Below are 72089 nucleotides of genomic sequence, written 5' to 3' on the forward strand. Positions count from 1 at the left end.
CTTCTGAAGTCTCTTGTTCCTGCCTCTGCAAAGTTTTCCACCTTTGCTAACCACTTCTTCACGTAACTCTTAGTTTTTATCTGCTTCCCTCACAATTCACAGTTTAAAGATCACCACACCAGCTTCACCAACCTGATGGCAGCGATTTTTTGCCATATTGGGTCAGATACAGTCTTCAAAGAGCCCCAGCTGGATTCCAATGCCCTTGACCCTTGTGTCCACAGCCAAATAATCATTCTTGATATGCCTGAGGTCACATGTTCCTAGCCTTCATCATCACAGGTATTTTCACTCTCATTTGGAAGGAGCACAGTCTCTGAATGTTCCTCCTTCTGTGCAACTAGGGGTTTGGGTTGTTGTATCTACAGGGTCTCTGTAAGGATCCTATCAATCTCTTTTTCATTTTCCTTGATGCTGCACAGTCTGCTCACCTATTCCTGCATCTGCTTAACTAGGTGGCACAGTTTCTCAGCCAGAGCACTGCTGCAGGCATGGGCACCGTCTTCATTTGCTTCAGACTCAGTGAGGGGTTCCTGGGCTCCCTGCAGCCCAAACTTTATCTGAGAAGTCTGTGATGTGCCAGGCTAGCTGCTCTTGTTGGGGCCAGGTATCATGCCCTGTGGCATAACAGCATATGTTGAGCATTCCCATGCTGCCCTCAATAGAGTTTCTGGCTCTGTTCCACATGCTCTTCTGCACAAACTGCTGTGCAAACGATTGCATCTGTGAGTTGCTCTGTTCGATGGTCACCCTCACTTTAGCCTGCAGGGGAATTGGCCAAAAGTGTACTGGGAGTGCAGATTTTGCTTTGGCTAGGTTTATCACACTACCGACAACAAAACCACATGGTATGGGAAACAAAAAACAACTGCAGAGAAAGACCTTAAAAATAAGGACAAATGGCATGCTGGCTCAGCTTAGTGTATTTGCTTTTATGTCTAGCTGTACTGGCTGTTTAGTGTTATGCTCCTCATTGCTCATCACCTTGGAATCAGAGAATCATAGAATCTGGGGGGGGGGCGGAGGGGGGGGAGAGGAAGGAGTGACTTCTGAAAGTTGTCTGGTCCAACCCCCTCTGCACAGACAGTTAGTACAGGTTCTCAAGGCCCTGTCCAGTTCAGTTTCAAAGGACAGAGACTCAACAACCTCTCAACAACTACGTGCTCATGTAGAAGGAGGAGAGCACCTGCAATTCAATATCTTGTGTCCCTCCATGCCATAAGCAGGGTTAAAGAGTGCTCTACAGAAACTCCTTACCTAACAATATGTGGTTAAAGGGCCGCTTTAAATTCCCTAGGTTTGCAGCATCTGCCACATGAGACAGAGAAGAGGGGTATATTGTATAACATGCTGCTGAGTCATACTGTGGATCGGTGGGAATGCCTATAGGACATGGTCCATGTCAGGGCCTGTGCCACACAGCTTGCATTAGAGATCTGTTCGTCACATTTTAGGGTAAGGTAGATTACTCGTCTAGTCACAAGTGATGCTGTGCCAGCTGGCCTCAGTGCCAGGCATTTGATTTAATATTTTAGATGTGGCTACAGATACAAAATTCACGTGATAATTCTAAGTGTTTTCTTTTTATTGTCTGTAAATTAGTTGTATCTTTCTTCAAAGAGTGAACACTTGCTCTCATAATTTTCAATTTCCAGTCTGCAGAAACTGAATTTTCTAAAAAGATGTCATGAACAGAATATATTTTAGATGCTGAGCAGAGATTAAAATTGCAAAGGCAGAAATATTTATTTTAGACTAGGTTGTTATGAAGTTGAATTATGTGATCTATTATATCCTACTTCACCATACAGAGGAGATTGTATTTTAGTTAAAGCGCATTGTTTTAAATGGAAGAAATTCACAATGGATTTAAAGAAATACTACTTTTCAGAGAGTGGTCCATAGATGGAATATCTGAGAACCACAGAGAACACAAGTTTTTAAGCAATCAATGAATAAATAAACTTGTACTGAAGGCTACTGGTAATCTAGCAGAACTTGGCTTTGAGTATAGTCAGCTATACTGGCTAAGTGCAAGAAGGGAATTCCTCACTAAGCATACTAATTTATTCCTAGATTTGCAGTGATTTACTTCACATAGAATTGACTTTTTTGTTTCCACATATACAAGCAATGAATTATTTTGCAGTTATGTATTTAACTTTAAATCCCTGTAAATTCTTGTGGACAACTTACTTGGCAAATCGTGCCATTACATACATCTAATTCTACATTGCTGCATACCATGTTGTACTTTCTGCTTTAGAAAATACAAAATAAACCTCAAATTAAAACTTTGCAATACTCTGACAAGATATACATTATCTGTTATGATTCAACAGAAATGCCTTTTGCAAGTATATTTTCTGTTGTGGATACCGTATGCATAGAAGGAGCATAGAGCTGGCTGTGTTACACCTTAGTTGAACACGTGCTTTTCTACGACAGATTTAACAGAGCCAGTTCCTAGGTACACATACACAGGAGCATTCAGACTAAGAAAAAGGACTGGATAGTTTATATCACCTGTATACAAATATGTAATAACTATGTTAATCAAATATAGTCTACATTTAAAGTCTTGAGGAAGAAATCTGTGGAACAACGTTTCTTTTAAGCTAGTCTGAAACCATGACTAAATCAGTAATATATACATTGATTTCAACTGCTGGCTATGTGCTTGCTGATGGTAATTCTTATCCAACATCAGACATGTCTGCTGTGTTAGAATACTTCATTATGAAGGTCTCTAGGTGGTCAATAATTGAACCAACCACTTTTTTCTTTTTCCTTTTTTTTTTTTTTTTGACCAAAAGAAGCTAAAGCGCAGTGCCCCTTTGATATTGGCTTGTCCACCTACCAGTATGTCTTCAAAGTGCCTTTTAGCACTGTTGGAGATGTAGTCTCTGTTAACAGAATTTCTCGATTTTATGAAATGTGGAAGAACTGCTCTGACAAAATAGACCAGAAGGTTTTTTTTTTTTTTTTTTTTTTTTTTTTTTTTTTTTTATGAAAGCTTCAGTAACTGGTATGAAGATGGTGATGGAAAATACTTTGGTTTCACTGGCTGACTATATTTTGGCATTTCTTATGAAGCTGCTATTATATATTGACAATAGCATTTACAGACCTACAAATCAAATTTATTTAATAACTTTTTAATGTTTGACAGTTTTTTGTGAAGATATAAAAAATCCTGGCATCTTTGATGAATTTTAACTGTTTGTTGAGCTCAATATTCCACATTCATAATTTAGAGGAAAAAAATATTTTCCTCAAAATAAACAAAATTTGGCACATTTGTTAAAATTCAGACTAAAACTGCAACTGAAATATGCATTTGAACATCTCCCTGTTAACATTAGTGTACTGTATAATAATTTTTGTAGTGTTATTTTTCCATCATTAAAAAAGCGTTAATATGACAAAATAAAATATTCAGAAATCTGAAACACTGTAATCAAGGCTTGCCACACTAATTTTTTGCTTTGTGCATTTAAAACATTGTCTTTAATAGCTGGATAACATAGACTGACATTTATTTCTTATTACTTCAGCCATCTAAATGTTAGGTTTCTAGTTTAAAATAAATGTGTAGTTTCTCTATAATTACAAATCTAGAAAGTTACTTGTACTAGAACAGATGGAATTATTTGCCTTTATGGTATTCTCATCTCTCTTTCAGAAATTAGACTGGACTAGATATCCAGCTTTTACACGACTCATGACTAAAGCTAGTTTTTTTTTGTTTGTTTGTTTGTTTTTCTTTTTTTCCTGGAAGATCTTGAATCCTTCACAGAGTATACTAATGTTCTAAAAAGAAATCACAGTCTTATAATAAAAGAATTACTTGCAAGTAGGGTTTCTGCCTTACTTTTTGAAGTGGAACTTCATTTGGAACTTGAGTAACAAAGAGGGTGGGGGACTGCAAGAAGAGAAAAAAGTGCCTGCAATTGCTGTTTTGACAAGTGACCTAGCATGCCTTCTTGACAGTGAGAAAATTCCAGAAATAAAAATATGTACAATGTATAAAAACTATTTCTTCCATCTTAATATAAACACTGCCATTTGTTCAGCTCTCCAGATTCTACTGCCTGTATACCTTGAGGGCTCATTTCTGCTGCCCACACAGACTCTACATATTATCTGAGACACGCATGTGGGCCTGGCATATACTTGGCGGTGATTACACAACATTTATTCTGTGTGTGGTTCACTATTCTGTATTATTTCACATTTGGTGCAAACTATCTCAGGAACTGAACACTTCTGCAGCAGGAGCACAGCACTCTTATGGTACATCTTCCAGTTCAGCTTGAATTCTACATCCTATAACTCCAGACTGTCCATACAGCACAGAATATATTGATATATTGAATATATTAATATATTGATATTGCATGCTGTATGGTCAGTCTGGAGTCATAGGACTGGACAACGCTGAAAATTAATGATTGAAAATAAACCTGTGCAGTCCTATTAATATATCTAAATGGTTTCAGCTCAGCTGCCCACAACTCTTTGGTGATGTTCACCTTAATTTCTCTGTTCCCTAGATCTCAAGACAGAAATAAGGGCATAATAGTATCTCTTGGCCTTACTTGTCAAATTCTATTTTAATCGAACCTAATCAGGTTTTAAAATTAATTACAATATCAAAATTTGAGCACTTTGATCTGTTACATCTTGGTCACGAAACCAAAAGTGGAGCAAGTTTGTACATCCCATTTAAAACTGAATTATGAAACAAAAAACCAACAACAACAGCAACAAACACAGACCCAGTGCAAGGACTTCTGATACTGTTGAAGAAAAAATTTGCATTTGTTTGACTGAGCTATGCACAGATGTTAATTTTACTAAATGAAATGTAATCATATGCTAGACAAAGAGGCAGGGGAACAGTAATTTGAATTTCTTTTTTATTTAAAGTAGTTATTTTTGTAGCTGGCAAACACACTGATACGCAATTAACAGTTAACAGACTTTCAATGTATATTTTATTATTATTGCACATTGTTTCTATATTTATCAGCAATCTCTCTCTACATATAAGCTTCATTACCTGCTTATAAGGTTTAAACACAGATGTTTAGAAACAAAATTTAAGAATTATTGTTATTATTTGAGTTGATGGTTTAAGCCCTATGCAGATTTTTTGTAACCAAATTACAAATAAGATTGGAAAATCATCTCTTTTTTTTTTTTTTTTATAATTTGATTTTATTTTAAGCTAATTGTGATACATCTTAAGGAATGTTTATATTGGCAGAAATACACACTGACAAGCTTCAGATCTAGAAACATAGCTAATAACCCTATGCAAAAATACAAATTGTTTCTATGTTGTTGTTTTTCAATTATTACTATTATTTATTTTTAATTCTATTTATTTATTTATTTATTTCCCTGTGAATAAGGGTAGATACTTTCCCCTGGAAGTGAGCAGTTAAAAAGCTTTGAACTCTGTGGTTTTAAGGCTTCTAACAGGATTTTCTAAATATTCAAATTTAACATGCAAAGCAGGATTGCCAGCTACCACTGGCAAGAACTGTTTGGTTTCTTTGCATAAATTTTGTAAATTGGTTGTAGCATTGAAAAAGGTCAACTACTTGTAATTATATGAATTTACTGTAAATTATTCTGCAAGAATGCTGTTGTCACTCAATGTAAAATTCTATTAATTCTATAAAGTTTCTCCAGTTTCTCCAAGTGCACTTGAAATCAGAAACAATTTTTGGAGTTCACCTCCAGGAAGGGGTTTGTGATGAATGCTTAATTTATAAAGTAATCAGCCCATTTCCTCAGTTCAAAGTTTTCCTGAGGCTTATCTCAAGGGATTAATTTGGCTGGTTTGCTTGTGCAAACATAAGGAAAACAAATTTGTAATTTTTATATATTTCCCATAAAAGTGCAGAATGCCAATAAATTACTATCAGGGATTTTATCAGTAACAGACCACCTAAATGAAGATTATTCATATCACTCTGCAGCAAGTTACAGAAGGAAACATGCAGCAGGCATCAGATATGCATGCACAGGCACAGCTCTAGGAAAAAAAAAAAAAAAAAAAAAAAACAAGAAGAGTTAGGGATGACCTATTTCTTAAACAGGAGACTGCTGTGCTTAGTATGACTATTACCCAATTTAATGTGTGAGTCATAGAAAGGACTTGGCCTTTACATGCTGTTTTGCTGTTGTCATGAGATCATTCATGACTGGTTATATGACACCAAAAAGTGGTATCTGCAGGAGGAATTGCTCATTGGCATCCTCCTGTTGTTCCTTTTGTCATGATGCATGGGCTCCATGTGCACATCACAGAGGAAACAATACAGCCAAGAATAAAAGATTCTAATTTTCCAAAGCCCATGATTCTATAACCCTTATTATCATGGAGCAGAGCCACACTCTCTGAGTTTTCCCACTGATTTCAATAAGATTATATAAAGAATAAGATTCTTCTCTCAAGAAAAGGAGGGAAGAACCAGTTTTCTGGGTAAAAGATCCAAGTAGAATCTTCTCCTAACAAAATCTGCATCCCTGCCCTTCATTTGTATGATTATTTTTTTTCTCTTTATTAATGGTGAAAAAACTTTGACTTATTCTGGCAAATATGAATTGCAGAGATAGCAAAAATGATTAAGAAAATCTTCTCCCACATGTAACAGCTTTAAACACATGCTAGACTGGCAGATTTGTGAGAAACATGCTTCCACCTGGATTACCACTAAAGAAAAGTAAACTAGAGGAAAAATCTGTTGCTGGGTTGCAGCTTTTCTCTTACACAGGAATAATAATGCCTTTCCACTCTTCGGCTCTGACTACTATCAGGGCTCTTATAATACCTGTAATATTTCTCTTATTTTTATTCTTAGCCTTACTTCTCACTTCTACTGCAGTGCAGAACATAAAGGTATATATGTTGGCTCTGTGCTCTGAGCCACATAGGAGGAAAACACAAATCCTCCCAGGTAAACAAATGCATACATACATACATACATACATATATATATGAAACCACATCTCATGACATTTTGCATTCTACATATTAATTTTGTTTATAGTATATGCTGCTAGTCAAGTCATTTGGAATACATAATCAAATGTAATCTTACTTGATTAGCCATACGGCCTCTAGTAGAGGGAGAAAACTGTTCTCTGGCATCTCTGGCAGTAGAAGAACAGTTGCTTCCACAAAGTGTTTTCTAAAATTTTAAAGGCTAATTCCTGAGCCGAATTCCATCTTCTTAAAGATGTGCTTTCCATGCACAGAGATTAAAATCTCCATGTCAGAGATAAAAATATCTCCATGAACATCTCTGTCTGAGAACCCTATTAGTGAATCGAGAAAAATGTCAAAACTAAGCATGACGTTAAAGAAATAGAATTCCTTCCCTTTTTGATTTTGTGTCTGTGACTTGCAATGCTCTAAGTCATTTGAATAAAGATATTTCAAATATGCATTATTTCACTCTGAGCAACTGTTTATTAAACTATGCAAAATTGGAATTTGGAAATTCAAGTTATACTGAATTTCAATTGATATGTAAATTATGCACTGACTTTGACAAAAAGTTGCACATAAATTCGTTATGAATTTGCAGAGGATCCATTAACTAAAATGAAATTGGGATAACAGGTTTTAAAAGTACTTCCAGATTAAATGTTTTAAAGTCATTTTTAGAAATTAAAAAAAAAAATTATTTAAGTTTTATTAACTCTGAAAAAGACATAAAATCCTAAATTAAAGTTTGAAAAAATCAATGTTTTTGAAAAACAAAAGTTCATAAAATTAAATTTTTGTGTTCTATTTTATATCTTACATAATCTTATGCCCTAGAAAAAATAATATGATAGTCACTTGAAAATTTCAAATATTTGTAAGGGAACATGCCAAAATACAGTAAAAAATGTGCCAGACAGAAAACACATAAGCACAATGAGACAACAGATCAGCCCTAAAAAAAATCCATTACAAAACCAAAGCTTTATGAAAGCAATAGTTACTGAAATCTGTACACAAAAAATGTCAATGCCAGCAGTGAGTAGCATACACTCAACTCAAAACAGACATCAGCAAAAATTCAGGAAAAAATATGCTAGTGGTGTCAATATTATTTATAGACAGCCATAAATGCCTCTTTTGCGCTTTCATCTACATAGAAGGCTGACTAAATCACTAAAATAAATGCTAGGAGAAGTGAACTGTGTCATTTCCTTTTAATTTGCCATTTCATCCTCCTGAGAAGGTTATTCTAATCAAGAGACTAAAATAAGACTAAATGCCATCCCTATGCCATCCCTCTTAGTATTTGAGACATATGTGACACATTTTCTATTTAGAAAGAAACAGGCAGTCCATTTCAATGAGACAGAGTTTCCCTGAGGGAGAGGAACAGTTATCTATTAAAATAGTTGACAAAATAAAATATTAGATATCCAGAGGCAAAAGGAAGCATACACAGTGCATGCAATATGTACTCTTTTTCCCCATGCACACAATCATTTTGGCAGTGGACAGTGATGGCAGAGCCCTAACTAAAAAGTTAGAGAAAAAAGCAAGGTTACAAGTCTGGGCAAACCGTGGTCAGATGAATTTCATGGCTATGGGTTACTCCTGGCTGTTCCTTCTAGTGACATTGAATCAGTCATTGCAGCATGATATTTCTTGTCCAGTAAGGAGAGTGTCATACACACTCAGTCAGAAATGTATTTTTATCAAGGATAACTAAAAGTTTATTTCTAAATAAGTTGTTTAAAGAGTATATGAAATATCATGAGAAATTAAATTCCTAAAATAAATCATTAAAGTACTCATGATTTCCTGCTCCCCAGGGTAGATATGAATTTCTCATTAGGTGTTATAGTTAGGATAAAAATATGATTGGTTTGGAAAGATCAGTCTTTTTAAACCTTCCTAAACCTGAACCAGAACCTAAATTTAAACATACGGGTATGTGGAGATCTTTATTCAGGCTTGTCAAATGCATATAGAAGTGTAGTTCCAGAGAAAATGTAATTATATGCCTACACTGTTAAAGATTTGCATGTTACTATAAAAGAGTTTCTTTACTCCTGTGCCTTACGCTGCCTATTACCATGTTTCAGCCCAGCATCCTCAGCTATGGAGTTCATACCACTGCAATTGTATGAGAAACGTGTTATGCATTCACAAAAATACATCTTCTAACTGAAGGATTGAATTGGACACCTGCAACGGTAATCTGAGGCAGGGTATTGTGAGAATTAAAGTTGTGTTTTTGCAGTGGAAAATTCCACTAACGTTGCGTATTCAGAAGTGATTGTGGAGGCAGAACAATGGCATAACAGTGAGGAGTATGTTAAGCAGATAAAGGGACAGTGGAAGGTCCCACTGTCCCAAAATAAGGAGGATAGCTAAGAAAAACAAGACAAGCAGTGGAAAATCAGTAAAAACAAAACAAACAAAAAAAAAATCACAGGCCCTTGTGTCAAAAGAGAAGAAGGAAAAAAAAAAAAAAAAGGAAAAGGGTAAATTAACGGTTGGTCAAGTAAAATTGTACATATATTGTACAGTAATAAACATCAAGTAGTTTGTGAACCTGTAGTACTCAGCCAATGAGGAAACAGGGGAGGAATCAAGCATCAGGTAATAGGGGATATAAGGTTATGATACATTTTTTTGCTGTGTGTTCATGTTTGCAGGACACCTGTCATTGCAATTGCAAAAAAAAAAAAAAAATTAAAAAAAGGATTTTCAGGCAAGGATTTTCACTGAAATCCTTGCCTGAGCCTGTGTTATCGGATGGAGATTTTTTCTCACAGTATATAGTATATTGAAAAATAATCTATGTGAGCAGGTGCATAGGTTTTTATGTTGCTGACAGTCCATTTTGGCCACAAGCCAAAAAAAAAAAAATCCCAGCCTTTTAATTTTCCTTTCTGACTGATGGACCATAGTTAAAAGATTCAAAAATTCAGTCCTGTGCTCACAGAGGTCAGTGAAATGACAACCAGTAATTTCAGATGCCAGTGAATCAGGGCCTAAATTCTCTTTTGCTCCCCTGGGACAAAGTGCCATATGGCAAGCTGGCTACGCTCGCTCTTGGTCTTACCTCAGTGAAAGGAAAAAAAAATCTATGTGATCAGACATGGGTATCTGCACCTGCTTCTTTCTTTTCAGCATCACTTCAGAGTTGAAGCTGCTTTCACAGTTGCTGAATATAGGAAGTGATAGACAGAAAGGGAAATAAGAACTAACACTATCTCTATAGTATCATCACAATAATATACATTTTATTCAAAGATTCGGAAGGAAAAATGTATGCACAGCTAGGATTTCTTGAAAATGTCAGTTCATTTGCTCGTTTGCTTTTTTTTTTTGTTCTTGCTATTATATCTGAAATGATTTATTTTTGATGTCTTTCTATTGGTTTAGTAGAATATTTTAGAATTTATGCTATTTGTATATGCTGAGTAATTAGATACTTCTTAATCCTGAAGTTACACTTTTTACTTCTGCAGTTACTAGTTTTGTCTTGCTTTGAAAAATAACATAATATTTAATGACCTTGACAGCTCATTTAATGGTTATGGGTCCATTAAAAAATATTTCAGTTTTTATTACACCTGAAGCCTCAATTTCTCATTTATATGCAAGGAGAAAGTATTGATTAGTCTTAATTTAATGAAAATAGAAAAGAGTTACAACTTTTAATTGAAATCCAGCTCTACAAGGGTTATTGTGTGTAGAACAATACAAATACATCCCATAGTATTATTTTCTGAAATGTATTACTTAAATACAGCAAATTAAACATTCTAAGGTGAGATAATGTTATCTCCTGTATAAATGTCGAACTTGATTGACACAGTATAGATTTAAATCAATATAATTAAAATTAAAAATAATAATTAAAAAAAAAATCTAGCCAGCATATGATTCAGATTCATTACGGAGTTAAAAGAATACATCACCAAATATTATATGAACTGATATAATGAAAGATGGTTATCCCACCCTTTACTTTTTGCTACACATCTCTTCCCTTCTCTTGTGAATGAATTAATTGTATTTCCAGTGGTATAAAGTGCTTTCTTTGAAGATTCATCAACTGGTTTGTTGTTATGGTTTATCTTCCCAATTATTTCCCCATTAGACCATTTTTTTTAGCTTTAAGTTACTAATCTTTCTTTGGATTTCCTTTCTACTCTTCATACTTCTCGATCTTTTTGAGAGGTACTAAACCAACACTCAGGAGATAGAGCTGATTTTCAGACATTGACACATTTTTCTGGAAGCTTTTTCAATAATTTAATCTGTTTCAAATATTCTCATGACAAACATAAAAAACTGTGGAGTGGTGTTTTTTTTCTTTTCCTTTGTTTTGTTTTTCATCTTCAATCCTCTTGTTTTTAACATTTAAATTACAAAACCTCCAATGTAGAGATCAATGTTAACTATATATATAGCATACTCACTATACCATAACAATACACCCTGAATCTTGGTTTGGATCAGAGTTGGATCAGTACAAGTAGTTTCCAGGAACAACATGAAAATGAAACATTACTCCATCCTGAAGTACACTGATGACCATGAAGAAAACATCTATTCTGTGGTTTATGGACTCTCTCTCTCTCTCTTTTTTTTTTTTTTTTTTTAAGTATTATAAATGTTTTACTTCTTAAAGACTCAGATTTTTTGATTGGTTAGTTGGTTTGGTTTATTTCTATGCACTTAAATACTAAAGAATTCTGAAGTTGCATATAAGGTGTATGTGAAACATACATGCAGTAAACTTATCAAAATCACATATTTTGGAATGTTTAGGTGCAAAGCAATTTCAGATTGAAAATTAAAAAAAAATAAAGAAAATAAGAGCACAGCACTATTACAGAAAGCTTAATCTTGAAGATGTTCACAAACATAAATTTACGAAAGTGACACATAACTGAAAAGGCAAGAAAATTCTGTGAAAATACTAAAGGCTAAACAGTTCTATTTAAGTATATCCCCAGTTACGGGAGATACAGAACGTGCCTGTGGCAGATTTAAGGAAGCACAATCCTCCATTATGCTTTGAGATGAGAATAGGAACATACCATTTGTTTACCACCTTGTTCCTGCTTTCATATCATTTCTTCTTCAGAGATCCCTCCCTCCAAAGCTTACCTTTGCTGTCCATTTGAGATGTAAACTTCCTTGAACTTTATCAAAGACATATGAACCAAGCATATGAAAAGTTATCCTCCATGTCTCTAATCTAAAATTCCTGAAAAGGGGAAGAAATTAAGTCATAGTTATGACAGCAAAATGTGTTCATTTACTATTCTGCTATAGTTCTGAATAATTATAATCCCTTATTAATCTGAATAATTCTTTATAACTGAATATTTTATAGTAATCTCAGTTAAAGTAACTAGAAATCAAGACAATTATTTACTCATGCCCAATACAATACCACTCTTCAATATACTTTGTGAGCAACACCACCCAGATAACAACATGTTAGAAATCTCAGAAATGCCATCATTCTAAGTCAAAGAAACTTACAATAGATTTCGATTTATGCAGCAATTAAACATTTCAAAATTCAAAACCTAGACTCTTTTATAATAATTTGCTTAACTTTTTTTTCTTTTGAAAATAAGAGAAAATAAATATTTTATGAAATTATTATTAGTAGGCTATTCAAAATTCAAGTTAACATTGAAGTACCTTATGTGTCTTTTGTCCAATTGACACATCAATGTGACTCTAGCATATCCTTTCTCTCTCCATCAGAGTATCTGTAGTGAAATTTAGGTCAGCTGTAACAAAAAGTTTCTGCTTTCCTGAGCCATAGGATCTGTTCCTTTTAGTGTGAATAATACCATGATCCCAGGAGTTGAAGAAAGTCTCTTTTTCAGGAATATAAATAAAATCAAAATACTTTGCTGATATTGCTTTATAATATCTTAATTTTATCTTCTAGAAATCTGTTTTAGTGCTTCAAAGTATAAAAGTTCTTGATGTCTACAAAAGACCTAATTAACTAATAGGCATAATTCACCCTAGTCCCAAATCTATTTGTTACCAGCAGAATTAATAATCCCCCCCCCCTTTTTTTTTTTTGATCAGCTCCACTTCATAGTCATATTAAGTATTTAACTTCAGATTCAAGTTCTCTTTGTAGATCCACAGGTGAAAAAAGTAGCACCTGAGAGAGAAAATAGGGGATTTAAAAAATAAAATTAGAACCGTGGAATCCACATACAGTGATGTGTAAGCAAAATAAATAAATACAATTGGAGATGAACTCATGCACTCTCAGAAGCATTCTGCATTCTGTAGTGGAGTATGTCCACTGTCATATTTCAGTGACGAGGCAGCTAAACTTTATCCATATTTCTAAACTGGGTGATTAGGGCACTACTAAGAAAAAAAGAAAGATGTGGGTCCAGGACATTGGCCTTAGTTTCTGAGTCACCCCCCCTCATAGAAAAAAGAATATGAATGACCAAACTATTATGGAAAATAATAATAATAATAATAATAATAATAATAATAATAATAATAATAATAATAATAAAAAGGACTAAAATGAATTTTCAATGAATAATCACAATGCTTAATCAGGTATTTGTGAGATTTTAATCTTACCTTTGAGTTCACTATTGTTATCAGGATCTTACAAGTTTGAAAAACCTTGTACAATGCATGGTCTGAGATGTATTTTTGGGGAATTTAAATAACCGAATTCTACCTCTGTCTCTTTGGACACTTGGTGTCTGCACCTTGGTTACTATGTGATAGAACATCATTTAAAAGAGATTTGAGAAGCTGTTAATAATAGTTTTTCATTTCCTGGATCTGTCAATTGACTCACTTGTATGAGCTATGTAGCTGCTGAATACTTATACCTGTAACTGAAAAATCAATGGAAGATGAGATTTGAAGGAACTAGTCACTATATAGAGTTCATACATAATGCCATGTGCCCCAAAAAACAGCAGAGCATGTTGTTTTTAACTGGGTATTCAAAACTGGGAGATAGCTTGACCTTAAATCTTGGTCTTTCAATTCTTCCTTCATAAAAATGGGATGGCATTATTTTTCTTATAACAGTGTTGTATGCTAATTAATGTTTGGAAATTACATAATGTTTTAGTGGTGCATTAGTCCACAACTCTGTTTTCATAGCACTGTTCACATAATGTGTGCTGAATAAATTGTGAGATTTTAAGTTGAACAATGAGGAAAATAACAATCCATACACAGTCAAAGGTGGTCGTTAGATCACCATCTGTTCTCCATACAAAACTAAATAGAAAAAGAAAAGTATCATTGAAGTCTATACCACAATGCAAATGCCCAAGCAAGTCTGTCAATACTCTAGCTTCTAAATGACTGATGAGCTATAACAAAATTTAGATTAGTATTGCATGGATGGCAGAGTTTCACAAGATGTGGTTTTGAGTGATTTGGCAAAAGAAGAAATTAAAACTATTGTTGGAATTCAGTTTGTGGTTAGACATGCAAGTCTAAGTACCTACATGGAACTGTCTACACGAGTTAGATATTTAAATTCCCACTATAGTCAACGGAGACCAGAAGATTAATTCATCTACCTAAGCATGGAGACAGTTGAGCTAACAGATATGACTGTTTCAAATCTGACACAGGAATTGTGTGGTACGAGGATGAAAACCAGTGTACCCTATGGAATGAATGGTTTCAGACAGCTGTGAGTGGGCTAGTTGAATCACAGTAGTCAGTGATTGTATCACACCTAGTTGATACAGTCACTGGAAGTTATTCCAGCTTCCCAAGCTGTCTAAATTAAAAAGCAAGAATTGGTCAACTAGGTTTGAGCATAGAATGAAATAAATCTGTACTGCTTATATTTAAAATATTCCTTTGTACAGTTTTGGCTTGACAGTTTGGGGAAATAAAAAAGGCCACCTGTTTTGGGAAAAAAGAGAAGTAATTGTATTGACATGATCTTTACCATTAACCATAATCTATTTGCTAATTGAGATATAAACTTATGTGTTCTATTCACAATCTCTTAGTGGTTCTTCAGTGAGGATGATTGTTGAATCACTTAGCTGTTGCCATGAACAATAGAAGTAAAAAGACCTGAAGATGAACTTTAGATTCCATTCTCTGCTTTCAACACTTAAACATAAAAGATCCTCCTAGTCACTATGTCACAACTGAAAGGGCGTAAGTTAGCAAATACAATCTCAGTAGAAGCAGATTTTGGAATGTATTGTTATTGCCAGGTGAATTGAGACTAATGCTATTCATATATTCATATTCTCTTGGCAAATATTTACCTAACAAAAATTATTTGAATTCTTCAGTGGCTAATAACTCACAAGACCAGGTGCACTGTACAAAAGATGACTGTAATAATAAGAGAGGAGAAGTCTATTGACTGTTTCTTTCTACTTAACATAATAATTTCTTCCAACTTCCACCTAAGCATGTTAATATAATGCTTTACAATCTCAGCAATAAGCATGAGGAAAATGTGCGGATGTCTAAAAATGCTCAGCTCTCCTGAACGATTTGGATGCTTCTTATGTATGAAGTTGCTTGAAGCTTGCCACATTTCTATTGTTTCTATATTACAGCACATAGTGTTGTTAATTAGGATAACTAAAGGGAGAGCAAGTGGGAACAAAATTCTTTGTTTGTTTGTATGTATGTTTGTTTTATGGGAAAAATTCTACTTTTAAGGTGACGAGCTCAAATCTCACTGGGGTGTGTGGAGTGTGTTGTGAATCAAAAGTTGAACACCATGAAACGATCTTTGTAGTAGTAAAGTTTACAATTTATCTTTCAGCTCCAGGGGAGAAGAATAGTATGTAGCTATCATGGGGAAAATTATGTATGTAGCCCACATGCAATCCACACTGCCTACAAACGTTGAACAGTTGTGGTTTAACCCTGGTAGGCAGCTAAGTTCCACACAACTGCGCACTCACTCCCCCACGTGTGATGGGGAAAGGGACAAAACTCATGGGTTGAAATAAAGACAGATAAATAGGGAAAAGGTGTGCATGCAAGCAAAGCAAAATAAGGAATTAATTTAATACTTCACATCAGCAGGCAGATGTTTAGCCATTTACAGGAAAGCAGGACTTCATCACCTCTTAATCGTTACTTAGGAATACAAATGCTGTAACTATGAACTTCCTCCCCTCTTTCTTCTTTCTTCCATCTTTTATTGCTGAACATGATGTCATATGGTACGGAATACCTCTTTGGCCAGTCTGGGTCAGTTGTCCTGGCTGTGTCCCCTCCCAGCTTGTTGTGCACCCACAGCCTACTTGCTAGTGGGACAGTGTCATAGAGAAGGTTTTAATGCTGTGTGAGAACTGTTCAGCAATAGCTAAAACACTGTTTTGGTCATCCAAAACATAGCACAATATGAACTGCTGTGAGGGAATTAATCCCATTCAAAAACCGTATAGCAAATAACTGATTTTACATTTCTGAAAGCTGAACACTGAAAGAACGAGATTAGGCAAAAGGTTATATTTTCTCTCTTCTCTTGTTTTCTTTCTCTGAAACAATAGAGGAAAAAAAGTCCTGAGAGGAAAACATTAGCAATGGAAGCTCTTTCTTTACTTCACTCACAGAACTGAGGTCAGAAGGGTAGTAGTAAAAGCAATCTTTGTTAGCTATTTACCTTGTGGCTTTGATACCTACTCATGATGAATGTAACCTGTTTCAATTTTCTCTTCTTCTTACCCACTCAGGTGTTCTATTTTTTTGTTTGTTTGTTTGTTTGTTTTTCTTCTAGAGAGTATCATGTAAATATTTATTATGTTTATCAGAATTACCATCATCAGTCTCCATTACTGAAGGAACTTTGTAGTAAGATCTAGTCAGGAAAGCCTAGGCCATATTAACTTTTCCTATCTTATCCTATTGTGTTTATGTTTTTGATATATTGTATCCAAAGTAAAGCATCAGTTGCTTGCATTCTCCACCAGTCTATTGCACTGCAACCTGACCAATTTATGTGAATCAAAGAAATACATTCTATATTCAAAGACAAGAATTAATGGACACCTAACTGAAATCTCAAAAGTCTATTTATTGTTAGTCAGTAATATAAATTAAATTGGAAGAAAAAAAATCTTGGTGATAATCCAGTTAGAAATGCTATGCTCCAATTTCTAGTATCCACCCCTTCTTTCTGCTGTTATGCTCATCCACTGCCTCTGTGGGTCCTAAGGCTGATGACCTTAGTGAGTGTTAAACTGAATTGTCAGCATTCAGAGTCCTTTCCCAGAAGAGTATGATGATTCTTGCCCATGGGTCTACCTGGGGTTATTTTTATACATTTTCTAACACTCCCTATACAGTGATTTTTCTTCACTGCTCCACAATTTCTCACTTTATCTGTATTTACTATACATGTTGTGTTTTACTTACTTTAAATACTTCCTTTGTTTGCTCTGTTACCTCTAAAAGAAAAGCTTCTAAGGTTACATTTCCGTAATGACGAGTAATTGGCCATTAGTGGGAAGTTGTTAACCCTCGGACCTCTGGTATCATGCCATACTTTCAAGGCCTGTGTTGTCATTGCAAGCCTGCACTTCTCTTAATCGATTTTTGTTTGGTTTTGTTTGTTTGTTTTATTTTTTGTTGTTGTTTGTTTGTTTTAATTTTAGGTCTGTGGAGAGCTCACTTTACATAGAATAACTGCTTGCATACTTCTTGTATACTATATATATAGTATATATACTGTATAAGTACCTATTAAAAAAAAAAAAAGTAATAGGATACTCATCACACACACAAAGATCTATTAAAACATGTTTAGTAAGAGTTGCCTGGTCATTAAACAATGGCTGTTGCAGCCAAACAAGCTAGAACAAAGTTCTAGCCAAGAGCAGAGTAAGCCCAGGCACAAAAGAATCACCTAAGCCTAGTCCTGAGGCCTCACAGAGGTAGTACAAAGACTGCAGCCTGCTACTAGCACTAATAATATTGCAATTAACAGGACACATGGTCACAGATCTCTCTGCTCAGGCTTGTTATGCAAGCCCTTTTTCATGTACCATTTGGTAGTGCCAAAAAGCAGAAGTTGCTTTTAGGATGCTCACTATGATTTGATTGCTTCCAGTTATATTGTTATTTTTGAGTAACTTCACTGAACATTGTTCTTTAGATAATCTTTATAGCATCTTTGTTTATGTGACTGTAAAATCACTTAAATTTGGTACTGATACAAGGTAAAGCATACTGAGGATTTCTGAAGCACTCTGTTGACCTGTTCTAACACGTTCCAGTCTTTTTACCGTATTTGCTTCTGGTTACCCTATTTTATTTTTTACAGATTTCCACAGGGATCTTTCATAAAATAGTAGATACTTTTGATTATTTTTAACATAAAAGTTAGTTTTGGTTTATGAATAATGATTCTCCTTTTATTTTTCCCTTTTTATTTATTTATTTTTTTTCTGATGTGATATTTATGTTTTGATTTGTTCTGCTTTCTCTTCCTGATGATTTTACTTCCTATAATTTTACTGGACTTAGAATTTAGGAATTCTCCTTTCAGTGTTTCAGTGTTTCCCTCCTGCCCCCACCCCCACCCAAATTACCTCATTTCTTGGCTTCTCCAGTTCATAATCCAAGTCAATATCCAACTGTGAAAGATAGAGGTTCACTCACACTAGCAGCCAGCAATCACTGTTTTAACATCAAGTCCAATGTATATATCACCTTCTTCTGCTTCCCACAGGGACTAAAATCTGTTCCTCAGTTTAAACTGTAATTTCTCACCAAACTGTAATTTTCATTTATTTTTGTGTTGGTTTCTTTGCTGTTTTCTGTTATAAGTTCAGTCTTTTTCAGCTTTAGTTTCAATATAGCAGTGCCAAGACTTTGTAACTTCTCATACAAGCTGCCGAGCATGCCTTTGCAATTTGGATAAATGACCTAATTTTCAAATTGATACAGATATAATTAGTGTGTACTGGATTTATTGTTATCATTGTTGGTTTTGATTTTATTTAGCCATCTGGCAGGCTCTAATGAGCAGGTTACTTGAAAACCAGGTTAAAAACATCAAGAATAATTCTATGACTCTTTTCATTGTTTTAAATAGTGGTACCTCTCATAGATTAAATTTGTCAGACTGTGGAGAAAAGAGTGATGGAACTGGTGTTTACCTGTTCCTTATGCCCCCAAAGGAACATACTGCTGTAAAAAGGACATTTTCAGGAACCTAGTCCATATGAATTAGTAATAAGAACAGAGAAAAATTCCACCCACCCAGGTATAGCTCTTGCAGCATCTTAAATCAGAAATCATATTTTTACCTTTCCTACTGAGGATATCCTACAAAGTATGAAGAAATACTCTTAAGCTAAGATATTTTTAAGCTAAGATACTTTTGGTTATAATAGACTGTTGGAATATTCTGCTGAACTTGCAGGTATAATTGTTCTCTTAGTCTCCCTCTGCTCTTTTCAGATGATTTAGCATTTCTATGCATTTAACATTCCTGGGTATCTTGACATTTGATTTATGTGTTTCAGTAGCAGACAAATGCTTCAGATATACATTAACATAAACATGTTTAATAGTGCTCACATTTGTAATTACAAGTGTCTTCAGAAGTCTAGAATAAAAAGAGATACTTTAATCAGCATTCATGCTCTAAGAAGTGTTCTAGTATTTGTGGTTATACAAAACAACAGCTGATTTTATAATCAATAATCACAGAATCATAGAATGGCCAAGGTTGGAAGAGACCTCTAGAGATCATCTAGTCCAATCCCCCTGTCAAGCAGGATCACCTAGAGCACATTGCGCAGGATAGCATCCAGGTGGGTTTTAAATATCTCCAGAGAAGGAGACTCCGCAACCTCTCTTGGCAACCTGTTCCAGTGCTCTGTCACCTTCACAGTAATAGACAAATATAAATCTCTCTCTACAAATATAGTGAATAAAAGACATGATAAATACTGTATTATCTGTACAGTTATGGAAAAGAATGAATGAAATATTACTGTTGGCTAAATACAGCTCTCACAAGTAAAATCAGGCTTTGCCATTACCCCAAATATTGATGTTCACAGTGTTTTGCCAAGTAGGGTATCTCTTGACATTACCTCTTATTTGTAATCAAGTGCTTTGAGTGACTTCCAAGTCCATTTGGGTATACAACTGTCACCAAAAATCAATCCAATTGCTTCCAGAAGAGGCTGTTTTGTTCTGTTTTGTTTTGTTTTTCATATTGGACCTGCCACTTTCGGCATGAAACTTCTCACATAGGCTAAAATAGCACCTGACTGAAGTGTCACATTACTATAATCAAACAAATGGAAGAAGACATAAATGACCAAAAACTCAGTAGCTGCATCTTAGCTGGTGTTTGAAGAAACTGAAGAATACCACAAGGGCTTATTTAAAATAAACCGTAATTTTATCAAGGCTATCATGAGTTTTTAATTCCAACAAGCAAGGTCTTATGAATGAAAATAAAAGATAATTTGCTAGTCATAATCTGCAATGGGTTTATATGCCTCTGAGAGAAAAAAATAAAAATCAAATTAAAAAAGAAAGTGAGAAGACAGCTATACAGTGGCATCAGGGACCATTGGTTGACAGCTGTCTGTATTCAAGGCTTGGTATTTCTAGGTCACCAAAGTAGATAGCAGTCAAATACTTATGCTGTTTCTGACACATTTTATTTTCTCATCGGTTGACTGCTCAAGATCTCTAACATCCAAGCTTTTGGGAACAAGGAATATTTTACCTTTTACTGCCTTGATCTCATACTGACTTCTTATCCTTCCCTCATAAACTGTGTGATACATTAAGGATAATTGTAGAAAGTAAAAGCCCCTGCTAGCAGACATCTTGATGATCATAACAACAGCTTGTAAGGGTGTCTGGCTTCATAAAGGAAGCTACTGAACTTGCATGCAGTTCAGCAAAACAATTCAAGTGGCAAAGATGCATTTTAAAGCAAGCAATTTAATCTATCAAAAAGAGTCGGTTATTAACTGTTATTTATTTCTAACATAGAATCATAGAATCATTTAGGTTGGAAAAGACCTTTAAGATCATCAAGTTCAACTGCTAATGTAGCACTGCCAAGTCAACCACTAAAACATGTCCTTAAGGACACATATAAATGTCTTTTAAATACCTCCAGAGATGGTGAATCAATTACATCCCAGGACAGCCTGTTCCATTGTCTTACAACCCTTTCAGTGAAGAAAATTTCCCTAATATCCAAACCAAACCTCCCCTGGCACAACTTACGGCCATTTCCTCTTGTCTTATCACTTGTTTCTTGTGAGAAGAGACCAAGCCCCCGGCCAGCTACAATGTCCTTTGAGTTAGTTGTGGAGAACAACAAGGTCTCCCCAGAGCCTCCTTTTCTCTAGGCTAAACAACCCTAGTTCCCTCAGCTGCTCCTTATAAGACTTGTTCTCTAGACCCTTCACCAGTTTTGTTGCCCTTCTTTGGATACACTCCAGAACCTTGATGTCCTTCTTGTAGTGAGGGGCCCCAAACTGAACACAGTATTCAAGGTGTGGGCTCACCAGAGCCAAGTGCAGAAGGACAATCACTTCCCTAGTCCTGCTGGACACACTATTTCTGATGTAAGCCAGGAAGCTGTCAGCCTTATTGGCCACCTGAGAACACTGCTGGATCATATTCAGCCAGTTTTTGACCACTACCCCCAGGTCCCTTTCCACTGGGAAGCTTTCCAGCCACTCTTCCCCCAGCCTGTAGCATTGCATGGGGTTGCTGTGACCCAAGCGCAGGATCTACCATTTAGCCTTGTTGAACCTCATACAGCTGGCCTCAGCCCATCAGTCTAGCCTACCCAGATCCCTCTGCAGAGCCTTGATACCCTCGAGGTGACCAACACTTGCATCTAACTTGGTGTTGCCTGCACTTCTCCCAGCTGCTTATAGAACATTTTGTCTACCTCTTCAGCCTGGTTGGGTTGTCTATAACAGAATCCTACCATGATGTCTGCCTTGTTGGCTTTCCCCTGATTCTTATCCAAAACCACTAAACCTTGCTGTCATCATTATTAAGCTCTAGAAAATCAAAGCACTCCCTAGCATACAGGGCTATCCCATTGCCTCTTCTTCCTAGCCTATCTCTTGTAAAGAGTTTGTAGCCATCCATTACAGCATTCCAGTTGTGCAAGCCATCCCAGTATGTTTCTGTGATGGCAACTATGCTGCACAGCGGCTTGCAGCTTCTCCTACTTGTTGCCCATGCTGCATGCATTGGTTTAGATGCATTTCAGATGGGCTAGCAAACCTGTCACCTTTTGGGGGAGAGAAGTCCTAATTTCTATGTGATCATTCTCAGGCACTTCTGTGATTTCTAACCCATCAATATGCCTTGTGCTTTTTGCTGTCACATGGCTCTTCATCCCCTACCTCTACCGGGATGGCAGACCAAGGGACCTTGCTAACACACCGTCCCATAAACACGCATACTGCCCCCAGGCTTATCTTTAGCAAGCCTGTTTTTATCCCTCTCCCCCTTCAAATCTAGTTTAAAGCGTTTTCAATGAGGCCTGCTAACTCCTGAGCAATTACTCTTTTCCCCCCATCCATTGCCAGGTGAGCTGGTGTCATGTAGAAGGATCCATGATAAAAAAAAATAAAAATCAAAGTTCTGCTGGAGGCACCACGCTCGGAGCCAGGTGTTGATCTGCTGGCTCTTCTGGTTTCTCTCCTCATCACTCTCTGCAACTGGAAGGATAGAGGAGAACACTGCTTTGTGCTCCTGGGCCCTTAACCAGTTGTTCCAGGGCCCTGAAGTGTCTATTGCCCTTGGACTTGTTGAAACTTCATTGCTGCCTTCCTTGAAAAATCAGTAATGGGTAATAATCTGAGGGCCACATCAGGGAAAGGAGCTTTCTTTTCACGTCTTTAACCCAGGTCCCAGGGAGGCAGAAGACTTCCTTATTAAGTGGGTCCAGTCTGGGCCTCCTGTTCCCTTCAGACAGGAGTCTCCTGTGAAAAAGACCCATGTTTTTTTCTTGGTGAGAATTGTTTTGATGCATTGCGTAGGCTGACTTGACCTTGGCAATACCTCCAAGCTAGATGAACCATACTCCTCAACATTGTTCGGTTCCACTTGCAGAGACTCATACCTATTGTGCACAGGTACCTGGGAACGTGGGGTAGTCACTGAGAAGATGCGCCTGCCTCTCTGGGCAGGAACTTGTCACCATTGTCCCTTATCCATTAGGTCACCGTATGCAGCCGGGCTGAGGAAGGGTAGGGAATCCTCCATACTGTGCGCCCGTTCTGCCTGTTGGGCCTGTCTCATGAAAGGAAGGGAGCGAATCCTGTAGTCTGTCCCCATCTCTGACTCCCTGATAATCCTCAACCTACTCACTTCCTCCTGGAGCTTTGTCAGTAAGCAGAGGAGTTCCTCCACCTGAGCACACCTCCCACAGGTGTGCTCACTTCTGCTGTCCTTAACTGGTCTAAGACTAAGGCACACTGCAGCCTGACACTTGGGTAGCAGCATGTTCCCCCCAGAGCTCTGCTTGGGAAGCTGCATCAATTGTGGTGAGTGCTGAGCTTTGAGAGACCATGGCCTGCTGCTGTGTGGATACCAGTGTTCCCTGGTCAATCTGGCCAAGCTTCTGCACACTCCCAGGTGAAATTCCACCCATACCCTGACTGACACAACACGCCCTATTTGCCCACCCTAGTTGCAGCACTTCAGGTCTCTGGAACGCCCTTGCAGCTACCTTTTTATGTGTGGGGGGTGGCCTCTCTTGGCTCCACCCAAGCCTCTCCAGCTGCTTTCACAAGGGCTGCGGCCTCCTGGTGGCTCTCTTGGCTCCCTTGAGTTTCCTTGATGCAGGAAATGCCCCTGCATACCACTATCCTCTGCTCTGCTGCTGAACACGTCTGCCCTGGAGCAGATCGCCTCGGTAATCATCAGCAGTGTTGTCGTAAACACCAGTCAGACATCCATCATTTCAGATTAACAGCTGAAACAGTCTGACCAGATGGTGCCAGGATTTATGGCCATGCATCTGACGACCCTGTGCTGCTGTCACAACAGGACACAGAAATCTGTTTTAAATCTCAGTAGGGCCTGTCTTAGGTTTTAATGAGTACACTGAGCTTCTAACATGTAGGAGAAAAAAAAAAAAAAAAAACAATTTGGAGAACTCATGGGTAAACAAGGGTGGCATATATGCAGAAATGCATATCTGAGTGTTCCATCTCATTCTTAAAACAGATCTGTAAAATAATTTGGATAAATTAAGTTCTAGAAGTTCCTCATTTCTCTACTGACCAGGAAATCTGATCAACATGATCAAATCGCAGAATCACAGACACATAGACTGTTTGAGATCAGAAAGGACCTCTGTAGAGGTCTGAGTGTTTCATCTCATACAACGACCCTGACAAGTAGGATCACCCAGAACACGTTGCACAGGAACACATGCAGCCTGGTTTTGAGTATCTCCAGAGGAGACACCAGAACCTCTCCGGGCAACCTGTTCCAGTGCTCTGTCACCCTCACAATAAAGAAAGTTTTTCTCATACTGTGATGGAACTTCCTGTGTTTCAGTTTATGCCCATTGCTTCTTGCCCTATTGCTGGGCACAACTGAAGAGAGAGTGGCTCCACCCTTTTGACATCCTCCCTTCAGATATTTATACACACTGGCAAGATCCCGTCTCAGTCTTCTCTTCTCCAAGCTAAACAGGCCCGGGTCTCTCAGCCTCTTAGAATCATAGAGTCATTAAGGTTGGAAAAGACCTTCCGGATCATCTGGTCCAACTATCACTCTACTACCAATGTCACACACTAAACCATGTTCTTAAGCACCAGGTCCAACCTTTCCTTAAACACTCCCAGGGACGATGATGCCACCACATCCCTGGACAACCCATTCAAATGCCTGACTACTCTTTCTGAGAAGAAATGTCTCCTAATTTCCAACCTAAACCTCCCCTGGCATAACTTGAGGCCATTCCCTCTAGTCCTATCACTAGTTATCTGCAAGAAGAGGCCGGCGCCCAGCTCCCCACACCTTCCTTTCAGGTAGTTGGAGAGAGCAAGAAGAGAAGAACCTTCTCTTCCCCAGACTAAACAATCCCAGTTCCCTCAGGCACTCCTCACAGAACTTGTGTTCCAGGCCCTTCACCAGCTTCGTAAACCTTCTCTGGACACATTCCAATGCCTTGACATCCTTGTAGTAAGGGGTCTAAAACTGAACACAGTACTCAAGGTGCAGCCTCACTAGAGCAGAGTACAGGGGGACAATCACCTCCCTGGTCCTGCTGGCTACAGTATTCCTGAAACAAGCTAGGATTCCGTTGGCCTTCTTGGCAACCAGGGCACACTGCTGGCTCATGTTCAGACGAGAATTGACCAGCACCCCCAGATCCTTTTCCTCTGTCCAGCTTTCCAGACACTCTGCCCCAAGCCTGTAGTGCTGCATGGGGTTGTTGTGGCCAAAGTGCAGCACCCGGCATTGGGCCATATTGAACCTCATCCCATTGGCCTGTGCCAATCAACCCATCCTGTTCAGGTCCCTCTGCAGGGCCTTCCTACCCTCTGGCAGACTGACACTTCCCCCCAACTAGGTGTCATCTGCAAACTTGCTGAGGGTGCACTCAATTCCCTCACCCAAATCATCAATAAATATTTTAAAGAGGATGGACCCCAACACCATCTCCTGGGGAACAGCACTCGTGACAGCTTGCCAGCTTCTTGTATGACAGATGCTCCAGTCACCTAATCATCTTTGTAGCCCTCTGTTGCACTCACTCCAGTAGTTCCGTGTCCCTGTTGTGCAGAGGAGACCAGAACTGGACGCAGTGCTCGAGGTGTGTCCTTACCAGGGCTGAGTAGAGGGGGAGGATCATCTCCCTTGACCTGCTGGCAACACTCTTCTGAATGCACCCCAGGATACCATTGGCCTTCTTGGCCACAAGGGCACATTGCTGGCTCATGGTCAGCCTGCAGTCCTCCAGGACTCCCAGGTCTCTCTCTGCAGAGCTGCTCTCCAGTAAGTCAACCCCCAGTCTATACTGGTGCTTGGGGTTATTCCTCTCTAGGTGCAGGGCCCTGAACTTGTCTATGTTGAACTTCATGAGGTTCCTCTCAGCCCATCTCTCCAGCCTGTTGAGGTCCCTCTGAATGGCAGCACAGCCCTCTGGGGTATCAGCCACTCCTCCCAGCTTTGTGTCATCAGCAAACTTGTTGAGGGCAAACTCCCTTCCATCATCCAGGCCTTCGATGAGTAAGGTGAACAACACTGGACCCAGTACTGATCCCTGGGGGACACCGCTAGCTACAGGCCTCCAACTAGACTAGATGACTGAACACAACCCTCTGAGCTCTGCCATCTAGCCAGTTCTCAATTCACCTCACTGTCCACATCTATACAATAATTAACATTAGGTAAGATGAATGCCACAATAAGTGTCTAATATTATGGAAGTGGTTCAGAATGTGCACTTGGTTTATGAGAAACTCAACATGAGCTGGCAGTGTGAGCTTGCAGTCCAGAAAGCCAACTGTATCCTGGGCTGTATCAAAACAAGCGTGACAAACAGGTTGAGGGAGGTGATTCTGCACTCCACTCTCATGATATTCCACCTGGAGTATACTGTGTTCAGCTCTAAGACCCCCAATATAAGAAGGACATGGACCTATTAGAGTGAGTCCAGAGAAGGCCACAGGGGTGATCACAGGGAGGGAACAAGAGTAAGAAGGCTGGGGGCAGGTAAGAGGTGAGGAAGGAACATCACCAGGGCAGCTGACCTAAACCAACCAATATATTCCATACCAATATGGTATTCCATACCAACCAATATATTCCATACCATATGATGTCACACTCAGCAATAAAAGGTGGAAATGGGGAAGGAGAAGTTAAGAGTGGGCTCTTATTATGAAAATGTCTGTCCTGATGAAAAACAGCTACGCGCATTGAGACTCTGCTTCCTGGGATGTGGCTGAACATTGCTTGTTGATGGGAAGTAGAGAGTAAATTCTTTCTCTGTGCTTCTGCATGGCCTTTGCCTTTTTTTTTTTTTTTTTCCCCTTTCTTTTCCCTTTAATTAAATTATCTTTATCTCAACCCGTGAGTTGTTGGTTTTTTTGTTTATTTGTTTGTTTTTAATTTCCCAGCATACTTTCTTCTTTCCCTCCTCTTTTGAGGAAGGGGAGTGAGAGAGTGGTTGTTGTGGAGTTCAGCTGTCTAGCAAGGAAAAACCAACACAAGACCTTATAACACCCTTCCGATACCTAGAGGGGAAAGAAAGCTGGAGAGGGATTCTTTATCAGGAGCTGTAGTGATAGGACAAGGACTCTCTCAAACTAAGAGAGGACAGATTTAGCTTAGATATAAGTAAGAAATTCTTTACTCTGAGGGTGGTGAAGCACTGGAACAGCTTGCCCAGAGAAGCTGTGGATGCCCCATCACTGGAAGTGTTGAAGGCCAGGTAGGATGAGGCTTTGAGCAACCTGGCCTAGTGGAAGGTGTCCCTGCCCATAGCAGGAGGGTTGGAAATAGATGATCTTTAAGGACCCTTCCAACCTAAACTATTCTATGATTCTTTAATTCTAAAACCATGTGGAAGCAGAAAATAAAACTGTAGTCTGGAAAGACATTTCATTTTGCTATCCTCCCATTTTTCACCAAGTAATCTAGTATCATCACACAAGTATATGACAAAGATTTACACTTTTCAGTACTGTTGAGGACACCTACTTCTATAAGTATTGGAATTGTACTAGCTGTCTCTCACTGCTTTCTAGTTTGCCAGTACATATATATATATATATTTAATTTAATATTTAAAAAAATATATATTTTTAAAAGTAAATATAATTGCTAGTTCCAACCATGTATCTGTTTCACAAGCTTGTTATACAAGAATGTAGCCCTTTATATGCAGTTCCATTCTCACATTTCTTAGCCATATAACTTAAATATTTTACTTTTTTTTTCATTTATATCTCTTGCTTATAAATGTATTCCATTTATTTTGTTGTGCATATTCTCCAAAACTACTTTTTGTTTGTTATCACAATCAAAATTCATTCATAAGTTTAAAACTGAAATATTGATTGAGCTATAGGTATTTGTTAAGGTCTCATTAGCATTCATTTTGCTTTCCTCATTCAAAAAAACAGGATATAAATTTCTAATTTCTTCTTACACTTGGCATTACTAAGAAATGTTTGCTCATGTATTTATCAAAGTTAATCACATGATTAACTTTAAGTTCAGTGTTATCCTTAATAAATACGAAATATTGGCCTAATTTCTTATGACTGATAAACTCAGTAAAACTTTATTTTTAAAAATATGTATTCAGAAATTTCTGAGAAATTGTCAGCCTTTATAGTATGATTGGTAAATAGTTTCTTTAAAATATTTTGAATCATTCTCAAAATGTACACACATGCAGTTCAAGCACATATGTAACCTCACTTAATGCTACATGATATTATTTAATTGCTCTAGTTTATATTGTATTTACATAGCTGCCCTGATTGCCTTTTAAGGGAAAACAAACAGAAAACAAAACAGAACAGCAACAGCAACAACAAAGAATGCTTAAATTTAAGTAATACAGATTCCAAAAAGTGTCCTTTTGAGCTTAGCAAGTGGGTGCATCTGCATTAGTATTTTCATTTACATCTTCACTTACTACATTTCACTAGATATTAATGCTCCTACAGATGAAACTTAACAGAAAGTTATATTCTAGGAGTACATCTAGTATGCTTCAGCTCCAAAAAAACTTTCAGACCATGGGATCAGATTAGAGCTAGCCAAACATAAACTGCTCTGAAACTCCTATGGCAAGTACCTCTGGTCCTCATCTCTGTTTTGGTTTATGAAGCCATACCTACTGCACCATTCTACTTGTTAATGTAAATAGAATATAAATAAGGTTTCAATGTGCCAGACTCAATCTCCTGGACTCCCTGCTTGGTTACGGAAGAGCTAAATGCTTCTCCAAAAAGTGATGCAGCAAGCCCAAACATTCAAGTGTTTGACTGTAGAGATTGCTTTTTGGTAAATTCTTACATAGCAAAATAATTGTTTTTAAAACATCCAGAGGAAAATTCATCTAACTATAAAGCTTATGTGCATATAATATATACATATCTGGAGAGGTCCCAGTAGACTGGAAGCTGAAAAATGTTGTACCAATTTTCAAGAAGGGCAAGAAAGAAGACCCTAGCAATTACAGGCCTGTCAGTCTCATGTCAGTGCCTGGTAAAATTATGGAAAAGATAATCCTTGAAGTTATTGAAGCACGCCTGGGGGCAATGCAGTCATTAGTCCCAGCCAGCATGGGTTCACGAGGGGAAGGTCCTGTTTAACAAATTTGATTCCTTTTATGATAAGATCACCCATCTAGTACATCAAGGGAAACCAGCTGATGTGATCTTTTTGGACTTCAGTAAAGTGTTTGACACAGTTTCCCATAGGATCCTACTGGACAAAATGTTCAGCATACAGCTAAACAAAAACATCATGCGATGGGTGAGCACTTGGATGATGGGCAGGACTCAAAGGGTTGTGGTAAATGGGGCCACATCTGGCTGGTGGATAGTCACTAGTGGAGTCCCTCAAGGCTCCATTTTAGGGCCAGTCCTCTTCAATGTTTTCATAAACAATTTGGAAGTAGAACTAGAAGATGTTTTGAGCAAATTTGCCGATGACACTAAACTTGGAGGAGTTGTGGACTCTGTTGAGGGTGGAAAGGCCTTGCAGAGAGATCTGGACAGATTGGAGAGCTGGGCAATCAACAACCGCATAAAGTTTAACAAGAGCAAGTGCTGGGTCCTGCACCTGGGACAGGGCAACCCTGGCTATACATACAGACTGGGCGATGAGACGCTGAAGAGCAGCCCCGCAGATAAGGATCTGGGGGTTGTGGTTGATAGCAAGTTGAATATGAGACAGCAGTGTGCCCTGGCAGCCAGAAGGGCCAACCATATCCTGGGGTGAATCAAGCACGGCACTGCTAGTCAGTTGAGGGAGGTGATTGTCCCGCTCTACTCTGCGCTGGTCCAGCCTCATCTCAAGTACCGTGTGCAGTTCTGGGCACCAGAGTACAAAAAGGATGTGAAACTATTGGAGAGTGTCCAGAGAAGGGCTATGAAGATGGTGAAGGGCCTAGAGGGGAAGACATATGAGGAGCAGCTCAGGTCACTTGGCCTGTTCAGCCTGGAGAAGAGGAGGCTGAGGGGAGACCTCATCGCGGTCTACAGCTTCCCCACAAGAGGGAGTGGAGGGGTAGGTGCCGATCTACTCTCCTTAGTCACCAGTGATAGAACCTGTGGGAATGGTGTTAAGCTGAGACAGGGGAGGTTTAGGCTAGACATCAGAAAGAGGTTCTTCACTGAGAGGGTTTTTGCACATTGGAACAGGCTCCCCAGGGAAGAAGTCACTGCACCAAGCCTGTCTGAATTTAAGAAGCGTTTGGACTGTGCACTTAGTCACATGGTCTAAAATTTTGGGTAGACCTGCGTGGTGCCAGGAGTTGGACTCAATGGTCCTTATGGATCCTTCCAACTCGGGATATTCCATGTTTCTATGATTCTATGATATAGTGATGTTGTCAGTGCAATTTATATAAATAGTAATACATTTTAGCTGATTAGATATGTTTTGTTTTCTAGCTTGACAGAACTCAAACACAAATGTATTATTTCTGGGGACAGTACCTGTGGAGAAAGGATAGGATAAGGAGCTGGGGAAAAGATGATCTGTCTATTTTTTAAGCTTCTTTGTAATATATAATTCAGAATACAGAGGGCCAGAGTAAGAACACCAGTCTTTATGGTGCTGACCTGAAGGGCGAATCCTGTCTTCTGATTCCTGTTTCTAGGACTATTTATACATTTTTCATTAAGGACTAACTGTCTTAAAAATCTAAACACCTTAAACACCTCCTTACCACAGTAACCACCACCACAGGCAAAGAAAGCCAACCCCCGCCCCCCCCCCCCAAAAAAAAAAAAAAAGAAAAAAAGAAAAAAAAGAATTTACACAGAATAAAACTCAACTTTCCGTGTGGGCATTTCTGCAGTCATCAGACAGAGGCATGATATGATTCTTAATTGAGATAGAAAGATTCTGCAATCCAGTCCTCAAGCTTTTGGTCAAGGCTTCCAGTTGGTGTTAAATAAAAGATAGGGAGCACCATGTTGTAATCAGTTCTTTAGAAGCAAAAAAAAATTGTGAAAGTACAAAAGAATATTCTGTGGTCTTGGTCTTTAAGAGGTGAAGATACAGTCTTGCAAATCTGATTCAGATGCTAGTTGTGTAGAAAGAGACAGGGAAGCAGACACCTTCTGGAGTTCATGTTTTCTAATAAGTAACTTTAGACAACTTTTTGCCCATCTCAGCAAAAACTCCTCAAACGCTATGAATGGCAAACAGTGCATTTGTATTCTAGTTTGAGGAATAAGCATTAAAACATCAGTAACATCTTCTTTATAGGGTCCTATCTACTCTTGATGTCATACTGTAGAAACAACTGGACCTGAGCTACCCAGTCTAAAACATAAGTGACTACAGCTGATAAAGTAGATCACAAATATCACATCTGAAACATATCCAGAGGAATGCGCAAAAAAGCTCTGCAGGCATATCCTGAGTTCTTTTGCCCCTACAGGCACTTGTATGAGTGTACAATTTTGTGTATGCTTAAAGAGGGAATTTCCATCTGAGCTTGGAAAATAACTAGATAGGGCCTTTGAGTTTCAAACAATAAATTGAGATTTTCGTAGTCTGTTATGGCTTTATTTTTATTTTTATTTTGGGGTTGGGTTTGGTTTTGGGTTTGGTTTCTATGTTTTCCTTTCTTTCAGGTGGCTTTGATGTTTGTATTCAGATGGCATTTATTACATTAGTCCAGCTGCTTTAGTTAGAAAATCAGGTATCACCATGCTTTGGCATTCAGGTTACTTTCATTCAGTCAGAAAAACATGAAAAAATGTATTTTTGAAGATGTGATAATTGTTACTCGGAAATCCGCAAGTATCCAAAAAAAAAAAAAGCTTGCACTAAAAACAACAAATAAACAAAACCCACCACAAAACAAACAAACAAACAAAAAAACAACACAACAGCCTTCAGTTAAGGTATGCATTAAGATATATAAAAGAGAATAGATAGAAATACAGGTTTTTATACAGTTATTTTTTATACAGGTTTTAGTTTTAATCAGTGAACACCAAATAGATACGACAAGTAACAACAAAACCACATTTGTCACACAGAAATTACATAAAAATAGCCCAAATATAAATGAGAAATGTATTACAGAATCACAGAATCACAGAATCGTCTAGGTTGGAAGAGACCTCCAAGATCACCTAGTCCAACCTCTATTAGAATTTCCATAGTCTGATAGATAGATAAGCTTCATCTGGAGAATTCCACATTATTTCTAAGTTATGGTTGCCATATGCTTAGGTAATTCTGATGTATGAAACACTTTTTTTTTTTTGTCCTAATGTGAAACTAATGAAAAAGTAAGAAGACAAAGAACAGAAAATTTCTATATTAGAAAAATATGAAGCTTAACAAAGAGGCATTTTCACTATATGATTAAAATAGTATTATGGTAAAAATAGTGAACTGAAAAAGTGGAGTTACTATGAAACCAATTGTCTACAACAAAGTACAATCAAAATATAATTAACACAGATTTATATTTTTTTTGATGCAGGTGTTTCTTTAGTAAGAATTTATATAATAATAGAATACAAAGATTATACTTTGGTTATGCCTTCCTCATCAACAATAATAAAAAAAAAAAGATTCCATAAATGCTAAATACTAGATTTGAACAACTGAAATTAGCTTTTCCCTTAACAAATAAGACAGATGTTTTCAGGAGGTGGGGTTGTTTTTTTGTTTGTTTGTTTGTTTGTTTTGTTTTTCCAGATGTGTAACAATTTGGAAGGGGAATTACATTTACTGTGAAGAGTCTTTGAAAGTTTTCAATTTCTCTTCAGTGCAGGCAATAAAGTGTAATATAGCTGAAAAGTAGTTTATCTGGTCATAAAATACCCTATGAATTTCACAGGATCCAACAAAATATTTTTGCCCTTCTGCATAGATAGTATACAAAACTCTGCACATGACTCTACCTCTTAACTAAAATGGAGAAATGAGCTGTGTTTTACCATAGGAGACATTAGGTAAAAAAAAAATATTTATAAATTAACATATTTCTTCTCAGAAAGAGTAGTCAGGCATTGGAGTGGGTTGCCCAGGGAAGTGGTGGCATCACCGTCCCTGGGGGTGTTCCAGGAAAGGTTGGACATGGTGCTTAGGGACATGGTTCAGTGGGTGACACTGCTGGTAGGGTGACGGTTGGACCAGATGATCTTGAAGGTCTTTTCCAACCTTAATGGTTCTATGATTCTATATCCAGTTACATTCTGACGAGTTAAAAATGATAATTCACTTTAATTGTAGGGTTTAGACAGAACCCATGAAGAGGATGATAGACTCCTCCTCTCCTCTCCTCTCCTCTCCTCTCCTCTCCTCTCCTCTCCTCTCCTCTCCTCTCCTCTCCTCTCCTCTCCTCTCCTCTCCTCTCCTCTCCTCTCCTCTCCTCTCCTCTCCTCTCCTCTCCTCTCCTCTCCTCTCCTCTCCTCTCCTCTCCTCTCCTCTCCTCTCCTCTCCTCTCCTCTCCTCTCCTCTCCTCTCCTCTCCTCTCCTCTCCTCTCCTCTCCTCTCCTCTCCTCTCCTCTCCTCTCCTCTCCTCTCCTCTCCTCTCCTCTCCTCTCCTCTCCTCTCCTCTCCTCTCCTCTCCTCTCCTCTCCTCTCCTCTCCTCTCCTCTCCTCTCCTCTCCTCTCCTCTCCTCTCCTCTCCTCTCCTCTCCTCTCCTCTCCTCTCCTCTCCTCTCCTCTCCTCTCCTCTCCTCTCCTCTCCTCTCCTCTCCTCTCCTCTCCTCTCCTCTCCTCTCCTCTCCTCTCCTCTCCTCTCCTCTCCTCTCCTCTCCTCTCCTCTCCTCTCCTCCCCTCCCCTCCCCTCCCCTCCCCTCCCCTCCCCTCCCCTCCCCTCCCCTCCCCTCCCCTCCCCTCCCCTCCCCTCCCCTCCCCTCCCCTCCCCTCCCCTCCCCTCCCCTCCCCTCCCCTCCCCTCCCCTCCCCTCCCCTCCCCCCCCTCCCCTCCCCCCCTCCCCTCCCCTCCCCTCCCCTCTCCTCTCCTCTCCTCCTCCACAATATTTATTTTTATTTTTAAAACATCTGAAGTTATCATTTGCTATTAAATAATCTTTTCTAATTTAAATCTAATTTACTGAGTAATGACAGAGTAAACAATGGCAGTTTAGACGCTCATCAGTACGACTTTTTTTTGGTGAGATTTGCCTGCCTCCTGTTTTTACTTCTCCTTATGTGCTTTGAAAATATCGCAACTACCATTGACAGTTTCTACACTTTCTACTCAAAGATTATGTTGCAGTCCTCTATGAAAAAAAAGTACTTATCATATCTTTTGCAAACGGTAATTTTTTCTAGAAGTCAGTACAAAGAAGGAGTATATAGAGGAGGGAACAAATTATACAGTTAGACATCTAACACATTTTGCTTCACTGTAAGATCAAAGCATAATGAAGAGTCTTTATTCATTTCAAAAAAAAAAAAAAAAGAAATGGTGTGAGCTGAAAGACAGAGTAGTTGTCTGTTGATACAAGAATAATTTCAATGAAGGTTTTCAACTTGACTGAGATTTTCAGTGATACTGCAAAATTAGTGAACACTTTTTAGCCAGCACATTCCTGTGCTTCATTTTATCCTAACCTAAATCTCGAAATTGTAATCTTAGAATTGAAAGGAGCGAAACTGAGAGTGCTCTGAAATGCCAGGATTTTGAGCTCCTGTGTCTTGCCCCTGTTGCTGTATTGCTTTCAGGTGTAAGCCAGCAATTCTAAGTGTTACTCTATTGTGTGATGCGAACATTGCAGCATCACTCTAAGCTGAGAAAACCTGGTGCTTCTTTTCAGTGTACTACATGGAGTTGTCTTCTGAGCATTTTAGACTAACAAGACTGCCCTGCTATTGATGAATTCAATTTCTATTTTTAACTTCTTTGTCAAGGCACTCTGAGATATCAGAGGTAAAATTCAGTTGTGTCTGGATTTCCTTATCCATCAGCAGGCCTACTGGAGCCCACATCCAGATTCAGATGTAGCCACTTAAATAAAGGTATCTCAAATGTAGGTATTTATAGGTCAACTAAGTCTCTCTTTTTATACTCAAAAGAGTTCTAGTGCTCAGTTCAGGTTTTCACTGCTACACATTTACTGCCAGCTAAGGATTTACCAGCCCTACATAGGGCTGGTAAATATGTCTTGTAACAAATCTGCATTCTTTTGCATTGGCAAGTGGAACCCAGGCTCAATACCCAACAGAATTAGCAGTACTCACATATGTTTGGGACTGTTGTTTCCAGTCAGCTGATAAAATACAAACATCTGGTTTAGAGTGAGCTGAAGATGTCTCCAGATTACTCATACAATTGTCTAGATATACAAAAGTGCCTTTAAGATCCTTAAGATACCAAATATTATTATTTGAGGTAATCAATAGGTTATTCAAAACGGTAACAAGGAGCTGGCAGATATGACATAGAAGAGACCTGTAAACTGCTAGATTCAGTCCATGTGATGTCTGAGGGAATATAAAATCATACTAGACATTTATTGGTGGACAATTTAATCTTGCTCTAGACAAGATAATTGATATGGAGATTGATTAAGATATTTGTGTGTATGGCATTTGATGTTAATTTAGTTGCACAAAGACATAATGCCTATATCTGATGTCCTGCAAAGGCAAAGAAATCGACCATGGGTAAACTCTGTGTGGATCTCTCAAAAGTCGTGACATCTCAAATAGTGCTAAATGAAATAAACAACATGCAGTCACCAATATGCTGGTGTCTACAATATGGATTTTAATCCTACCACTTCAATGAATATGAATTTAATTTCACTCAATCTGTCCAAAATTGACTGATATTTACATTCCAGGCACAATCTGATTAAGCAGCTATAGGCTAACAAAACTGAGAAAAGTTGTCAATAAGCTAATATGTTCACAGTCCAGCTTTTAACCAAGACACAGTCTCAAAAACTTTATCATACGTACTTGCTTTCTATAAAGTTTTGTGTCTGCTTCAAGATCAAGGGTTAAAGCCCTGGAAAGGAGTCCTGTAAAAGATATAGGTAAACACATTTGAAGGCCAAAGATCCTTGAAGCCTAAATTTGAACTTGCATAGAGAAATTCATCATCTGTCTAGTCTTTTAAGATGATTAAATTTTACAAATGCATTCCATTTCGATTTTCTTTACTGTTGTTCGCGAAAGCTATACTGTATTACCTATAGTGGTAATGTAAACAGTACAGAGGAAAAGTTGATGATCATGACTTCTTTTACTATTTTAGATGAATCTTCAAAGTGGCAGACGAAAAGATACCTTTGCTATGCCTGCATGACAACCCAACAGAAAACTCTGCGGGTTTCTGTGAGCCTAATACATGTTTTCACAGATAGCCAGTAAGGGTAGATAAACATGTAGATTCTTTTCACTTCCTTTTAAAGGTCCATGAGACAGGAGCTCCTAAGGAAGGAATCATAGAAGAGGTTTAATCAGTATTCAGTTATGTATAAATCAATGGCATTTCACAAACCTTGAAGAAAAGATAAACACAGGAATGTGAGAATCTGGGAAAGAATGGGATCTTTAGCTAGGATAGTCTGACACAAACAGTGAAAGATGTTTGAATTCTGTTAGAAATCCATTCTGTTAGCAAGCCATTTTTGGATTGTATTCTTTTTCCCTTGAATACTACCCAACCATGGCAAATCAAGCACAAAGTTAGGCACATGGAATATATATAACTCTTTGGTTAGTTTGCTTCAAGGAATCCTAATTGAAGCTAAGAAAAGAGCCCCAGGCAGCTTCAGTCTTACTTATCTTCTGTCAAAACTAGTGTTGTTCCCTCAAGGCACCTTTAAATAGATGTCTATTATTCATACTTTTTCTCCCTTGACTTGATATTTATGACATTTCTGACATCTAAGACAGTAAAAAAGGGAAGGATCCTTGGTATCATCCACAATTTCAAAGATGTGAATGCATGACTCCCAAATATCTTAAAGACAGTTTCCTTCTTTTTTTTTTTTTTTTCAATTTCTACATCTTTCTGAATCGCTGAAAACAAAACAAAACAAAAATTATTTCCATTGTTTCACAAAAATAAAACAATACTGCTAATTATAATAATTTAATACTCAAAATGTCAATAATGAACAGGTAAAGTAGGAGACACTAAAGATTTGCATTCCTGTAAGTATTTTGTTAAACATGTTTCATCTTTTGCAAAAACATCTCCCATATTGTAAAAATGTTTCTTTACCTTGTTTTCCACAATTATACATTTGTAATGCCCCATATAAAGCACAAATATCACCATTTACAAAAATAAGTGTTAAAACTAACCAAGTAATATGGGAACTTTTAACTGCATTTGGCTTATGTCATGAAAACCCCTCTACAGTAGGTTTTTCTAGGACAAGACCAAAGTAGAGAGAACTACCATTAAGAATTTTGTGAACCAGCAAATAATTATATTTTTGGTTCACGATCCTCTTTTATTCAACAATAAAACATCACTTCTTTTGTCTCCTGTCCTGATCTATTTATCCTCTTACTTTTCTGCTTAAACTTCCTTGGTTCACTTATTCACCTAAAACCACATTATCTGTGGTTTCAGAATTACTTTGTACTTTTGGTCTAGGAAAATTCTGTGCATTTCTGGCCTTTGAAAACAAAAAGCATAACCCATAAACCTTATAATGATACTTTAAAACCTTTGTGACTGATTTATTTCGTAATACCCTGATATTTATGTTACTTTCTTCCTCTTTGTTCTACACAGTTAAAAAAAAAAAAAAAGTAAAATGTTTAAAACATCCAAATATTTTATGCAAGGAGTTTTATATCCAATGAACTTATATTTACTGTTGACCCCAAGGGATATCGATGACAAATTCCTATATTCAAACAGAGCTAGGACTTCATCCAAGGTATGGAGTACTTTCTAGTCACTCAAGCTGGCCAAGATTTCCATGGATATGTTGAGAAATATGGTTCCTAGTTTGTTCACTGAAAGAATAATGCATATGACTGTCTGTTTTCCAGGGACAAGTATATAGAGCCTGCCTTCCTGTAACAGTTACATTATAAGCAACAGCTTGGAGGTTTTGTTCTCAATTTCACAAACAGCAAATACTACATAGAAATGGAATCTATTTCATATCACCTGAGGTTACCTAACAGGTTAATAAACTTCTGATAACATTTTGCTGAATTTCAGCATGATATTCCCTTGGCTGTATCCACTATTGAAATTACGAGTGCCTAGTTTTGTGACTTTTCATTTCGCGTTTACAAATCATTTAAGTTTAAATCAATATATGGTCCTTATTTATTTATTTATTTATTTATATGTGCTGTAGAGTGTGACAAAATTCAAGAAATAATTATTCAGTTTGAACTTGAATTCTCATTTGCCTTTCAGCTGCCAATGTATAAGGGGAAAGGTCCCTGCAAATTTTGTACAGGATAAAGAATACCATGCAAAGCCTATCAACCTAACTGCTGAATACTCTGTTGACCCTATATGGAGATTTGGTTACCACAGTACTTTTCCAAAGGTGCTGAGAACAAATATTATGTCAGTTGAAAGGAATCTATATTGTTCTACTGCCTTAACTTTTTCCAGGTATTTTCAGTGGGTGATCTCTTTTTCCAGTAATGACTTTTTATTTATTTTATTTTATTTTATTTTATTTTATTTTATTTTATTTTATTTTATTTTATTTTATTTTATTTTATTTTATTTTATTTTATTTATTTTAATTTTATTTTTCTGTTTAACTCAAAAGCCCTGTACATACATATGAAGGTCTTCAGCCCACCTAAAATTTTACTGTAATTCTTATGTTCCTGGTCCCATGCCCATTCCCCATTTTCATATTCATGCCGTGTAGAGGTTAAAAATAAATAAATAAATAAATAAATATTTTTTTAGAGAGAGAGAGAAAGATGAGTTTTATGAAAAAAATGTTTTCTGATTATGCTTTGATTCAGATGAAATCACTTCAGATGAAATCACCGAGTTAGAACATAATACCTTCCTCTGCATGCTTCTGAAACACAATACAGATACTTGTAGAGGAAATAAATGAAGAACTCACAAGCAGTACAATTTTGTTGTAGAGGAACTTGAGGACCTTGCACAACATTGTGAATAATAATGATGATGATGATAATAATAATAATAATATGTGCAAGATTAATTTAGACCCATAGTAAGTCTGGTTGTTCAAACACAGTTCCAAGTAAAAAATAATAAATAAATATGATTTTTTTTTTTCAGGCTTACCTACTGATCGTCTCATCTGAGCATAGATATTATACATTCCTATTTTCAAATACATCTTATACATTCTGTGATATACATTCTGGATACTTCTACTCAGGTATACTCTGCATTATAAATATTAACTACAAAGTGTCTATATCTTTTAATATAAAAATGTGTAAATCTCTTAGAAACAACTTAGTTGTGCATGAATTATGGAACATTTCACATGGATTTGTTCCACACATTCAACAGGCAAAGCCTTTCCCCTTTATTTGTAGCAGTCTTTACATTAATTTGTAATTTCTGTTCATACAAGAGAATATTGCAGGTTAAATGAATGTCTAACCAATTTTTATCCATAATCCTGTAAGCTCAAATCAGTTGTTGACACCGAACTGTATAAAGCCAACAGACACACCTTACAGATATGACAGGTTCTCTGTTCAAGTAGACTATGAAATGCCTTAAGCCATCTCTAATGTAAATAGATGTAGGCCTGTGAGCATCTGAATTGTCTTCAGTTCAGCACAAGGATAGTATAGTAGGAATGTAAACACATGAATTCACTAGATTTACTGGATAGAAAAATCACTAAAAAATATTGAAATTATGGATTCAAGCACTTGAATTTACAGGAGTTATAAAGTCCCAGGAAAAAAAAAAAAAAAAAAGGATGGATAGATAGAAAGACAGACACACATGTTGCCAGTGAAGCTGTTCAGTACAGTTTAAAGCATCTAGAAAGCCATTCAGCTCACACCTAGAGTTCAACTCGCTAGCCTGACTGTAGGCATTTAGATCCCTGAAACATCTGTACGGAGTGGACAGATATGATACAAGAATCCCATGTCCTCATGGACAAGCATCTGGGAATAATGTAGAACACCCATCGACTTCACCAGTGTTTACAGATGTGTGTATTTAGGGAGCTGAATTCAGCCCTGAGTAGCTATTATACTTATTATACTGTACACCTTATTATACTGTACACCTTATTATACTGTACACCCTACCTCTGAAAGCAAATAAATGTATTAAGAAAGAAAAAGGCAATTATGACTCTGACCTCTTTATCTACCAGCTGTACACTTTAGGACTCTGTAAAATAATTCTCCCCTCCAGGCAGAAACCTGCAGTATACTGACCCAAGCCAGTGAAGTTCTGCAACACTTTTTCCTTTGGGCTGTGTCTAAATGACATACTAAATCTTCATTAAGCTTCAGAATTCTATTTTTAAACCAAATGGTGTTTGTCAGCTACACTGCTACCAATTTCATGTTTAGTACAGGCCATATTGATAAAATAGCATGGTGTTACATTTCCATCTGTTCTCAACTTTCTTCCACATTGCAATCCATGCTACAAAAGAAACATGTTTAATGTTGTGTTAAATGGATAAGACATTTAAATTTGGCATATTGGTACGGCATGACATTGAAAATATAGTCATATTTTGAGTAATGAGATGTGTATAGTTTCAAAAGAATGGTTATGAATGGTCATATTTATTGTACAAAAATGTAGCGCTGAAAGATGTCATATTTTATAAGTATTATGAATTATTCCTCTGAAACAAAACAAAACAAAACAACAATAACTTTTTATTTGGAAGATCGTGCTTTTCTTTCCTGCTTTCTGCTTATCTTGTTCTCCTTTAAAGTGAGTGGAGCTCACTTTATACAGCTCAGTGTAACAATAATGTAGTTCTGTTTATCAGCCAAAGAGGGAAGACTCAAACCTAGGCCTTCTGCAAGATAACGATGGACAAAGCACTGATGCCAAGACACCTGGACAAGCAATGCTTTCTTTCCAGTGCTTTGTTACTGTACACTTATTACAGATGACCTACTTTCTTTATCTTTTCCAGTAATGTAGAAGAGTATCAGATCCAACTAGGCTGCCAATGTGGTCTGTAATTTCCAGTTTAGGAAGTAGCTGTATCCCAAAGGAAAGATGGTAGATCAGATTACCATCTCTAGCTGCATTATGATAGATAACCAAGGCTAAAGCATTATAAAAGTTTGAAACCTAACAGCTGATTTCCAGCATGAGGTGTTCATTTATTTATCTATTTTTCCAAGTTTTAAATTAATTCTTTGTCTTAAAAATTAAGTTTGTTCCATAATTTAAACTTCTTGAAGTGGATCTTTACAAGTTTAATTAACAATGCTTCCTCTGTGGGGGGAAAAAAAAAAGTTAAATAAATTAGTTTATCTTTTTTGAGCTAAAGAAGTTGAACAAAATACATCTAGAGTTAGGTTTCCTTTCTTGTTTCTGATAATCAGCTATTTAATGTCTATTTAGTGTTATCCAAAATAAAAATTCTGACCTTACGTTCAATATGATGTCTCAATGCAACACTGAAAGTGCTCCTTCTTTCACTTACACTGAAACTGATATTCAGGAAACATGATTGATGCATGACTTGGATGTTCATTGGTACAGAACTGGCCCAAGAATTCTAAGAAATCACTCAGAGCTCCACAGAAGAAGAAATTAAGAAGTACAAGAAAATTCAGTGTTGTGTCAGCTGAGTTCAAATGACTGTAGAGAATCAATTAAGTTACCAATTAAGCTATCTGGAAGTCAGAGAAGAGACTCTAATACTTGTGGGTATGCTGCAGGGCGACACAGATACCAACATGCCTTAAAGCACAGAATGCATACCTTCACTTAAATTCCTCTGAAATTCAAGTACATTTGACTCTAAGATACAGTGTAGAGTCCTGAACATTTGCTGCAATTGCTCTTGTTCAGTTTAGATTTTCAGTTTGGGCCTCTGACAAACAACAGCAGAAAAAAATGGCTAATTATTCTAAACATTCAAAAAAGTCACCTATTGCTACATGATTTCTGTTTTCTTATCTGTATGTCACCATTATTCATACTTAATTTTGGTTAAGATTTAGCTTAAATGTTAAGATTCAGGACAAACTCTTTATCCTTTGCCTGATATTTTCCTTTTGTTTACCCTTATAAACCCTTACCGCCTACAGAAAAACATATTTTCCAAATGCAGAAGGGGACAAAAAAAAAAAAATGTAACTCATCATTCGGTGTATGAACACATTAAAATTTAATATAATGCAGAGTTGAACATTATCTTCATGGAGATAATGAAGTATGTTACACGTATTAGTGTCAAAGAGGTCATTGTTTCTTGTTCTGTTCAAAAGATAATTCTGGAAGGAATTGTACTTTTACAGCAATCCTGTAACAATGGCTCTGAAGAAGTAATTCCTTGAAAGCAGTGTTGAACTAGGTCATCAGCACAGCCTGCTGTGTAGGTTTTCCTGCTTTTTCCCAGAAGTCTGATATATTCCATGTGAGGATTTTATACTTTATGACAAAGAATGGAGAAATAGAGAGATGCTATTTAGCAAATTTTCATCTTATCAGTAGTGGAGTTCATTTATTAATGAATATTTTTAAAAGCATATGTCCTAAAGAGAATTCAAAGAACCAAAGTTGTAGTCCTCATTACAGCACAGAAGTTCATGGATACTGGAGTTTATGCTAAACATAACAACTGCAAACCATGGTACAGAGGACATCACAGTTTGTTTGTTTGTTTTTTTTTTTTTTTTTCCTTCAGATTTTAATAGTAAGGCATTAATCCATATCTGCATAATTGTTGTAGAAACATATTCCTGGGTTGCTACAGTCAAGGTCACGTTGTTTACTTTTTATATTAGCACAAAGGGATAATTTCAGTTATCTAAAGGCCAGAAAGGTCAAATAAATCTTCTTAGAAACAAGTTCTACACAGGTATTTCTTACATGTTAAATAATCTTCTGAAACCACCTTTGAATATTATTTAATATATGTCCTATTCTTAAAGTACTGATGGGAAATTAAAGAACTTTCATTCTATCAAGAAAAGTATTTTATTTGCAATGTGCAAATCTTCTTGTATCTTGTCATTTATCAATACCTATGTTGATAATGTTAGAGTGTACTCATGATAAATAGTTAAGAGAGGAAATGAAACTTTAGTGTACTCACTTTGACATTTGAAAGCCTTCAGAATTTTGATGTATATTTAGTTAAAAACAATTAACAGATGTTTAAATGGTGTTAATTGATTTACTTGAAAGCTTAACTCTAAATCCTGTTAGCTGAGGACCTAGTTCAGTGTTTCAGAAACAAACATGAGCAACTACACAAGCTATTTGCCAATCGAAAAGTTTTAGATAATTAAAGTTATTTCAGTTGAGTTGACTGTCTGAAGAAATATATATAGCAAATTTCTGATAAAGCAGATCATTACAGAAGGAAAAAAATATATATATATATAAATCAACTGGTGAAAGTGAGGACATAACAAATTACAGTTTGTTTATTTGTGGTTTTTTTTTTTTTTTGGGCGGGGGGGAGAGAATATATCACTCAATATGAAAAGAGTGAGTTAACAATATTAAATAAAATAATGCCAAATTTGTTTTTGCCGAAAACATTTTTTTGCTGAACTTAATGCTATTTAAAGAGCAATTCAGTCACAAAGTTGTTGACATTTCAAACAGGAATGCAGAAAATCTATATGCTTTTCTGGCCAACATGTTCCCTTCAGTTACAATGACATAAAAATTCCAATATTTTTCAATTGAGAGCAACTCCATTCAGATTTAGTTTCTGATTGTCTACATGAATATAAGCATACAGTATAAATGTGATCCAGTTCTAGACCTATACTTAAGAAAGACTAGTGAAATTGCACTTTTTTTTTCTTTAATACAGTGTCAGTTAGACTAAATCTGAATATTTGCTAGAGAGTAATGACTACATAGCTAATCATGATGATATGAACTGCACCCTCAAAATGATTTCTCTTCATTGTCTTTTAAAGGAGACCAGCACTAACTGCTCAGTGACAACAGTTAGATAAATATTGCTTTCTCAGTTAGCTCAAGGAAATTTATTTATTAAATCCAAACTTTCTGATTCTAATTCCCTGGATTAAATAGAATTAAGTAAAATATAGTATTTTTCGCTCTGCTATCTGGACACAGAACAATTTAAAAATAATCTTTAATGATTATGCACAGTTTCTCTCAAATTCTTATTTTGGAAAAATCAGAACATTTCCCTCCAAAATAGAATTACCAAAGCTCTGAATGGTCTTCCAGACTTACATCAGACAGTTTCACTTTCTCTTTCCTTACAGTGTGCAGACAAAGTAAATAACTTTGTCCTTAGTAGTCTTCTAATTTAAAAAAAAAATAAAAAATAAAAATAAAAATAGATTCACATGAACATTGTGCCTGGTCACTCCATAATACTGAGCTGAATAGTATATCCTGTTCTCCAGAATTTCATACTTTTCCAGTTCAGGACTGGAGTGTTCTGTTGCTACTTACTTTTAATTGTATTTTTTAAAAAGTATTTCTGACAGAAAGCTGTTTTGTTGTTGTTGTTATTGTTATAGATTGATTATTTTCACTTATGCTTCACTAAATCATGCATTCTAGCATGCATTCTAGTATAATCAATGAATCTTGGACTTTGTGGAATGGAGCCTGGGGTACATGGATTGAAAATAATCACTATAAAAATCTTAGTCTGCAGAACCCTTACAAAATTTAGAACCTTTGGCCTGAAATCCCTCTCTCTCCTTCCCCCTCTCTCCCTCTCTCTGTCTCTATCTTTTTCTGAGAGTTTCCCATTCTGGTCTCTCCGACTTCTTACCCTGTATAGGTTTAAAAAGCAACTCTACAATAACTTCTTGACAGTACCTTCAAAAATAAACAACTGGAATGATGTAGTAGGGAAAATGGAGATTTACGTCAAAGAAGTTCTGGGTCTTGACTAAAGATACTTCATAATTTTCCTTGGCGAAATCCACCAAATTTAACTGCAGTATGGAATTGGTATGCAATTATGCTGGTAAGTGCTTATTTTTTTAAGGTATCAGCCTTGGGTTATGCAGCAAAATCATGTACATGAGTGGATATTACTTTTTTTCCCCGAGGAAGAACTAGAGGATGTCAAATTAAATTATCATGAGGGGAAGGAAGGGTGAGAGGGAGGGAGGGAGGGAGGGAAGGCAGGAAGGCAGGAAGGCAGGAAGGCAGGAAGGCAGGAAGGCAGGAAGGCAGGAAGGAAGGAAGGAAGGAAGGAAGGAAGGAAGGAAGGGGAGAAAGAGGGAGAGAGAGAGGGAGGAAAGAAGGAAGGGTCTTTTACATGCAACCTGTAATTAAACTATGGATTTTGTAGTCAGAGAACCTTTCAGAAGCTTTGAAGATTCAAGACAATCTTAGAAAAATAAATTGGAATGAAAATCATCAGTCACAGACCCTTATGCACAAAGACTATATTTAGCTATACTGCTGTATAAAATAGGGCCCCATGGCACTACCTAGACACAGGTCAGATGGCAGACTGTTTTGTAGGTACACCATAACCCGTTGGCATTTGTGTCTCCATTAGACTCTAGTAAGTTTAGTTGGAAGGTGCAAAAAGAGAACAATTCTCAAACCAGTTCCAAGCTTGTAAGTTATCAGCAACGAGCCACAAAACGACACTGTTGAAAAGGAGTTTTCTTTTGCTAATATAATCAAAGGCAACTGTTGTGCTTGTCATGGGAACTAGAAAGTGAAAAATAAGAAAGTCGACAAAGCAAATGTTATATTACGTTTATTTCTTCAAGACCATAGATACCTGATTTCACCACTTCAGGGCTGTTTTGGGATTTGTCTAATACCTCGGGAAATTTTTGTATGAAAAAAAAATTAAGAACGGCTACTACCTTTTTACTTCTTTGAATTCTACTTACTCTTTAAGGCAGTCTGGCACTTTGAAAAATTTAGAAGTATGTTTCTGTACTTAAGGAGAAACTCAATTTTTCCTTAACCTTAAGGTAACCCGTTTGCGAGATTTTATTAGCTCAGTAATTATTTTATTTATTTTACTTTTACTTGTGGGGATTTTTTTGTTTGTTTGTGTTTTGTTGTTTTATTTCAGTACAGGTATTTATCTGCACTCTCTAGTTTTACTGAAGACTCAGAACAGAAATAATGAAATCCAATAGGAAAAGAGAACATTGTCAGACTTCCAAATGTGCTCAAACTACTGTTGGAAATGCAGGTCTTATGAGAGATTTTCTTTTAGAATTTACAGCTCTATTCATAAAATGTTATTCTATTTGGATACATTTCAAAAAACACAGCAAATTTTCTATGCATATCTATGCATATCTATGCATATAACCAAAGTTAAAAATATTTCTCAACCTTTACTGATTCTAATATATACTGGTTTAGATCATTTTCAGTATTCCAAAGATGTTGCAAAGGTTTCATCTGAGCTCCCCCGAGAAACTGTGTGTTTCTAAAACAACTATTATATTATGTACTATGCAAATTGGACTATGAAACGGATACTTTTTTATTATTATTTTTTTCTTTACTCTGTGCTCTGGGATTATGTCACACTAAAATCTTAAAGAAAAAAAAAAAAGGATTTTTTTTTTTTGTGGCATTTTTTATACCTTTATTTAAGTTGTGTCACTGTAGACTTTTTTTCTTTAACACTGTGCAAAGTTGGTATGCTTTTAAGGATAAGTCATGTACAGGTGAGGACCTAGATATGACTTTAAAATGTATCAGAACAAATATCAGGAGAAAATGGATTCTCCTCTACACACACACGCTGTTTCAGTTGAGCTTAGCAAGGATTTTCCTACCTCTGTGAGCTCCTGTTTTCCATTATGCTGCTATGGTCCTGGTGAGTTCTGCAGCACTGCAGTCTTTCCTGCATCTTCAGTCTTATGAACTGGATGAAAGCCCTTAGCATGACAATCACCTGTAACTGCTCTTTAGAAGAAGAGAAGATATTGCTGTACAGTCACATGATTCTTCACAGTTGTAGCTTCAAGAGTCCTGAAATGGTCTGATGGGGGCCATGCTTCCATCATCAGACCTGACAGGGGGATAGAACCCCAAATCATGTGACATGAGCTAAGTGGACGTTTTCCTTCCCAACCTTATCAAGGTTGCAGCCACTCTTTTTTTCTAACATATATCAATCTGACTTACAGCACCTTTCCTTTGTCTAAACAATTATAAATTTAACTAGACCTGACCTGTGTGGTAGTTTTACTCTGCTGGGCAGCTGAGCTCTACCACAACCACTTTCTCACTTCCCCTCCTCAAAGGGAAAGGGGGAGAAAATATGATGAAGAGGACTCAAGGGTTTTGATAAGGACAGAGATCACTCTACACTTGTCACAGGCAAAACAGACTCAGCATATGGAGCTTAATATAATTTATTACCTATTACCAATAGACTAGAACAGTGAGAAACGAAGAATAAAAAACACCTTCCCCCCATCCACCCTATTCTAAATCCTCTACCCAAGTGGTGCAGGGGAACAGGGAATGGGGGCTGCAGTCAGCCCCTGATGCTTCGTCTCTGCCACTCCTTCACAGTCACTCTCTGCCCCTGCTCCACATGGGGTCCCTCCCACGGGATTCTGTTCTTCCCAAACTGATCCTGTGTGGGCTTCCCACAGGCAGCAGCTCTTCAAGAACTGCTCCAATATGGGTCTGTACCACGGCGTCCATCCATCAGAAGCAAACTGCTCCAGCATGGGTCCCCCATGGGCAGCAACTCCCTCCAGGTCATCTGCTCCTGCATGTGCTCCTCTCCACAGCCTACAGGTCTGGCCTGGAGTCTGCTCCACCGGGGGTTCTCCACAGGCCACAGCCACCTTCAGTGAAGGTCCACCTGCTCCACTGTGGGCTGTAGTATGGAGAACTGCTCAGCTGTGGTACCCATGGGCTGCAGGGGGACAGCTGGCTCCACCGTGGGCCTCTCCACAGGCCGGAGAGGAACTTCTGCTCTGGCACCTCCTGCCCTCCTTATGGAGGAGGCACCACTAACCTTGGTGTCTGCATGGCTGTTTCTCACTCCTTGTTCTCCCAGCTCGTGTTGCACAGCAGTTTTTTCCCTTTCTTAAATCTGTTCTCCCAGAGGCACAACCAACATCTCTCATTGGCCCAGCTCTGGCCTGCGGCGGGTCCTTTTTGGAGCCGTCTGAAAGTGTCTCTGATCTGACATGGGGCAGCTTATGGACTCTTCTTCTCACAGAGTACATTTCTGCAGCCCCCTGCTACCAAAACCTTGCCACAGAAACCTAACACAACTGTAAGTACTGTATTCTCCTGAGAAGAAGAACTCATAAATCTCTTTCTGGATACCCATAAAACATGATGTGCTTATTTGTTTCATATCGTTAGTTGCTTTTTTCTTTTTGCTTTTTTCTTTTCTTTTTGTTGTTGTTTTTTTTCCTTCTAAGAAAATAACTAAGCATGTGCTGATGACATACCAATACCACAATGTCATGTGGTCTCATCAGCTGAGATGAGGGTGAATTGTGTGCTCATCAGCAACACCTGACATAAAAAACAAAACAAACAAACAAACAAAAAACACTCTCTTGAGGATACTGCAAATTAGTGCAGCCAAACATTGCAAGACTTTACCTGAATTCAATTATCTCAGAATGCATTTTGTTTGTTCGTTTTGTTGATAAGCCAAAACTGGAGAGTGAGATTTCAAATCTATTTCAACATTTACACATTTACATTTTTTACAATTTCAATGTTTACACTGTGAAAGACTATTAAAACAGTAAAACATTCAGTACATGCTTCTCTTTGGCCTGCATATATATTACAAAGTGACTGGCTATTGCTGGTAACTGGTGATAACTGTATCTGAACATATGAAGCGAGAACCCCCCGGTAACAGATTTGAGATTAACTGTTTTTTATTGATTTTTATAATAAAATCAAGTAATATTTTCTTCAAGTTTTCTTTGGAAAGATAGAAAATGACTTCAAACTGTTTTAAAAATCTTAATACACCGACTGTATTTTCTTTACCAGTATAACTCACTGTTCTGTCATAGAACACAACAGTAACCAGAAGGGAATTTCATATCCCTAAATATTTAAGATGAAAAAGCCAGGTTTGAAATTTATCATGGCTTGCAAGCATTCTGAATTGTTGTCCTTAATCTTACACCCACTCAAGATATACAAAAAGCATTATAAATTGTTCATAGCTCTGATTTCCTACCAACATCCCACTTTGATTTAAGAAGGAAAAAAGTTGAGTGAATCTGTTAATTTTTCTTCTGTTCAAGTCACAATTTGCTCATGTCATAGAAAAAGTTGGAATACTACCACAACAGTCAGAAATAAGCGTATCCCTGAGAGATAGAGTTGTGCAGCTGTGGTTCTGGAGATCACACCTCTTGACATGAGGACATGGTAAAGTAGTATGAATAGAGGAAATAACGCAGTCCACTTAAACTTTCTCAAAGACTGGTAAAAGTCCTTTGGTATCCAAAAGTTTTACTATTTTTCTCAGTTACATCAGTCAAATCAACTGTATTACTTCTCCCTGTGAGTCCTACCTCATGTAATTCCAAGCTGAGCACTGCAAGGGTTTTTTTTTCCACTTTGATCAGGTAAGAATGTTTGAAATAATGACTAGTTATACCGTCTGATTTTTGATGCCAAAAATTGTTAATTAACTGCATGGGTATGCAAGTTTTATATTTATCATACTGAAAGTATTCAGAGAAGGATAAAGCTTGAAAAAATGTTTGACATGAGCCAGCAGTGTGTGCCTGTAGCCCAGAAGGCAAACTGCATCAGGGCTGCATCAATAGAGACATGGCTAGTAGTTCTAGGGAGGTGATTATCTCCTTCTACTCTGCTCTTGTGAGGCCCCACTTGGAGTACTGCGACCAGGTTTGGGGCCCCCAGCACAAGAAGGATGTGGACTTGTTAGAACAGGTCCAGAGGAGCGCCACGAAGTTGATCAGAGGGTTAGAGCACCTCTCCTAGGCTGAGAGAGATGGGGATGTTCAGCCTGAAGAAGAGAAGGCTCCAGGGTGACTCTACTACAGCTTTTCAATACTTAAAGGGGGCTTATAAAAAAGATGGAGAACAAATTTTTGCTCAGTCAGATAATGACAGGAAAAAGGGGAATGGTTTTAAACAATGAGAGGAGAGATTTACATTAGAAATAAGAAGGAAATTCTTAACTCAGAGGGTGCTGAGACACTGGAACCAGTTGCCCAGAGAAGCTGTGGATGCCCCATCCCTGAAGATGTTCAAGACCAGTTTGGGTGAGGCCCTGGGCAATCTTATCTAGCGGGTGGCAACTTAGTCCATGGCAGGGGGTAGGAACTAGATGATCTTTAATGTCTCTTCCAACCTGAGCCATTCTATGGTTCTATGGTTCTATAATTCTATAGGGATCGGTTCTGGATAGGTGTTTGTTGTTGTTGTTGATTGTTGGTGGTTGTTTTGTTTATTTTTAATATCTGTCTATAACTACACCTAATCTTTGTCTGTCTTGGTACCTGTGTCTTTCTGACCTCATGTCAGACATGCATAAGAATTGATAGGACCATAAAATCATTAACTTTGGAAAAGACCTTCAAGATCATCTAGTCCAACTATCACCCTACCACCAATATCACCCACTAAACCATGTCCGTAAGCACCAAGCCCAGCGTTTCCTTAAACACCCCCAGGGACGATGATGCCACCACATCCCTGGACAGCCCATTCAAATGCCTGACTACTCTTTCTGAGAAGAAATGTCTCCTAATTTCCAACCTAAACCTCCCCTGGCACAACTTGAAGTCGTTCCCTCTAGTCCTATCACTAGTTACCTGTGAGAAGAGGCCAGCCCCCAGCTCCCCACACCTTCTTTTCAGGTAGTTGGAGAGACCAAGAAGAGAAGAGCCTTCTCTTCTCCAGACTAAAAAGTTCCAGTTCCCTCAGCTGCTCTTTCTGTTCCAGGCCCTTTACCAGCTTCGTAGACCTTCTCTGGACACACTCCAGGGCCTCTACGTCTTTCTTGAAGTGAGGGACCCAAAACTGAACACAGTACTCAAGGTGAGGCCTCACCAAAGCAGAGTACAGGGGGACAATCACCTCCCTGGTCCTGCTGGCTACACTATTCCTGATACAAGCAGGGATGCCATTGGCTTTCTTGACCACCTAGACACACTGCTGGCTCATGTTCAGGCAAGCATCAGTCAGCACCCCCAGATCCTTTTCCTCTGTCCAGCTTTCCAGACACTCTGCCCCAAGCCTGTAGCGCTGCATGGGCTTGTTGTGGCCAAAGTGCAGAACCCGGCACTGCGCCATATTGAACCTCATCCCATTGGCCTGTGCCAATCGACCCATCCTGTCCAGGTCCCTCTGCAGGGCCTTCCTACCCTCTGGCAGATTGACACTTCCCCCCAACTAGGTGTCATCTGCAAACTTGCAGAGGGTGCACTCAATTCCCTCATCCAAATCATCAATAAAGATATTAAAGAGGATGGGCCCCAACACTGACTACTGGGGAACACAGGGATTGCAGCTTTTTTAATTTGTCTTTCTAAGGCAGCTACTATATCCTGATCATAGTTGTAGGAGTCCATTTCTATATGTCCTCCACCTCCACTACAAAGTTCTTGAGATGGAGAGACAAGAACTAAACACAGTTCTCAGGATGTGGTTGTTTTATTTGGTAGAAAATGATGCCTTCTCTCTCAATGTCTTTTCTGTTCATTCCTACCACCTTATTAGCTTTTCTGGCTGCCTCTACAAACTGAAAAGATATTTTCAGAAAACTGCTAGTTACGTCTCCACTATATCTTTCTCAAGCTGCCAACTCTGAGTTAATTGTGTAGGAGCAGTTTAGGTTATCTTTTGCTATATGTGGCATCTGTAGCAGATAATACTTTGGACTTATGTTGTGACATAATTTGCTGTCTTTGTAGTTATCAGTGTGAGGAAAGAAGGATCTTAGAGGTCTGTTCCAACCTGAATGATTCTGTAATTCTATGATATTTATACACACACACACACACATATTCCTTTATATTCCTAATATATATTCCTTTCTTCAATAAGATAGTCCTCATCTCTCATCACTATGTTTCCTCCCACATCCAATAAAGGACGGAGATTCTCCTTAGTCCTTCTTTTCCTGTTAATGGATTTATAAAATCATTTTTATTGTCGTTAACAGCAATAGCCAGCCAGATTGAGCTCAAGTTAGGCTTTGGCCCTTTTAATTTTCACACTGCACAGCCTTATGACATCTTTCTAGTCCTCCCGAGTGGCCCACCCCTTCTCCCAAAGGTCATAAAACCTCTTTCTCTTCCTGAGCTCTAGCCACAGCTCTCTGCTCAGCCAGGCAAGTCTTCTTCCACATCGACTCACCTTTCAGCATGTGGGAACAGCTTGTTCCTGTGCCTTTAGGATTTCTTTCTTGAAGAGTGTCCAGCTTTCCTGGACTCATTTGCACTCCTGGCCTGCCTCCCAAGAGACTTCACCAATCAGTCTTCTTAACAGGTCAAAGTCTGCCTTCCAGACGTCCAGGGTGGCAGTTCTGCTAACCCCACTTCCTTACTTTTCCGAGAATTGAAAACTAGAATCATAGAGTTGAAAAGGACCCATAAGGATCATCGAGTCCAACTCCTGGCACCCCACAGGTCTATCCAAAAATTCAGACCATGGCTCTATTAATCAATTATTAAGTATTAATTAATTAATTAACTAATTAACTCTATTAATTTGTGATTGCTATGCTCAAGATGACCTCCAACCTTAACATCACCCACAAGTCCTTGTTTATTTACAAGCAAAAGGCCCAGCGGGACATTATCCCTAGGTGTCTCACTCACCATCTGTGTCAGGAAGTTATCGTCCCCACAATTTACAAACGTCCTGGAATGTTTCCTCTCCTCTGCGTTGTATTTCCAGCAGACATCTGGTAAGTTGAAGTCCCGTATGAGACAAAGGCTAGTGATTGCGAGACTTTTGACAGCTGTTTGTAGAATATTTTGTCTGCCTCATATGTATATATGTGTATATATATGTATATAAACACACATGTATTCACATATATAAGAAAAGTATATATATATGTACACATATTAATATATTATTTATAGACAGAAGAGAGGCATAATCAAATTATATACTTAGCATAAACTGGTTTACAAAATTTAAGATCCTCCATATTCATTGACTTCTTCATAACCTTCCAGGAGCAAGAGGGTCTGTTTATGTCAGGGAACACCCTTTTTCACTGAAAGCATAGGCATATCCATTTCGTACTTTACAACTAGTCAGAATCAAGCTCCTATTGCCATCCTCTAAGGACAACACACTCTTGTAAAGTAGAATATAGTTAGAAATATGCTTATCTTTTGTATAGCAACTGCAGGTAAGTATTGGTGAATAAAAACAAAGCAAAATAACATTTCTGGTAAGTCTAATTCTCCTGTCTTCTAACTGATACATTAACCACAAATCTGGAGACAGGCAGAACTATAAATCAAGGAAAAAACTATTTCTAAAATATCAAAAAGTCAAACAAATGTCTTTAATAGGTGTTCTGAGTCTCTATGTTTATAAAAAAAGGAGGATGAAATAGTAACAAAGAACACAAAGAACTATGTTTAAAAGCACATGGTACTGGGTCTTTTGCTTGCATTCAGATTGCGAACCTACTAATAAAGTTGCTATAATGGTACATTTTACTTTAGTATAAAAATGGGTGAAAGAAAAGATCAAAGATTACTATCAAAAAAAAAAAACAAGAAAAAAAAAAAGTCTGGACTTTTGGGTCCAAATGCAGACCTTACAGTGACAAGGCAATCTTTCTGACAGTATAAAGTAACATCTGCTTTAAAGTTTAAAACAATGTACATTTGGAAATAACAGTAAGGACATTTCATAAACAGGAAAAGACAGTGCTATAAATATAATTCATACATTTCTTTGAACAAAATCCTATAAATCAAAAACCAGACTGCTTATCTATATACAAATTCCTGAAAACTTCCCCCCTTCGGTGGTCATTTTCCAAATGGAGATAACACTTGTATTCATCGGTCACTGACATTTCTCATGTTCTGAAGCATACAATAGAGCTTTAAAGTAATTACTTTCTGTTAAGTGTTGGAATGGATTATCCAGGGAATTGCTGTAGTCCCTATCCTTGGATCTATTTGAGGCATGGCACTAAGGAACATGGTTTAGTGATGGGATTCGGTAGCTCAGGATGATGGTTGGACTTGAAGGTCTTTTCAGACCTAAATGATTCTATGATTATGTTATGATATGGTTTTAGGTTCAGGCAGGTCACAGTTAAAACGATACCATTTTCAGTAATCCCTGAGTAAGTCAGGAGACTTGCTCTCTGAGAAAGTGAAATTGGTTCTAGTTCCATTGTGCTAGTTTATGGTGACATACATTAAATTCATCCCTGCATACTCCTATAGGTTTTTACACTTAGAAAATACTATCATTAGTTAATACTGGCTCAAGTCAATACAATGATACAATTATATATATATATATATATATATTTTTTTTTTTCCTGGGATAGAGTTAGGGTAAACAAAAATGATGCAATCTGTCTTTAATTTCTTCTGATAAGTGCATTGGCAAAATTATGCTGAAGAGCTAAGGATTTTTTTTTTAAATCTTTAGTTTATTTGACTTCTAATAAAGAGGTAAAACTGCAAATCAGTTAAGTTGTTATTCTTTTTTTTTTTCTTCCCTTTTGAGAAGAAAAAAATCTAGCAATATCTGGAATGTTTTAGGAGAGAGCATATCTTGGCTTCTCAGAATGGGAAAACAGAAGGAACCTTCTGTAATATCACTGACAGTTTTTCAAAACTGCCCAAATGAATTAGAAGTGTTGACAGCTAGACATGTTTCAGATGCTTTTGTTACCAACAGACTTTGCTCTTCACTTTATATTATTTATTTTTTAATTATAAAAATCTATGTGTATTTCCTGGTTCCAGTTAGGACAGAGTTAATTTTCCTCCTAGTAGCTGGTAGGGTGCTATGTTTTGGATTAGGATGAGAAGAGCGCTGATAACATGCTGATGTTTTAATTGTTGCAGAGCAGTGTTTACACCAGGCCAAGGACTTTTCAGCTTCTCGCTCTGTCCTGCCAGCGAGCAGGCTGGGGGTGCAGCAGGAGCTGGGGAGGGGACAGACCCAGGACAGCTGACCCAACCTGTCCAAAGGGGTATTGCATACCATCTGACGTCATGCTAAACAATATATAGGGGTGGCTGGCCGGGGTGGGGGGACCGGCTGCTCGGGGATAGGCTGGGCGTTGGTCAACGAGTTGTGTGCAATTGCATTGTGCATCACTTGTTTTGTACACATTATTATTAATAATACTATTATTATTATTATTATTATTGTTATTATTATTATTTTCCTGTCTTAATAAACTGTCTTTATCTCAACTCACAGGCTTCACTTTCCCGTTTCTCTCCCCCATCTCCCCAGAGAGGGAGGAGGGAGGGTGAGCGAACGACTGTGTGGTGTTTAGCTGCCAGCCGGGTTAAACCACAACAGTGTAAGAATACATTTAAAGAAGCAGTTTTCTCTTTGCTTTAAGTGGTTGGAGATAATGGGAGGCATTCAGTTGTAAGTACAGTAAAATATAAGACTTCTCAGCTTGAAAGATAATTAAATAATTAAACTGATTTATTGTTAAGCAAGATATTTTATGATTCTGATAACACTTTGATTCCAAACAATGTTTCTAGTTATTGGTGACATAGGATTTATGAGATGTAATTTGCATGAATATGTCAGCTCTTCACCTTCTTTCTATCAGGTTTCAGCCACACCATCTCATCATGTTCAGCACTTAACTGACTTTGTCCGCACAATTTCAGAGAGACCATAAGCACAGCATGCTCTGAATTGCCCTGACTTTTCATCTGAAGGATTCTCTATGAAACAACGGTATAGTGAAAACAGATAAACAAGGCATTGTATACTCTTAAGGGCATACATACTCCAGCTATCTTTGAGGCTGTGTTTCAAGCTCATTGTGTAGAATGCTGATGAATCTGAAATTTATTGCAGCTTAAAACTTTTTTCAATACTTTGTTTAGAGAGTGTAACTGACTTAGACTATGCATGTAAAAAATAAAATAAAAATAAAAATAAAATAAAATAAAATAAAATAAAATAAAATAAAATAATGAAAATTAAAAAAAAAAAAAAAAAAGGCTAAAACCAAAGTTGAGAGTAGTGGAAAAGAGGAAACACTTCAGCAGAAAAATTAAAAAAATTAGTTGATTACTTCTACAGTAATCAAGGGTTAAATAATTCCAGTGCTGAGGGGGGTGTCAAGCCCCAGATGATCTAACAGTCCCACGTGATCTAAGAATGACTAGAAGTCATAGCTCATCTACTGTGATTCAGTAGGAGCTGTGATAATTTGCCCATATGTGATTTTGAGGTTTACTTTTCTCTTCTTTAAAAAGAAAACTATGTACTCGAACAGCAAAACAACAAAAACTCCTCCTCAAAGCTGCACAAGTTATAAAAGCTTGTTTTCACAGAAACTCAGGTCTCCAGGTCTGTATTCACTTTCTGTTGTTTTCACATTAAATGTTCAGTTCTACTCAATATTCTCATCTCTGGTTCAAAGTCCTTCATGAGTGATAAATTAGCTAACAGGAATATTTTTGTCTTTGCAGTCTTCAGTCCACCTGACAGCTATGCTGCATTGGACTTTTGGACTCCGCCCCCCCCCCAAAAAAAAAACCAAAAAAAAAACCAAAAAAACCCCAGAACATATGAACATATCTCCAACAAGAATGGAGACAAAATTAAGAAATTCACTAATCTGATAAGAATGCCCTCAAATATCACCATGTTCTGAACAAAATATACAAATATACAGCTTACTACTTTGAATGTTGTTTTTCCTCAATAAGTTCTTTTCAATTATTAAAAAAAGATAACCTGAAATGGAATGTAGACTGTCATCATTTCCTGCTAACAAAATAAGTTATTTTGATACTCTGCTGGAAAGGGACACCAATAAATAAATAAAGAAAGAAAGAAAAAATCAGGAAGATTCCAAAACGTCAATTTCAAACCAGTGCCATTGCTTAGCATGGTTTGTGGTGAAAATTTTGATTATAATTTTTAAATTTTATTTTTCATTTTACTTGAACAACAAACAAACAAAAAGTTGTTTTGATGAAAAGCTTCATAACAGAAGATATTTAAGATTCTGGAAATAAAAAGCTGAGAGGTTGCAGCCCAGGAGGGGGTGACTGAGTGATGGCCACCCCCACACATACAAAAGCAGTCCCTAGGGAGCGAGCAAGCTGTAATGCGGCAAACAGGGTGGCCAAACATGGTGTGGCACATCAGCCAGGGAGTGACACGGCAGTTTGCATGACAGCTCATGAGGGAGGGAGTGCAAGGAGGGTGGAAGGCAAGACACTTTCTTCTGTTCTGGGAGCAACCAGAAGCAGCCTTCTGCTGAAACAAAAATGTCCACTCACTGCAATTGCCAAGCTGCGGCTGAAACCCACATGGAGGTGTCACAGACTCCCCACACAGACACCTACACCCAAACAGACCTCATGAGGACTGAAAGAGCTGCCCAGGGAACATCTGGAAGTCGCTCCAGGGCCTGAAGGCAGAGGTGTCAAGGGTGCAACTGTGCACAGCTGGATGAACTTTTTGAGCAAGTTACCATATTGCGAGAGGAGCTCGCCAAGCATGAAGTATCCAGGAATCCAAGCAAGAGATTGATGCATGGTATTGTGCACTGACATAAGATAAGCAATGGCCCTGTGTTAAGTCTTTACAAGGGGAAGGCAAGCAAACATCCAACCTTGAGTTGGTGGACTTGATTGACTCACAGGACAAGAAAGATTGGACCCTTGTCTCTGCTTGGAGCAGAGGATGAGCCTCCCTCTTTCCCCTGAAGTTCCTCGAAGCAACAGATAAGTTGTTCAGGAACTGAAGAAAGGCAAATGCAGGATTAAATGATCAAAACCCAGTAAAGGACAACCATAGAAAGGTGGACCCAAACACCTGTATTAGAACCTGTGCCACCAAAAAAGTGCAAAGGGTGTTAGTAATTACAGATTCCTCACTGAGAAGCAATGAAGCACCCATTTGCCATCCAGTCTCTCTAGAGAGGTTTGCAGCCTGCTGGGGGCTCACATTCACAGGATCAAGAGGGGGCTACCAAGCCTAGTAAAGACAGAGAACTACCACTTATTTCTACTCTTTCACATAGGGTCTAATGAGGCTGCAATGAGAAGACACCAAAATATCAATATACCTTGGTGAAGTTCTTGTTCATTGTAAATCTAGGGAACAAAGACATTTAGTTTGGGTTTGCCTTCCAAAAGCTTGGTTCCTAAAATGTGATGCATCTGTACTTCATTAGTTGCATAGTAACTGAGTTTCATATTCTTTCTTTTTCACTTGCATTGCTATGTGGCCTAAAGACTTTGTCTCTGCTAGAGCTTCAAAAGTTCAGAGCAAATGGAAACATAATAATTTGAAAATCTTTTTAGTTAGGCAGGCCCATTATAGAGGGGAGTTTCACTGTTAGTCATGAAAGACACACAATATGTAAGATGTTAGAATGTGAAGGCCTTTGAAAGTAAATTTATAGTTGAAGTCATAAACAGAGTACAGACAATATCCGGGGATCTATTCATACCATGTACTAGTGTTGCTTGTCCTAGTGATCTTGATCTTAAATATCATTATAATACGATTCATGGAAAGTTCCATAAGCCAGGGCTCTAAACATTGCCTCTCTATACCATTATAATGACCGAACCTCTCTAAATTGTCTACCTGCTTCAATGACTTCAGAATAAGTCAAGGTCCAGCAGACACAGATAATATGCAGTCGATGATCTATATTACTCTATTATCACACAGTACTCTTCCTTCCTTCCTTCCTTCCTTCCTTCCTTCCTTCCTTCCTTCCTTCCTTCCTTCCTTCCTTCCTTCCTTCCTTCCTTCCTTCCTTCCTTCCTTCCTTCCTTCCTTCCTTCCTTCCTTCCTTTCTTCCTTCCTTCCCTTCTCTCCCCCTCCCCCTCCCCTGCCACTTTTCTGCACCATCTAAATAAGTCAAAGCAAAGGACTGTGAAGCAGTTATCTTTATAACAGAGTTTTGGATAAACTGAGTAAAAATGTATTTTTCATACCTGAAGAAGCCTACATTTTAGTAACCTAAATGTAAAATGTTGAGAGCATGGACAAAGTTGTAGTTTTCCAGACAAAATCATTAAACTATGTCTTTATCAGGTGACCTAACCATAATTTCAAAATTTTCTTTAACATCACACTATTTTCCAATATCAACTATGTGGTTAAAACAGTTGAAGAATCCTTGAGTTTTATCTAATTGCTTTAAAAAACTAAACTAAACTAGTAAAATAAAATAACATGTTGGACACCTAATCCAAATCAATATATAGATCAGAATGTTAGAAATGCTGGTTTCAAGAAATTCATTGAATATTGATCGCTACTGTCTGTTGTATTTAGAAATTGCTGGCAACCTATACTATCAGGCAGTAGTATAAAACAAAAGTAGATCTAGCTACTGTCAGAGAAAATAATTTTAAATGATTTATAAGATTTTTAAGAGTTCGTATAGCTATATGATAGTTCAGGTGAAGAACATAATGTTCAGCTACATTCTGAAAGAGAAAATAGATTCCAAATTTCCAGTGGTAAATAGGTTTTACAAGCCCAGAACACTTCAAGTCCTGTGACCATTTCACAGATACAGAAAAGAGCAAAGTATGAATTAACAGTATTTTATCTCACAAAAGGTAAGTGGATTCTAAAGGAAACTATAAAATGAGCAGGCAGTGAAGATGAAGAAATGGAGAAGGCTGTCAATAATGTTCCAGAAAAAGAAAAGAGAGGCAATGTAAAATGGAAATTAACTTTAAATGAACACATATTATGAATTTTAACATTCATTCTATTATATATTTATATTTTTAATTTGCATTTCTTTGATTTGTGTTACTCATATTCTTATGGGTTATTGTGTGACAATGTACAAGAGAGGACAGATAATGTCAGAGATAAGATTGGCAATAAAAAAGTAATCTGTAAATCTGAGTTTTAAAGAGGAGAATGATTGTAAAAAGAGGTTATGCAAGGTTATGGAGCAGTGAGAAGTGTCTATATCAGCATTAGGGTTACTGATGTGGATGAAAAAGAAAACATTTATTATTATCTATTTTTAAACAGAAGAGTTTACACAGAAAAACAGAACTGTTGCTTAATTGCAACAACATTCTAATAAGAGCAGTATTTTCCTATTCACAGATGAAACTTTCCTAATCTACAATTTTCAGACAACTTGCTCACTTCTGCTTGTGCATATATTGTTTTATCACATGAATTATTAGTATGTTTTAATCATTGCCTTTCTGGCTATAGAGTTTCTGGAGTGAATCAGCAGAGGATCCAAAATCCAAAAGTCAGAATATATGTTCTTCTGAGGCTTTGTTGACTAGAGGAAAACCTCTCTCAAATAGTATACTTAAAAGTTAACAGAAAAACCCAGGGCAAGAGATAATATAGATTTGATCTTATCTAGTTCTTGTTTTGTTTTGTTTTGTTTTGTTTTGTTTTTTTCCCCTATTGAGACACTAGCCACAGACAAGGAAAGGTTTGTGAAAAAAACACTCATTAAAGTGTGGCCTCATTCAAGTGTGGCCTTATCTTCATGCTGAGATAAAAAAGGTTCAGTCTCTATTTCTAAGCCATGAACTTCCCTTAGAGGAAGCTTTGTCTTTGTATATGGGAAATAAGGAAAATAATATAAATAATAATAAAAAAGATACTCATAACACAGCTTTCATTTAATACCTTGTGTTAAATGAGTGTGACTTTTCCATTACTCAGAAAGTACAGTCAGCTTGAATATAATTGCATTTTTGTCAGATTTGTAAGGCTCTTGAATTCTTTTTTCTATGAAGTTAATGATTTTCACTGAACTGTGGGATTGAGAAAAAATTATAAGCATCGGTCAAAAAGGGAAGAAAGGTTCATAACATAAACATAAAATGCTTAAAAATGCTGATAAGTCTTTTCATTGGAACTTTGTTATATACAATGCTTGTTTAAAATAAGGCCATTAAAGGTTGTTTCAAAAACAGTACCTTTCATGAAGAACATTGCTTGAGATTACTGATGTATAACAAATAAACTCTGACAGTTTGTAGGGCAGTCATGGTCATCATCGTTTTGATCTGTCACACAGAAGCATGCATCCACAACACCATTTCCTCTTATCACCTTTTTTCTGCTTGCAAGTGTTTTTAAAATAAAAAAAAAAATGTTTTGCTATCAGCTATTTTGTTATCATCAGCAAATAGCAATAGTGAAAATGAATTAAAAAAAAAAGTGATAGACAAGACAAATAAAAAGCTGCTTTTAACTGACATTGACCCTCACTCTAACCCCTGACACTCCCTCTTGAAGGACACTAGGTTTTATTTGGGTATTGCTGACTGACCTATATGGGGTTTATGTGGCAAGATTTAGGTTGTAGGGAGGCTGCAGGATGGGCTCTGTAAGAAGCGATCAAGGGCTTTCTGTGTGTAGTGGGTTTATGTGGCAAGGTTTTGAAAGCGAGGGGCCATAAGGGTGGCTTCTGTGAGAAGAATCCAGAAGCTGCCCCATGTTAGGTAAGGGGTCTGCCACTGGCCAAAGTCGAGACAATAAGTAATGTTGTTTGCACCTCTGTGAAAGCATATTTAAGAAGGAGGAAAAAAAAAAATACTGCTGGGGAACAGCAGCTGGGTGAGTGAGAGGAGTGAGAAACAACCTTGCAGGCACCAGGGTCAGTGAAGAAGGAAGGGGAGAGGTGCTCCAGGCGCTGGAGCAGAAGTTCCCCTGCGGCCTATGGAGAGGACCATGGTGAAGCAGGCTGTCCCCCCACAGCCCGAGATGTACCACGGTGAAGCAGATCTCCACGCTGCAGCCCATGGAGGAGACCACAGTGGAGCAGGTGGATCTGCGCTGAAGGAGGCTGCAGCCTGTGGAGGACCCCCTTCCCAGAGCAGGTCCTGGGCCGGACCATGCAGGAGCAGGGGATCTGGGGGGAGCTGCCGCCCGTGGGGAACCCGTGTTGGAGTAGTTTGTTCCTGATGGATGGACCCCATGGTACAGACCCATGTTGGAACAGTTCTTGAAGAGCTGCTGCCTGTGGAAAACCCACGCAGTTCAGGAAGGACAGCATCCCGTGGGAGGGACACCACGTGGAGCAGGGGCAGAGAGTGACCGAGAAGGAGCGGCAGAGACGAAGTGCTCTAGAGGGACGGCAGCCCCCATTCCCCCATTCTCCTGTGCTGTTCAGGGGGAGGATGTGGAAGAAGGTGGATGGGGGGAAGGTTGTTTTTTTTTTTTTTCTTTTTTCCCCTTTGTTTCTCACTTCTTTAGCCTGTTAGTAATAGACAATAAATTCTACTGTCTCCCTACTCTGAGTCTGTTTTGCCTGTCAGAATAATTGTTGAGCGATCTCTCCTCGTCCTTATCTCAAAGCTTAAGCCCTTTGCATCATATTTTCTCCAACTTCCCCTTTGAGGAGGGGGAGTGAGAGAGTGGACGAGGTGGAGCTCTGCTGCCTACCTGAGCAAAACCACCACACTGTGACAGTCACAGATGCTTCCAGTTGGCTCCAACCCACTGCTGTACACAAGTGTCCTGTTAAGCAAGGTGGTGGTGCTCATAATATGTTTAAGAAAGGCTAGAAAATGCAGCAGGGCAGCTGTGAGATAGAGAAGTTGTCCTGGTTTCAGCTAGGATAGAGTTAATTTTCCTCCTAGTAGCTTGTATGGTGCTGTGTTTGGGATTTAGGATGAGAATAATGTTGATATCACACTGATGTTTTAATTGTTGCAGAGCAGTGCTTACACTAAGCCAAAGACTTTTCAACTTCTCGCTCTGTCCTGCCAGTGAGCAGGCCGGGAGTGCACAAGGAGCTGCGAGGGGACAGACTCAGGACAGCTGACCCAAACTGTCCAAAGGGGTATTGCATACCATCTGACGTCATGCTGAACAATTAATATGGGGGGGCTCGCCGGGATGGGGGGACCAGCTGCTTGGGAGTAGGCTGGACATTGGTCACGGGGTGGTGAGCAGTTGCATTGTGCATCACTTGTTTTGTACACATTGTTATTATTACTATTATCATTACTATTACTATTGTTATTATTATAATTATTTATTTTCTGTCCTATTAAACTGTCTTTGTCTCAACCCACAAGCTTTTACTTTTTTTCCTATTCTCTCCCCCACCTCACTGTGGAATGGCTTGGTGGTGCTTAGCTGCCGGCCGGCTTAAACCACAAGAGATCTTTAAGGTCTCTTCCAACCCAAGCCATTCTATGGTTCTGTGTTTACTGAACTGGAAGATAAAGCCAGGTGGGTACCTCATGCATCGCAGCTGTAAATGGGCAGTCAGTTCAACTAGACTATATCTTGTCTGAAGTAAAGTAAACCCCTGAAACATTTATAGTACAGATAATCAGGTCCCCAGCACCAAATTTTTTGCTTTTTAGTTCTGCTCCTTTTTAATTCATGCTGTTGTTTTAAATTTTTTTTTTTAATTTTTTAATTTTGCTGTTGATTATACTAGCAAGTCCTTTACATTTACAGAAACAGACTAAAAATATTTTACTGATGAATTTACCATCTTTCATTCATGAAAAATCTTTCAGGGAATCATCCAGAAAAGAAAAATAGTCATATAGATGCCCATTATTTTTGGTCTCTTTGAACTTCAAGGTCTGTAAAGGGCTCAGTAAATCTGAGAATAAGAGCAGAGGGGCAAGAAGTCCTAGCAATGGATGTTGCTCACTTGCATTTAAAGTCATGGTTTAAAAGTATTTTGTAAGGGGAGTCTGCAGTGCCTGAGTTTGGACATATTTAAGGAAGAGGATAGGAGGATAGAGCTTGATAAGCACACAGCAGAAAAGATGCTCTTATAAGGGTGTGTTCCATACCAGTGGAGGAACACCCCTGAGGTATTGTTGTGTGCAGGCAACAGATGACAAGGTAGGAATGTTGACAGGCAAAAAGCAGTAGGGAGAAAATAGTAAGCAAAGAATGACAGTAATTAAGACAACCTCTCAGTGCACTGCCTAACACTGAAATAAATGGGACAGACTGAGTGCAACCTGAAGTGAATACGAAGGAAGTAGAGACAAGGAAGCAGGGTGAAAAAGTGTATTTTTAGATTTGTTGTTGAGAAGGGAAAGTATTTACTTAGTTATTTAGTTAGTTTTTATTTTTATTTTTATTTATTGTGTGTGTGTGTGTGTGTTTGTGTGTGTGTGTGTGTTTCCCCACAGTACTGGAATCAATGATCAGAAGTCATTGTTAACTGACTATAAATTTAATTAAGTAAAATTTCAGAGTCGAGACTGTTCTGGTTGCTACAATAATTCATCTGGGACCACTTATCTTTAAATGATGGTTGTTCTTAATGTATGATCGGATGCAGAAATATTTCTGTGATGTGGTTTGCTTCTTGCTACTATTATATGTCTGCCTTTTTGTTTCAAACTATGTTGAAATGACATTGGCATAGCACTGGGAGAGCTGAGGAAGAAAATTTATTCTAGGGTTTCTATTCTGTACAATATGTGAAGGTTAATATATAACACGTACATCCTCTTACTCAAACTCTAGAAAGTATCTAGGCTTCCCCAGTGCACAGTTTATTTTATCCTTATAGCTTTATTTTATTGAGTTGTCTATCTCCTCTAATTTCATGTATTTGTTATACCAAAGACTTTTAGAATGAAAATACATCACACATGAACTGGAGGCAAACTGTAATCTTTAGATTATGGTAACATCTATGTTTAGTAAAGTACAGAAGATTAGGGCCCTGGATCAGTTTAGAGAAATACTGCATTTCCTACTTTCTTCTACATTTGCAGCATGTATCAAAGTATTATTTCTAATGAAGAAAAAATGCTTTGAAACCCACAGCCTTCTTATTAGTCATCTTTATTTTTTCCATCCCGAAGAACCACTTTTGTGAAAGACAGAACACCATTGCATAATTGTATTTGGATTGCATTTTTCAGCAAATGCTCATTAGTGACATAACTAAGTAAGTTTAAGATTTACCATTAACATAAGGTACTGATTAACAAGAGAAGAAAGGTATTTGAGTCTGTCCCATTTTAAGAACAATTATCACACACACAGGTTACATTCTTCCCACTGTTTTGGATTTTATTTCACAGAATCACAGTATTGCCGAGGTTGGAAGGGACCTCTGAAGATCATCTAGTCCAACCCCTCTGCCAAGCAGGATCACCTAGAGCGCATTGCACAGGATGGCATCCAGGTGGGTCTTGAATATCTCCAGAGAAGGACACTCCACAACCTCTCTGGGCAACCTGTGCCAGTGCCTTGTCACCCTCACAGTAAAGAAAAGTTTTCTCATATTGAGATGGAACTTCCTGTGTTTCATTTTGTGCCCATTGCCTCTTATCCTGTTGCTGGGCACAACTGAAAAGAGACTGGCTCCATCCCCTTGACACCCTCCCTTCAGATATTTATACACATTGGTAAGATCCCCTCTTGGTCTTCTCTTCTCTAAGCTAAAGAGGCCCAGCTCACTCAGCCTCTTCTTGTATGACAGATGCTCCAGTCACATAATCATCTTTGATTAATCATCCCTCTGCTGCACTCACTTTAGTTCTATGTGCCTCTTGTACTGGGGAGGCCAGAACTGGACACAATATTCCAGGTGTGTCCTCACCAAGGCTAAGTAGAGGGGGAGGATCACCTCCCTTGACCTGCTGGCAACACTCTTCTGAATGCACCCCAGGATACCATTGGCCTTCTTGGCCACAGGGGCACATTGTTGGCTCATGCTTATACTGCTGTCCACTAGGTCTCCCATGTCCTTCTCTGCAGGGCTGCTCTTCAACAGGTCAGCCCACAGCCTGTATTGGTGCTTGGGGTTATTCCTTCCTAAGTGCAGGACCCTGCACTTGTCCTTGTTGAACTTCATGAGGTTCCACACTGCTAAACTCTCCAACCTGTCGAGGTCCCTCTGAATGGCAGCACAGCCCTCTGGGGTATCAGCCACTCCTCCCAGCTTTGTATCATCTGCAAACTTGTTGAGGGTGCACTTCATTCTATCGTCCAGGTCATTAATGAGTAAGTTGAACAACAATGGACCCAGTACTGACCACTGGGGGACACACACCTACAACTAAACTGCACCATTGAACACAGTCCTCTGATCTCATCCAGCCAGCCAATTTTCAATCCAACTCACTGACATCTAGCTCACAGTTCCTGAGCTTGTCTATGAGGATTATTTGTTGCTATTTTTTCCTATATTTGTTTGTTTTCCTGTTTTCTTATGTAACTGCAGGGTTTGTTTATTTGTTTCTTTGTTTGTTTGTTTGTGTTTCACAATACCTATCATATTTCAAAGAACTTTGGCATAATTTTGTGCAAGTTAGTTACTTGGAGAAGAGTAGTAGATCAAAGTTACAATTTGCTGAGAAACTGAAGAGAAAAACAAGATATAAGAAACATTTCGGTGGTTGTGTTACGCAGTTTGAACAGTGGAAACCCATGGATAAGACATGAATTGCCTTTGCAGTCATGTCATTACCTAAACTAAATATACACGACAAAATAAATCAGAGAGAGGTCCTGATCTTTGTAAGAATCTAAAACCGAAACAACACTCCCATATTTCTTTAGTAGAATTTGCAATACATTTTAACAGGATCTACCTGAGTCAAACATACATGATTAGACCAGGTGCAGAGTGATGAATTAGGCTACATTTATTCTCTTCAAGCTTTTCTGCATTTTGCAAAGCACCAAAACCAGTAAAAGCACAGCAACTGGTCATCATCATTGAAATTTATCCTATTTGTCATGCATGACTTCCCCTTGGCGAATCTATGCTGACTACTCCTGGTAATATTAATATCCTTCATGTGCCTGGAAATGTTTTCCAGGACTAGCTGCTCCATCATCTTCCTGGGATCAGGGTGAGGTTGCCTGGCCTATAGGTTCCGGCATCGTCCTTGCCCTTCTTGAAGATAGGAGTGACATTTGCTTTCCTCCAGTCTTCAGGAGTTTCTTCCAACCACCATGTCTGTTCAAAGATTACTGAGAGCGGCCTTATGTTGACAGCCATCTCTCTCAGTTCTTGTGGATGTATCCCATCAGGGCCTATAGACTTTGTATGTCCAACTTGTTTAGGTATTCCCTGCTCTGATCTTCTTTCACCAGGGGTATATCTTCCTTGCTCCCTGGCCTCTTTCATTACATGAAAACACCATACTAGTTCTGCAATACTCACTTACCTTATTGTGGAGGTTTAGCATTGTCTAGCCTCTCTGTGCCCACCAAGCTACTCTCTTATTCCACCTCCTCAGCAAGGCAGTGGAAGAAAATATCACCAAAAAAAGGCTCACAGGTCAAGATAAGGACATGGAGATCACGTACCAGTGACAATGACTTGCAAAACAGACTCATCTTGGGGAAGATTGATTTATTGCCAATTAAACATAGAGTAGGGTTGTGAGGAAACAAACAAACAAACAAACAAAACAAACAGAAAACAAAACAAACAACAACAACAACAACAACAACAAACCTTCCCTCCACCACCTTCTTCCCATGCTGTCGCATGCTGAATTTTACTCCTGGCTCTTTTACCTCCTTTTCCACCCTCAGCAACTCGAGGGAAGGTGTGTGTGTGGGGTGTGGGTGTCAGTGCATAATAGTTTATCTCTGTTGCTCCTTCTTCCTCATGCTTTTTCTCTGCTTCAGTGTGAGGTCTTTCCCAGATGATAAAGTCTGTCATGAGCTGTTCTATCACATCACGGGTCCTCAGGTTGCGGTTCCTGCCGGATGACCTGCTTCTGAGCTTCCCACATGTAGCAGCTTCCTTCAGACCACATCCACGTGCTGCAACATGGGGTCTTCCATGGGCTGCAGTGTGTAGATCTGCTCTGAAGTGGTACCCCATGTGCTGCAGGGGAACAACCTGCCTCACCATAGTCTTCAGAGTCTCTGGGACAATCTTTGCCCAGGTGTCTGGAACACCTCCTCCCCTCCTTCATCACTGATTGTGGGGTCTGCAGAGTTGTTTCTCTCACTCCTCTCATTCACAGATGCTGCACAGCATTTTTTTTCCCTTTCTTAAATATATTATCACAGAGGCACCACCAGCATCACTCATTGGCTCAGCTGTGGCTAGTGAAAGGTCCCTTTTGGAGTTGAGTGGAACTGGCTCTGTGGGCAGCTCCTGATCTCTTCTCTGCTACAAAAAACTCACCATGCAAAGCCAGTACAATTATTTTGGAATTGTGGGTCTAAAATAAATATACAAAATATATATCCAAATGTATAGCAGATGCAAACCATCCAATATACAAAATTACAAGATCTCATAGTCAAAGGGCACAACAAAATGTCCATAGAAGATGTAGGGACAAGTTCTGTCTAGTGTGGACATAGTCATTCAGTAGGAGAAGGTTCCGTTAACTTAGTGGAATATCAAGACAAGTCTGCATAAATTGATATGCCCATGCATCATAATAAACTACTATAAATGTTCTGTGTAATTTCAATAAAAACTGAGATTATGGGACTGTGGCCCTTCCTTCCTTCCTTCCTTCCTTCCTTCCTTCCTTCCTTCCTTCCTTCCTTCCTTCCTTCCTTCCTTCCTTCCTTCCTTCCTTCTTTCCTTCCTTCCTTCCTTCCTTCCTTCCTTCCTTCCTTCCTTCCTTCCTTCCTTCCTTCCTTCCTTCCTTCCTTCCTTCCTTCCTTCCCTCCCCCCCTCCCTCCCTCCCCCCCTCCTTCCCTCTCTCCCTCCTTCTCTCCTTCCCTCCTTCCCTCCCTCCTTCCCTCCCTCCTTCCTTCTTTTTTCATGCTATACTATTCCAGTTCCATGTATCTTTATTGAATAATCACAGTCAGAGTACTTTTGCTGCTAGTGTTCTAAACCTCTAAACTCATTAGTATTATGTACAAATTCCTCTTTTTCTTTCAAATTCCCCTTTGTGCATGTGTGTGTGTGTGTGTTTTCATGTTCCCAACTTTGAATGGCAAAATATCAAAATGGATAGTGAATGAAAGCATAGGGCCTGTAGAGTTGCATGTCACCCATAAATATCAAATCTGAAAACCTATTGATTGTTTTTCATTAATTTCCTTTCACTTTTCAAAACTCTGGATTTAATCAACAGATTCTGTATGACCAGTGTATTTACTGTGTCCAGTTCTGGGCTTCCCAGTACAAAAAAGACAGGGATCTCCTGGAAAGAGTCCAGCGGAGGGCCACAAAGATGATACGGGGCCTGGAGCATCTTCCCTATGAAGAAAGGCTGAGAGACCTAGGTCTGTTCAGCCTGGAGAGAAGAAGACTGAGAGGGGATCTCATCAATGTGTATAAATACCTGAGGTGTGGGAGACAGAGGGATTTGGCCAACCTCTTCTCAGTGGTTTGTGGTGATAGGACAAGGGGTAATGGCCACAAGATAGAGCACAGGAAGTTCCGCACCAGTATGCGAAAGAACTTCTTCATGGTGAGGGTGACGGAGCACTGGCACAGGCTGCCCAGGGAGGTTGTGGAGTCTCCTTCTCTGGAGATATTCAAGGCCCGTCTGGATGCCTACCTGGGCAGCCTGCTCTAAGGAACCTGCTTTGGCTGGGGGGTTGGACCCGATGATCTTTCGAGGTCCCTTCCAACCCCTTCAATTCTGTGATTCTGTGATTCTGTGACCATGAATAACACTCATTGAAAGCAAGATATATTTTCTAAACGACTTTTTTAGCAATGGAAACCAAAACCAACAGCAAAACCAGCATCATTTATAACAACTCATCCCTCCATTTCCATTGTAATTAATGATTTTTTTTGTTTTCCAAAATGAAGAGTTCATCAACCCTGCCTTATAAAAAAATCATGCTGTTGCAGATAGCCTTCAGGGAAGACTCCAAGAGAGTTTGGACGAATCCTCTTCAAAAAATTAACCTTAGTACACAGAGCAAATGAGAGACCTGGTTAAAAGCAAGTTGCTGGTCAGAGATGTCTTGCCTCTGGGAATCTGTCAGTGAAAGTGGGGCATGGCCAGGTCAGGCTTTCATTTTATATGTTTGCCAAGTGTCACCACAAAGAGCAGAACATGTATCCTAGCTCAGATAGAACTCGAACAGCCACAAGCCAAATTCCTCATTGTGATATTTGGAAGACAACACAATATGTATCTTGTCATCTTCTGAAAATAAAATTAAAAATAAAGTAAGATAAAATGAAGTAAAATAAAGTAAAATAAAATAAAATAAAATAATTAAAATAATAAAATAAAATAAAATAAAATAAAATAAAATAAAATAAAATAAAATAAATAAAATAAAATAAAATAATAAAATAAAATAAAATAAAATAAAATAAAATAAAATAAAATAAATAAAAAAGTAAGTGACTAAACACACCCTGAAGTACACATAGGATCAGGCATAAAGATTATACACTACACATTTATGATACATTTTATGATTTAAAATACAATATGATTGGATTTATATACTGTAAATGAAGGGGGGAAATGGAACATGTGATAAGCATTGCAAAATATGTGGCATTTTAAAGTTCCTTTAATGAGTAGCCAAAAATATTATTGGAACCTTATTCTGAGAGAATTTGTTTGTATGCATGGCATTTAGACCTACACTATATGAAAGACTTTCAAAGTCTAAGATTATGAATGGAAACTACTGTTGAGGTTACTATGAACTGTAAAATTCTGTGGAGTGCCAGAAACTGTCAGCTGGAAAGAAAACAGGAGAATATCAACAGACTGCATTTAGAAGGAATCCTGATGTGTTGATGTAATAGCCAAATAATGAAATGATTTGCCTACCTTAATATTCCATTTACAAAGAACTCTTTTAGCCTTTGAAGTGGAAGATTTTAGAGATCATATAAACATATCCTAGGTTGAAAACAGTCTCTGTAAGTGTATTATATTTGTCTTTATAAACATTAATTCTGATACATCAGTAGCTACGGCTGATGTATTTAATAAAAAGATATAGAAATATATTTGATAGTTTGCTGGCTATGAGTTTAAAACTAAATCCCACTTTTCAGTAAGCACTGGAAAAATTAGATTTATCTGTCTACACAAGGGCAAGTGTATTGTCATCACGTAAATAGTGTAACAGAGTAGCTGAAACATTCATAGATATATTGTATGAAAAAAGGAAAAAAAGTACTGTTTTCAAACAGTACTGAGGTGACCTGCCTCATAAATCGGAACTTTATCCACTTTTATCCCACTTCAGTGTCTACTCTATGAAAATATTCATATTGGGTTATAAAGGCTCAAGTTTCAACTGATAATGTTGACAAGAAAGCTACACTTGTCTTTACATTCTTCATCATCTTACGAAAACAACCATGTTGAATGCAGCAATGGAATTGAGACAGTCTTACTTAATGTGACTGAAAGCACGATTTCTACCATCTCATAAAATTTGACAAAGCCCTTCATTATTACTCTTTTACTCATCCAGTAAGACTGCACTCATCTCAAAAATGCAGGATGTTGTATAATGCATACTACATAATTTTCATTACTTCATGCTGTTACACAATGCCATTTTTATTTTTACTTTTACTTTTATTTTTATTTTTTGGAACCTCTACTGTAACGCTTTAACATATTTGGTAATAAAATCACGATCTTTCTACAACTGAAATAGCAATTTATTTAAGTGT

Source organism: Anser anser (assembly GCF_964211835.1).
Source record: "Anser anser genome assembly, chromosome: 1".
NCBI lineage: Eukaryota > Metazoa > Chordata > Aves > Anseriformes > Anatidae > Anser > Anser anser.